Source organism: Eschrichtius robustus, chromosome 16, assembly GCF_028021215.1.
Source record: "Eschrichtius robustus isolate mEscRob2 chromosome 16, mEscRob2.pri, whole genome shotgun sequence".
NCBI classification, from domain to species: domain Eukaryota; kingdom Metazoa; phylum Chordata; class Mammalia; order Artiodactyla; family Eschrichtiidae; genus Eschrichtius; species Eschrichtius robustus.
The window spans coordinates 14636878-14706203 of NC_090839.1; the positions used below are offsets into that span (position 1 = coordinate 14636878).

Consider the following 69326-nt stretch of genomic DNA (forward strand, 5'->3'; position numbering starts at 1 on the left):
GATAACCAGCAAGGACCTACTGTATAGCACAGGGAACTCTGCTCAATATTATGTAAATAATATTATTCTTTTCCTAAATGGGAAAAGAATTTGAAAAAGAATAGACACATGCATATGTATAACTGAATCACTTTGCTGTACACCTGAAACTAACACAACATTGTTAATGAACTATACTCCAATGTAAAATAAAAAGTTTTTAAAAAGTGATAAAAATATAAAAGGTTGCTAGGTATAAGCCCTTGGGGGTTCAGGGAGGGAGATATGTTTATGGGCTGCAGTAAATGGGGAAGGCAGGAAGAAGTGGGAGAATGTTCCCGAAGAGGGGAACTACAGGAGTTACCCCTGGAGCCTGGGAAAGGTAAAATGAACTTGGCCTGTCATCTTGCAATGGGGCAGGAAAAAGATCTGCTAGACGAAGGTGGAACTCTCATGCCTTCTCACAACCCAGTTTTGTAGTCAGAAGATGAAATTGGGAATGAGGAAAGCTGGACCTGAGTTCTAGTTCCTGAGTTGACCTCAGGTATACTCCTTAACCTTGCCAAGCCTTTGATTTTTCTTTGTAAAATGATGAGGATGATAACATCATCAACAATAATAATTCGGGCTTCCCTGGTGGCGCAGTGGAGAATCCGCCTGCCAATGCAGGGGACACAGGTTCGAGCCCTGGTCCAGGAAGATCCCACATTCCGTGGAGCAGCTAAGCCTGTGCGCCACAACTACTGAAGCCCGTGCTCCGCAACAAGAGAAGCCACCACAATGAGAAGCCCGTGCACCACAACGAAGAGTAGCCCCTGCTCCCTGCAACTAGAGAAAGCCCGCGCGCAGCAACGAAGACCCATCGCAACCAATAAATAAATAAATAAATTTTATTTTTAAAAAACAATAATAATTCATTAATAATTAAAAAGAAGAGTATGAATAATAACAACGTTGCTGTGAGGATTCCACAAAGCAATGGTCTGTAAAAGGCTTTGGTAACCAAAGCACTGTAGACTGGGGGTGGGCAACTTACAGCCACAGGCCAACACCTATTTATTTTGTAAATAAAGCTGCACTGGAACACAGTCACCCTCATGGGTTTACATTGTCTGTGGCTGCTTTCACACTACAACAGCACAGCTGAATAGTTTGACAGAGACTGTATAGCGAAAAGCATTCACTATCTGGATATTTATGGAAAGTTTGCTGGTGACTTCTGCAAGGGCTGTAGTGATGTTAGCTATCACTAAGCCTCAACCTCTGTGAGCATCGTTGTATTCACGAGTAAAAGAGGACTAATAAATACCATCTTCAGTTCCAAGATGTTTTGAGGATCAAATGAAACAATATATGTAAAACTGCTTTTCAGATGCTTTGCAGACTGTGAAGTGCTATATAAATGGCAGTCGTTATTTAGTGTCTTTGCTGAGTATCAGTTTCATCATTTAGTCTCTCCCTTGAGCATCTATAAAACGGACAACAAAATACCCACCCCTCGGGGTGGTTGTAAGGATCTGTGAGACAAAATCGTTAGAGCATAGACTTTAGAATCAAACAAGCACGGGCTGGCCTCTTGCTCTGTCCATCACTAGTTGTACGATCAGGGGACCCACATAACACCTACATCAGAGTTGCTGTGAGTGTAAAGGGACGTGGCACGAGTGAGGCGCTGGCGCAGTGCCCGGCCTTGTTCCGATCTGCAGGTGCAGTGACGAATACCACCTCCCACGGGTCCCTATCAACAGTACAGCTGAGCTGTACCCCTCTGCCTCTGCTCCGCGCCCACGGTCAGCCCTGGGTGCCGGTATAATTAGCTCCGGCTCGGTGGTGAGCAGCCGCGGCTGCTCAAAGCCTCTGACACGACTGTCACCTCCCACTCAGTTCTCCAAACCACAGTTATCCCACTGTTGAGTGCGTTACATGCCTGCTGGGCACCGGGCTGAGTGCCACCAGAGGACATCTGAGCCTTCAAAACCTCTGATTTATCACAAGGAACACGGGCTGTGCCAAAAGAAAAGTTTCGGGGAGCGATGGGGGGATGGGGGAGAAGAAATGCTGCCTCTTGCGTTTGCTGAGAAATCCCATTCTTCCAAAACCCAGAGCCCGCGGCGGGGGAGACTGACTGTGTCTTTAAGAGGCCTCCTCTAGCAGGGCGGGGACCGGCGGCTCCTCGCTCCCAGCCCCGGCAGCTGGTCCCGCCCTCTTTTGAGTGACAGGCAACCAACCCAATTGGAGAAGGAGAGTTCAGCGTGACGGCGAAATGGAGCAATAGGAGCCCGGGTCGGCCTGCGTGGGGCGGGGCCCCGGGAATGCGGGGCGGGTGGAGGCTAGTGGAGCGGCGGCTGGGAGACCTGGGCGCGGGAGCTGGGCCTAGGTCGGCTCCCTGGTGAGTGTGGGACGCGCCGGGGGTCGGGGCGCGCCAGGCCGCGGGGAGGGCCCTGGCCCGAGGGACGCAGGGCGGAGAGGCCGGGCCGGGAAGTAGGCGGAGGGCTGCGGCCTGCTTCTGCCCAGGGGCCTGGGGGGCTGGAGAGGGCGGGCCTGGGATGCACCGCGCAGGTTCGACAAGCCCCTGAGGGGTCGCGGCCCAAGTGGGTCCGCCGGGCCCGAGGGTCACTGGGTCCCCGACCCAGAAGGGTCGACGACGGGTGGGGAAGAGGGCGGACGAGGCCTAGAGGAGCGGGGGCTGGGCCGGGTAGGGGTCGTGGGGTAGGGGAGGAGGAGGGTGGGAGGATGGAACCCGGGGGCGAGACGAGACGGTGCGGGGAGGGAGGGGACGGGAGAGGGACCAGATGGGAGAGGGCTCGATAGGAGCCCAAAGAGTGTTTGGGGCTGGTGGCACCCATCCGAAGCCTCGGAGTCTCCCTTGACATCGCCACCCCCTCCTACACACACAGACACTGCTTGCCACCCCGCCCCGTCGATCCGGCCGGCTCATTTACCCCCCAAACCGTCTACTTGCATCTCCGCCGCTTCCCCCTCAGTTCAGGCCTCTCTCGCCTCTTATCTGGATTGATGCAGTGTCCATAACCGATCTGCACACACGCATTTGCGCCGCTCCCCAGCGGGCCTTGCACAGTGGTCAGAGGGATCTTTTCAAAATACAGATCAGATCCGGACGCTCGGCTGCTTGTAACTGGCTGGCTTCCACCTCCTGCAGGGCTAGCCCCATCCTCACCCAAGCCCTGGAGATGGAATCCCACCGACCTCTCCTCCCTAGTCTCAGTCTACTAACCCCTCTTGCCCAATTCTCTTGTCACACTGGCCTTTTCGTGTTCCTTCTACATACCAAGCCCTGGCCCAACTCAGGGTCTTCACCCTTAGCCTTCCTGCTCCCTGGGCTTAACTTCCCCGCCTGGCTTATTCCAGTCAACTCCTCTTTATCTTTCAAATCTCCACTCAAGTATCACTTCCGCTGGAGGAGTCCCTGGTCCTCGATTCCCCCACCAAGTGAATTCCCCACTTTCATCACCCTTTGTACTTCTCCTTCACAACACTTGAAGAGCTGCAGTTTTACATTTATTTATGAAAATATTCATGTCTGTCTGTTCCCACCAGATAATAAGGTCCACAAGGAAAAAGATAGTGTCTGCTTTTGCTCCTTGTATCTCCAGCATCTTGCCCAGAGCCAGGCACTGTAAATATGTACTAAATGAATGGAGGACTTGGCTCTGGCAGGAGGAACAAGGTGTGAGTCGTGTCTGATGTCCTACACAAAAACTGTGCCAGGCTCTGTGCTAGAATAATGCTGTCCAATGGAAAGATAATGCAATATACGTAGTTACAAAATTTTTAGTAGCCACATTAAAAAAGCAAAAAGAAACAAGCGACATTACTTTTTGTAATATATTTTACTTAACCTAATAGATTCCAGAATGATATTATTTTGACATATACTCAACGTTAAGAACATTATTAATATTTCACATTTATGTGTGTGTACTAAGCCTTTGAAATCTGGCCTGTGTTTTACACTTAGAGCCCATCTCAGCTCATGGTAAACACATTACAAGTGCTCAGTAGCCACACGTAGGGGTGAGCAGTGCTAGGAGCTTTACATACCTGTGGCATTTAATTGCCTTTAACCTTTTGAGATAATTATTGTTGTCTGCATTTTACTAATAAACATAATGAAGCTCCTAGAAGTTATGTTGCCTGCCAGCAATCATCCTAAAGTTTGTGAGTGGAGGAGGCAAGATGAGGACCAGGACCTCCATCTGTTCCTCTGGAGTTTGGTCTTTCTGTACCCTATGCTGCCTCGAGGAAGTGCCAGGGGAGTTTGGGGGTGCAGGAAGTGGGGGCTAAACTTCTAGAAAACAATGGCACCTGTGGGTATATGCATATTCGGTTTCATCCATGCAGAGACAGTGTGTCTGGGTGCATCAGTACCACCTGCCTAGGTGGCTCAGGAAGAAATGGATTTGATGCAGTTGAAGAAAAACCCTGCAAGGCCAGTGCTTCTTGATCCAGTCACCGGAGCTCAGCACAGTCAGCACCAACTCAGCCTGGTCCCAGGACCTGGGTAGAAAAATGTACCCAGACCGCAGCATCTTGTACAGGGCCTGAGTTAACAGTCCGGCTGTTCAGTTCAACAGTTGCTCACTGAATTGAGGTCCCCACTACCGTGAGGCCAGCACTGTTCTAGGCCATTTAGGGTGACTGGGGAGTATAGATCACAGCCCTCATCTTCAGGATGCCTACTGGGTACTTGGAAAGACAAGACCGGACCACAAAATGATTAGATGAGGTGCAGGACGCCGGGCGGTGTAGTGAAGAACCAGAAACAGTGGTGTGCAGAGGCTGCAGTAGCTGTCTAGGCCACGCTGGGTAATGTGTTTCCAAGTGTGGATTTGGATTCCTCTGCAGGGGTAGGGGGGGTACTTCGTAGTTTGCTACAGTTCCCACATAGATGCTGCTTGGCATATTTACTTACCTGTCTGGCTGCTTAAGCAGCCAGAGTTTGTAAACCCATTAGACATACTGGTTTTAATTGAGTCACTAGAAGAGATTTGTTGACCACCTGTTATGTGCCAGGCATTGTGTAGGCCACTGCTCTGAAACTGACTATGAAGCTCTCCAAGGTTCTTCTGCTAGGAGAAAAATAATAATAATAATAAAAATAATAATTTTATATTGATTTTCCTCCCCGATTGCCTTCACATATGTTCTCTCATTCTGTCATCAGTATACTAAAGCCTGGCAGGTAGGGCTTTTTTATGCCAGGGAAACATGGTTACATTGCTTTTGCAGCTTCTTCAAGTTCACAGTGTTGGAATTCTGCTTACTCTGTGTCAGGTATTATGCTTAAATGATTTACGTATGTTATCCCACCCCATGTTCACAGCAACTTTATAGAGTAGGGTTGATTCGAATCCCCATTTAACAGATAAGGAAATTCTTAGAACTGGGATCCAAACCTAGGTCTGTTCCACTCCAAATACAAGCTCTTTACCTTGTTAAGTTACTCTGCCTCGCTAGAAGGTCAAGGTTGGACGAGACCTCACGAAGGTCCCGTCCGACCTCCTCATGCATATCAGGACCTGAGGTCCAAAGAGGCTTGTGCTCATGGCAGAGCTGGGCAGTCAGGTCTCCTGTGCTGCAGGGGCAGGACTAACCCAGAAGGGAGGGCCGAGGCCTTCTTTGGTTCCTGACTGCTGGTGTGGCCCTGCCGGCTTCTCTGGACCTCAGTTCCCTTATTTGTAAAATGAGAGGCTTGGCCTGATTTTGCAGTGAGAACAATGCTGTGTGGCTGGGGTCAGTACTGAAGGAGTCGGGCCCCCAGCCCGGGGTTTCAGTCATAACCCAGGGCTTCTCAGCCCCGCGCACCCCGTCCCCACACAGGCTCTGCCTTCCCGCGGCAGCCGCGGTCCCGTGAAGGCAGACAGTACTTCTGGTTCATCTGTGTTTTCCACTTCAGTTTCTGTTTCAGTTCCAGAAACTGAGGCAAGTGGGCTGGAAACACAGACCCCCTTCTACGTCCATCTCGATGACTGTAGGGATTTCTAGAGTTCTAGGCAATGGCTCGTCCTCTGTCATTAGAGTTTTCTCTTTTAGAGGCGGTCAGGTCTAGGGGCATCCTGGAGGGTATTTTTGGTGTGGAATTCTGTGGGCACAGCTGTGTGCCAGGCACAGTGGGCAGGGGAGTAGATGCGGACTAGATGAGTCCCTGCCCTCAGCTAGCAGCCCCTGAGCTGTGGCTCCCAGCCCTGGCTGCCCATTAGAATCACCTGGGGGTGGGGGGTAGGGGGGTGGTTTACAGTGACCTGGGGTGGGCACGGATGAGGCACAGCCAGAGCTGAGACCCACTGGTGTAGAGTCTGCACCTGGGGATCTTGTTTGAAGGCAGGTTCTGATTCAGGGGGTCTGGGCTGGAGTGGGTGATTCTGTGTTACAGGCTCCCAGGCAACATCGGTGGTGCTGGAGTGCAGATCACACTCTGAATAGCACGAGAAAAGGCTGCACATAGAGAGTTATGAATCAGTGGGATTGTGACAGTGTGTGTAAAAGACGGGAGGGCAGATGAGGGCGCAGTTCATTTTGTGTGAGGGGAGAGGACCAGGAAGGCCACACAGAAGAGTGACTGTCTGAGCTGGGCCTTGAAGCTTGAGTAGAAGTTTGGCAGCTGCACCAGGTGGAGGGACTAATGGCAGAGGCCCGAGTAAGACTTAGAAGAGCCTGGTGTTTGGGGGAACAGGGTGGTCTGCTGTGACATTCGGAGCGTCTACAAGGGCGATCTGACGGCCATGGTGCGACTGGAAGGAGCTGTGTGCTCTCCTGCGGAGTCTAAGCTCAGTTCTCTAAGGATAGGGACCTTGCAGAAGGTTTCTAAGCCGAAGAGGAGAGCTGCGTGCTTCTTAGGGTAGGTGTTACGTGAGAAGAAGCCCAAACAGTTACCCTGTTCCCACGCCCTTCCTCACTGCACTTGTGGCTCTTAAGTTCGTGGCTTTTAACTACGTGTTTGGGTGAGTCTTGTGTCCAACAAATTTCAACAGAAGGGAGAAATCTCAGCTGCCATTGGCATGATGGTCCTTCTCGGCGTTTCTAGCAGTAAATGTCAGGACCTGAATCTTCGAACCCAGTTTCCCTCCCTGTACCTCAGAGTCTCACCCGCATTCAGGGGTCCGAACTAAGGGAAGTTAAGTCACTTCTCACTGCACAAGATTTCAGAGGGAGAAGCCTCTGTTGAGATTGTGCTCTTGATTAGAAAGAGGGTGTGACCTCTGGTTGCCTTCCTGGAGCGGTGCTTTCTCTTGCAGGAAACATAAACCAAACTCACCCATGCCTCCCCCACCGAATCAAAAGCAAAAGAGCAGAACAAAAGCACCCGTCAATCCTTATCCTTAAAGGAATGAGGGGGGGAGAGTGCAGAGCTGGAACCTTCTGGCCTTCCTCCATCTGAATTCCTTACTAATGGGAAGGGATTGTCTTTCACTTCCTTTCTGCTGGGCTCTCAGAATCCAGCTCTCTGGAGCCGCCCCTGCAGGGGTGATTGATTGATGGAGCTTTGTGGGGCCTTTTGTAACTGTGCTGATTTTATAAGCACACCTTCCAGAAGCCACTTAAAGAACACTCACTGGAGACACGGAAGGTCCTGTTTTTCTCTTGTTTCCCCGACTTTGCCTTTGAAAACCTGGGCTTTCATTTTCCTGCCTTAGAGTAGAATTATCTTCCCCAAATCAGTGTGTGCCTCTCTCCTGTTTGGTGACATTTAGAGCTTTCCCAATCATCTTTATATCTGTAATACTTGAAAGGGGGTGGGAGGGTGGGATGGAGAGTCGTTTAATCAGAAGGGGTTGATTACTTCTTTGCCTTCTGGGCCTGGATGTGGAACTACTGCTCCCTCATCCTGGCTGTTTGCTCTTGAACTCTATAGTGATGCTGAACAGTAGAGCAAGAGGCTATTTATAACCCTGAGAATTTTGCAATGTTACTGAATTGCTTCGACCTAATTTCCACTTCCTTTCTAAAGTGAAAATGAAAAGAGTGAGCAAATGAGAGCTGAAAGGGCTCCCCACGAGGAGATCCTTTATCTGGGGACTGTTACCTGGAGAATATTATTCTTCTAGTCTCCTATCTCCTGACGTTTCCATAGGGAGAAAAGCGGAGGGATGTTTTCCCCCATCTTTTAACTAGAGTCAGGGTGCTAAATCTGATTTTCCAGTGAGACATGTCCTAATGTTAGATGTGAAAACAGGGAAAATGCTGTGGAGTTGGAAGGTGGTGGGTCGAGGAGGGAACACACAACCAGAGTGCTTCCTGCCCGTGCACTGCCGTGTGGAGCCGGCCCTGGTTTGTAGGAGTTGAGGAAGTCAGAGCTGTTGGATTTGAGCAGATGCTCATGGAACCGTAACTGTGTGCCAGGCGCTGTGCCAGCCAATGAAGCTGCAGGGTTGGCCTTGCCCCGGGGGAGAAGAGAGCTGTGGGAATATAAAACTATAATGAGGTGGGACAGGAGCCGTCACAGAGCTGTGGACAGAATGCCACGAGAACACGGGTCCGTCCTGTTTCACTTTGCTACAGAAGCGGGGGTGGGGTGGGGAACTAAGACCAGTACAGAGAGGAAGTGACATCTGAGCGGGGTTCTGAAGCTTGAATATGAGCTCTCCTGACAGTCGAAGGAAGGGAAAAAATGCAAAGATACAGAGGAGGAGGAGGAACATGGCCTGCCTCGTAGAAATAGCAAATAGTCCAGGAAGGTCTGGCTAGACTGTGAAGGGCTGAGCGCCACACAGGGGAGTAGGGGTCACCTCCTTTAGACAGTGGGCTCCGTTATCTGTCACAATGGTGAGCTCTTGTTGTTGGTCTCTGAGCCCCGGTGTGCTTCATCTTCAGGTCCAGCGAACCCAGATCCTCCGCTGAGCGCCTGCTGTGGGAACGGTGCCACCTGCTTCTACGTGGCTTTCAAACAGCCAGACTGGCTGGGGTCAGATTCCGGCCGTGCCGCTTCCTAGCTGTGTGACACTGAGCACAGTACTTAATTTTTCTGCGCCTCTATTTCTTTTTAAAATTTTATTTATTCACTTATTTATTTATTTATTTTTGGCTGCATTGGGTCTTCGTTGCTGCACGCGGGCTTTCTCTAGTTGCGGCGAGCGGGGGCTACTCTTTGTTGCGGTGCACGGGCTTCTCATTGCGGTGGCTTCACATTGCAGAGCACAGGCTCTAGGCACACGGGCTTCAGTAGTTGTGGCTCGCGGGCTTAGTAGTTGCGGCTCGTGGGCTTAGTAGTTGCGGCTCGCAGGCTCTAGGGCGCAGGCTCAGTAGTTGTGGTGCACGGACTTAGTTGCTCCGCGGCATGTGGGATCTTCCCGGACCAGGGCTCGAACCCGTGTCCCCTGCATTGGCAGGCGGATTCTTAACCACTGCGCCACCAGGGAAGTCCCTCTGTTTCTTGTCTATAAAACCGGGATGATACATCACACAGGGCTGCTGTGTGGATTAAATGAATTAATATGTGTAAAGCCCTTAGAACAGTGTCCTAGCACTGTGTAAATGTTAGCTAATGTCTTCATCCTCAGCAAAGGAAGTATTATGTAGAGGGAAGAGAGCCAACTCTGAAGTCCTAACACCCAGTCCTGAGACCCAGTTCTGATGTGATTTCTTTCTTTCTTTTTTTGTGGGGAAGAGGTGGGAAGGAGGCATGTGGAAGATACGTTTCTCATCCCATGTGAACTTCAGTTGCCTCATCTACAATGGGATGACTTCCAGGGTTCGGGTGAGCGTCAGCGGTAATAATGCTACAGACGTGTGATCAAATGTAAAGAGGCTGTCTGCACATTACTGTTACATACAGGATGACTTGCCGTAAAGTCACCACAAAACTGAACTGTTTTAAACAAACCAGACTTACCTAAGTGGGTTTTGCTCTTCATTATTTCAGCCAGTGTTAATCAAGGGCCTGCTCAGTGCCATCATCTTGTGCCTGTTAGGCTGCTGTCTCTTCACCCCTCCGTTTAGAGCTCCTTCAAAGCTGGGTGGTCACCCTTCGGCTTAGGCTTTTTAGTTGCAATGAGTAGAAACGCAAGCTAGTTTAATTGAAAGGAGTTTTACTGGCAGGAAACAGGGGAGCTTCAGGTACCCCAGTTGTAGGAGGTGTAGCCATGGAGTCTGGAAAGTCTTCAGACACAGGCTTTTTTCGTCTCTTTCTGGGACTTTGTGGTTTCTGGTTTCTGGCCTCCACTCATCCACACATTTCTGGATTCTTCTTGCTGAATAGCTTCCTCTGCAAGGCTCTTGGTTTTTGCTTCTTGGTATCTTTGGCCTGCCGCGGTACCTCCTCTGAGGCTGACTGTGACCTTTCTGCTCCAAGGCCCATTGGCATCCATCTCCTTTAGTCTGTGTCTTTAAGCCCAAGAGAGAGAATTGGATTAGTCCAGCTAAGGTTGAGTGTTCACCTCAGTCTTGTTGGCTGTGGCATGGTTGGGGAGAGTGCCAGGACACATGGGCTGCCTGGGCATATTGGGAAAGGGCAAAGTCGCTGAGAATGGGGGCTTATGGTATCTCTGGAATAGTCCTGGTGGTTGCAAATCCCCGTGCTTTAAAATGGATATGAATTTTTGGAACATACAAGAATCACTCAGGGCTGGCTTTAATAAAGAAAGAGATAGGGACTTCCCTGGTCATCCAGTGGTAAAGAATCTGCCTTCCAATGCAGGGGACGTGGGTTCGATCCCTGGTTGGGGAACTAAGATCCCACATGCTGTGGGGCAACTAAGCCTGTGCGCCACAACTACTGAGCTCATGTGCCTCAACGAGAGAGCCCGCATGCCGCAAACTGCAGAGCCCACACGCCCTGGAGCCCGTGCACCACAACTGGAGAGAAACCCGAGCAGACTGTGCACCCTAACGAAAAGATCCTGTGTGCTGCAACTAAGACCTGATACAGCCAAAAAAAATAAGGAAAATAAATAAATATTTTAAAAAAGAGAGATAATCAACCTAGGAAATGCCATGTGGTGTCACAGTAAAGTGGAACTGTAAAATAATGAACTTTAGCTTTGTTTATCTCCGAAGACAGTATCCAGAAAGGAGTTCCAGGGACTTCCCTGGCAGTCCTGTGGTTAAGACTCTGCTCTTCCAATGCAGGGGGCGCGGGTTCAATCCCTGGTCAGGGAACTAAGATGCCACATGCCACGCACAGAAGAAAACAGAAACAAACAAACAAACAAAAACAAACAGAAAGGAGTTCCAAAAAATATGATTTGTTTCTTAGCAGCACCATTGAAATAAGGGTGTAACTTCTTTTGGAGAGGGACGTGTGTACATCACCCAGACACTCAGTGATGGAGCTGTGACTAGGTCCTGAGTCCTCTGGCTCTGAATCCAGATGCTTCAGCAGGGAAAATCATCCCAGCCCAGTGCTCTTCCTCTTGCACCTACGCTGCTTACTTATTTTAAAAAGAAGAAGAAACTAAACTAAATAACAAATGGTCTTACAGGCCATATTGTGCATTTCCACATATATGAAGTACAAAAGCAGGCAGAACAAATCCATGGTGTTGGAAATCAGAAACAAGTTGCCTCTTGGAGGGCTGGCAGGTGGGGGCTTGACTGGAAGGAGGTAGGAGGGAATTCTGGGGGTTGTGAAAATGTTCAGTATCTTGTTTTGGGTGGTGGTTACAGGATGGTATGTGTATTTCTATTTTGTATATATATTTATATATATATACACACACACATATATACACATAAGCTCTGCATTTTATTATTTGTAGATTGTATCTCAGTCAAAAAAAATGATCTCACAACTGTACAGTCATACCTCCTAATTATGGCAGATTTAGATAAGGATAAGGACTCCTGCCCTAGGCATCCGAGATTCATGGTACCACCCCTGCTTTGCTGTGTCACTGGAGCAGAGCATCTCAACCAGGACTTCTTCTGACGGGCCCATTTCTTTTCAGAGGTTTGTTGTGTGTCTAGGCACATAAAAATTACATGTGAGAAATTCTACCTGGAGCTGCAGAAGTTGTGGAAGCTCTCAGGGCCGTGAGACCGGCCCACTTCACCTTTAGGCTTGATTTAGTTGCAGTGAGCAGAAATTCAGGCTAGCTCAGCCGGGGGTGGGGGTGGGTTGGGGGTGGGTAGCACTGGCCAAAGTCAACTCCATGTTCTGTCACCTTCACTGCTTATAAGCTGGGTGAATTGGGCACCTTAACCACATTGAGTTTCAGTTTTGTTGTCTTCAAATGGAGGTTATCCTGTTCTGCCTACTTCATAAGGCTGCTGGGAGGACTCAACAGAATAAGTGATGGCACGTTGAAAACCATCTCTTCTGTGCTGCCATGTTCTGGAAGTGCTGGTATTTTTGACAGTTGACTTCTGAAGCACCCCATCCTGATCAGGAAATGGCCAGGAAAGCTTCCCTCTTTCTGAGACCTGTGGGTTTGTAGGGGAAGGGACTTGTACCCCTGTCACCAAAGAGGTTAGTACTTACAAGGCTGTGAGAAATAACAGCTGTGTTTGGGCTGAAAAATTGATGGCCTCCACGAATACCAGCTCAGCACAGCTATGCCGCATGTTCCAGGAGAGGCGGGCGGTCTCCATTAGCGAGGCGTGGATTGTGGGCAAGTGGCTAAACCTGGGGGTGCAGGAGAAAGGCCTCTTTCGTGAAGAGAGAGGCCTCTCCTGAAGCTGCAGGCATGGAGTGTAAACACACATTGAAATAATCCATCAGCGGGGTGACTTCCCCTCATCAGACCTTGGAGAGAGAATGCTTTAGCTACTGCCTGGAACACCACTAAGCTCGCAGAGTTGCCTAGGATACCAGTCACGTGGGCCCATCTTCCAGACTTGTTCAAAATGATTTATTTTCCTTTATTTTGGAGAGCAGTGGGTCAGAAGTACTTCTGAAGCTTGTCCTCCGATAGTTGGGCCTTTGTGTGAGGGTGTCCTCACCTCCCTTTACTTGTGCTCTCAGCAGCCCTTGCCTTTGGCAATTGGGACTAAAATAGCATTTCCTGTCCCGCTTCTCTCCTCCATTTTCTGAAGTCTGTGTCATCCCACACGGTGGAGGCTCTGCGTTGTGTCCCGTTGAGGGGGGAGGAGTGGCAGCAATAAGTAGGGAGGAAGCAACAGAGCATGTGGCCAGGCCCTGCTGACTCCCGAATCTTCCTGGGATGACTGCAGAGCAGAGCAGGCTGGCTCCTTCAGCTAACTGCTCAGCCAAGAAAAGGCTGTGTCTGTTCTTATCAGTCTCAGGGCATAAGCTTCTCCCTCTCAAGGTCCCAGGACAGGACTTTGCAGTAAATATTCTCCTCTGCTCCGGGGTCCTCCTGGCCCTTCACCTGAAGTGTCACATTGGCAGATCTTGCGGCTGGCTTATCTGCAGTTGATAGATAGGTTTGTCCCTTTTCTACTTGCTGATTTAATCTAAAGAGCCAAAATGTCCAAGGAAAGGTTGTGGCATGATCTAGAAGAATTCAAACCAAGGAGTTCTGTATGTTTCTTTGGACACTCTCTGTCTTCTGATTTTCCAAAATATATAACAAGAGTGAAAAATGAAGGCAAACTCTGACTTTTTCCTTTTTTCTGATTCTTTTCCCCAGGCAGCTGTGTCTGTGTGTCTTGGAGAAGCAGGGCCCATTGGGAACGATGCCACCACCATCAGACATCGTCAAAGTGGCCATCGAGTGGCCAGGTGCTAATGCTCAGCTCCTCGAAATCGACCAGGTAAGCTGGAAGTGAGCAGCAGCGATGCAAGGAGACGGGTCCAGGGGGTGCGTGGCGGGGATGTCTTCAGGGGCGGGGACCGCTGGCATCAGGAGTAAGAACCAGCAACAGGAAAGCCAGGCCCTGTCCCACCCTACGGAAGGCTGGTCACCATGGCCTGGGAGAGGCCTCCTCTTCAAGAAAAGCTCTCAGAGAAGAAGTCCGTGCTCAGGCCCCAGGATGACCCTGCCTGGCAGACCCTCTCATCAGGACCTTGGCACTAGCAGGATGTGGCTCCTGGTGAAGGATCTCTCTGTCTCTCTCTCTTTCTCTCTCTCTCTCTTTCTCTCTCTCTCTCTCTCTCTCTCAGAAACGGCCCCTGGCGTCCATCATCAAGGAAGTTTGTGATGGGTAAGTTGAAACTGCCCCTGTTTTGGACGGTGCAGGCTAAAAACAGAGGAGCGTTGCCAGACCTTGAAAGGAATTCTGCCCGAGGATCTGCAGTTAGTCGGGTCCCCAGTCCGGGGCTTTTGTGGATCGTTGTCTTACAAAGAAAGTATAGCTGGTGGGGATGTCCCTAAGACCTGTCAATCTTTAGTTTTTCCTTTAAGCCCAGGAATGCCCCACCTGAGGTCCTGGTGGGATCTGAGACCTGCGCTGCATTACATGTGCCACCTTTTGTGGTACCAGCCTTTACAGAGGCTTAGGAGGTTACTGTTCAGCATCTCAGCCCAAAGCTTTGGTTTTTTTCTCCCCTGCACATCAAACAGACCGCCCAATCCCTCAATCAACTCTGTTGAAAATGATTTATTTGCAGCTTCTAGACAGGCCCCCAGGCATGGCCACACAGGCTGTACTGTTTTTCTCTTACATAGGTGGTCACTGCCAAACCCGGAGTATTACACCCTCCGTTATGCAGACGGTCCCCAGCTCTACATCACCGAACAGGTTAGTACAGGGAGAAGCCAAACCAACACAGGCCTTGCTCTGGAGTGAACCACCCCAGGGGCCGGCGCTGTTTGCCCTCATTACATCCAGGAGCTTCCACTTCCTGGGTCAAGAGCTGCTTCCTGGGCAGATCAGGGAGCATCAGCCCTTGTCCTCCTCTGGTGGCTGGAAAAATGTGGCTTCTGCTTCCTGAGAGGCGCTTGAAAAGGATCTTAGAAATTCTTTGCCAAGAAACAAGCAGGAGAAGAGGCCCTGACTGAAGAGTCTCAGTTACAACTACTCTAAAAATGACAGAAAGTTCTTGTTGATTCAACTTGCTTGCACAATTTTAATATTTTATCTTAGCTACTCTTTTTTTCTCTTTGCTACCCAGACTCGCAGTGACATTAAGAATGGGACAATCTTACAGCTGGCTATCTCCCCGGTAGGTATTCGGCTTTCCTTAGGAATTCCTTTATTTGACAAGCGTCTGTGAGCACTTACCATGGACCAGACTCTGTTCTAGAAACTAAGACTTGGAGGTTAAAAAGTCAATCTTTGCTCTCACAGCCTGGTTGGGAATAAACAAACAAATATAAGGCCTCTCTCAAGGGTCCTGAAAGAAGGTTGCTTAGGGAACTCAGAAAAGGGTCCACCTAACTCAGACTGAGGATTCCCAGAAAGCCCTTCCAGAGAAGGGGGACACTTGGCTCAGATGCTGAAGGATAAGCAAGAAGCAGCTGAAGAAAGAAGAAAAGGAAACGTATTCCAAGCAGAGAGATGTGCTTTGTTTAGGGAAGGCGGGAGTCATGGGTGGCCGAGGGCCTGTAGCCATCAGCCAGAAGCCAGTGGAAGGTTCTTGGGCGGCCTGCTTATGGGTCGGACTTTATCCAGAAGGGAAAGATCATTATTGTGGGGACGTTGAAAGATTTTAAGCAGGAAGCTATATTATGCTTAGGTTTATATTTTATGAAGATCACTTTAGTGACAGTGTGGAAGACGGGCTTGAAAAAGGAAGGTTGATGGTAGGAGGAATCTTCAAGAAGCTGATGAGCAGTGTCAACAGCCCGTGAAGGCAGTGGCCGTGGAGATGAAACGATGGGCAGGAAAAGTATTTGCAGGTGAACTTGGCGAAGAAGGCAATACACTGGCTGTGGAAGCAGTGAGAGAATGCAAGCTGGCCCCCTGATTCCTGCAAGAGCAGCCCTTCTGGGTGACTAAGGAGGCACCCACAAAGGTAGAAAGAAAACAGGCGCTAGAAATGGCTTAGGAGCTGAGGGCAGGGGGAGTGTCCGGATGGAGGACGGGTTGGTCTGCAGTGAGCAGAGAGAAGGTAAACTGAGAACAGAAGAGCGGTCCGTTGATCTGGGAGGTCAGCCGGTGGCTGGGGCAGCTGGGTGGCAGCCAGATCGCAGTGGGTTGAGTTTAAGAGGTGACAAAGTGAGGACCTTGTGTTCGCCACGTTATCGGGAAGCTTGGTTTAAAAGGAAGTAGATAGAGAAGGTACTAGCTCGGGGATACGGAGTTGAAAAGATACACCTTTTAAAAAGAGGTGGAACATTCACGTGTGTTAAAATCACAAGAGTTTGGCGAAGATACAGTGAAAGGTCTTCCTCCCACTCCTGTCCCTCACCTACCCAGCTGTCCACCTTCTCTGACCCTTCACGGTTGTTAACTTCTGTTGCAGTTTTTTGTGTCCTTGAAAATACATTAAGATGGAAGAGAGGAAGGTTGCCAGTGCAGGAAAGAGGGGGTGAGTGACGGGGGCAGGACCTTGCTGCCCACAGGACAGGGGGTGCCCACAGCCCAGGGGAGGGATTTGCCCTGACTGCTTGGCCTGGAGCAGGACCAGTGATACGGGGGTAGCGTAGGTAGGTTTGTAGAAGGGCTGCCGGAAAACGGAGGGCGTGCTGGCCCCTGTTCTCTTGGTGAGGTGAGAGGCTGGTCCATCTGAAAGGAAGGGAGGTGTGGAGTAATAGCAGCTACATTGGCTGAACGCCTGGATTTTGCAGAATACTTTACATATATGGTATCACTTAATCTCAACAAACCCCATGAGATGAGTACTCTTGATAGCCCCATTTTTCATACCAGGAAACTGAGACTCAGAGAGACTAAATAACCTGCCAGTTGTCGACAGCTCAAAACGCGGCGCAGCTGCCTCTCAAGCCCAGGTCTGGGCGACCTCAGGCCAGTGTTCTTGGCACTGCCTGCCCCTGCTCTCCTCCTCAACTCTTCTCGTCCTAAGGACTTCATTTCTCCTCCCCAAGCTCGGCTAATTTAACGTGACGGCCTGGGAGCTGCGCGCTTTTACAGAAGTACTGAAGCATTTTACAGGCCTCTCGCGCAGCGTAGCTGACTTTCCCAGAAGCAGGAGGCGCAGGAGGTGGCCCGGAAATGCTGTCTCGGGAGGAGAAGTGACATTTGGAGTTGGAAGGCTCTCAGTGTGATGCAGACCAGCGCTCTTCAAATCGTTCCATCCTGTGACCTTTTCTCGCGGTGCACACGTCCCTCACCGTGGAGGTGAGGGAGGGTTTCTGTGTCCTCGCGAGCAGCGTGCCGTTAAAGGGGAGAGACGTGGGTAGGCCCGACTCCTCTGCAGCAGCAGTACCTGGGCTCCATCGCTTGCTTAGCACTGGAAGAAAAACGAAGACCCCCGGGGCGCTTGTGCTCTCCAGATTCTTCCATTCCAACTGAGAATATTAAAGTAACACACAAGAGATAGAGAATGATGGAACAGTAAGCTGTGAGGCACGGACTATAGAGTGAGTAAGTTCAGCAACAGGAAAGACCAGTGAACATGAGAGGAGGGGCGGCAGCCGCAGTCGCAGGAAGGATGCAGGTGCTCCCATGGGAAAGGTTCACGTGCTCGGGGGAGGCTCTGTCACCAGCCGTCATTTTCAAAAAGCCGTTTTGAAATTAGCTGCTTCCAGCCCCTTGGTATTCTTAGTTTCCCCAGGGCTAGCACTTTGAGGAACAATGATACGGACTCTGAGGGAAAGTGAAAAAAACGTGTCAGGCTTATCACAGTTGCAGATTGAAAGGGTCCTTAGAGGTCATCAGATTTCATTCTCCACCCACTGTAGGAACCCCTTCCATAGCACTTTGGACAGGTGCCTGTCCTGTTTTCCTTGATCGCTTCCAGTGACCAAGAGCCCAGTATTCAAGAGACAACCTCTTCCACTGTCTGACGGCTTTAGTTAATATCAACAGAAAACTCACGGTTACCAAAGGGAAAAGGGGGTGGGGGAGGGATAAATTAGAGGAGTGTGGGATTAGCAGATACACACTACCATATATAAAATAGGCAAACAACAAGGTCCTACTGTATAGCGCAGGGAACTATATTCAATAATCCTGTAATAAACCGTGATGGAAAAGAATATGAAAAAGAAAATATACATACACACACACACACACACACACACACACGCATATATGTGTATAACACTGCTGTACACCAGAAACTAACAAAACATTGTAAATCAACTGTACTTCAATTAAAAAAAGAAAGAAAAACTCTCTGATATTGAACCAATATCTGTTTCTTTGTGACTTGACATAGTTAGCGGATTGTCATCTCCCAGATCTCTCTTGTATTCCCTTGGTGGGAATTTTTTTATTCCATAGACCAGAGTGGTACAGAAAGGATACACATAACTGCAGACCGGTCTTGTCATACCGGTGATTCCCTGATTGATCCAATAAACATTTATTTAGCAAATCTGAAGCAGTGTGAAAAGCTACTTCTGTCTCGGGCTTGGGAGTCCACAGAAGGGCCCCTGTGAGCTATTCACAGAGCAGTAACCTGCCACAGGGAGCAGATGGCATGTGTCTCGTCCCTGGTCCCACAGTCCCGGGCTGCACGCCAGCTGATGGAGAGGACCCAGTCATCCAACATGGAGACCCGGCTGGACGCCATGAAGGAGCTGGCCAAGCTCTCTGCGGATGTGACCTTCGCCACCGAGTTCATCAACATGGATGGCATTGTTGTGCTGACGCGGCTTGTGGAAAGCGGAACCAAGCTCTTATCCCAGTGAGTGTTGCTGAGGTCTCGTTTGGGAGCTCTCAGAGATTTACGGCACTCCGCAGGGCATCCTGTGCTCATTTCCGTTGAGTCAAATGAGCTTATTGAGCTCCTTCTGCATACAGAGCGGTGTGCCCAGCACCAGGGTCCACACAGAGGGGTGTAATTCACTATTGTGGTCCTGAATCTTGTAGTCTAGTGGGGCTCTCACAAATTCAGTGACGGTACAGAACAGTGCTATGCTGAGTGACGTGAACGTCGGGGCTCTAGAAGTCAAGAAGAGAGAGGTCAGCTCACGGCTGAAATCATTTCCGGACGATGACTGGCCTGATGGAAGTTAGTGAGCAGACTGTCCGTTAGCAAGTAGAACGGGTGTCTGTGTGTCTGTTCTTAACCACACCCCTGCGTCCCTCCCTCTCCAGTCACCTCCCCACTCCACACACAGGCTCCTTATGCAGAGACACGCACAGGCCCTCCTCTGTGTTTACCAGAGCGTCTCCCCACCCATCCACTGTCTCCCTGTCACCCATTTTCACGGGGGCAGGGGGGCGTCCAGAACTTTGCGATGCACTGCAAGTGGCTTTGTGGTAGTCCAGTGTCAAGGTGAACGTGGCGGGAAACTGCCATGCCATTATCAGCAGCGAGTAAACAGGTGTTTAGTTTGTCTTCTAAGCCCACAGAACCTAAGCTGGCAGAGAGGGAGTCAGAAACCTTTGAGTTGATGGATCAGCTACTGAAATTTTTAGCCAAACCGAGCAGCTAGTCTTGGGTATTTGTTTTAAGTCTTGGATTCTCCGGCTGCACGGAAATCTCGAAGCCTTTGGCTGCCATCAGCACTGACCCGGACGTTCCGTGGTCTCCCGAGAGTGCAGGGTTGGGCTGGCCTTCATCTCCTCCTCTTTAAAATGGAGGGGATACCTCCCTTGCCATATCGTCATGAGCAGTACTGTGGATGAGAATGGGTCAGAACACGCTTTGCAAATGGAAATATAGTTTGTGAATCATAGAGCCCTGTACAGATGTATAAAGGTTGACGTGTATACAGAGCAGAGACGGAGGGGAGAAAACATTTCAGTCCTCATTCTGTGTCAGCTCTGTGGTAGGGTTTCGCATGCGCTGTCACCCTGCCCTCACCGCAACGCTGTGAGGTTAACGCTGTGAGAGGAACTCCGTTTCACAGAGAAAGAAATAGAAGTTTGAACAGGTAAAATTTGCACAGTTAGTAAGTAGTTGAACCAGAGTTGAACCCATGGCCAGAGTTCATCCTCCTGCTCCTGTGCTCTGCCACCTCCCCCGCCTAAAAGTGAACCTGGGACGTAAGCTCCCTCGGGCACCCCACCAAGTGCTGGGGTTTGACAAGGCCAAACCCAGAAGCCTTTTTCCTTCGGTGACTGCAGGGAAGAATCTGTTCCATACCTAGCTTCGGTGTGTGTCAGGCGCTGGCTCACAGTGGCGTTCGCTGATTTCTCAGGCGGTGCTTACGTTGAAATCTGTCCCTATTGTGGCTGTCTTCACACCTGTGTTCCCCAGTTCTGAATCTTTGTACTGTTTTGTGCGTGTTTTGCACATGTCGCAGCTACAGTGAGATGCTGGCATTCACCCTGACTGCCTTCTTAGAGCTCATGGACCATGGCGTTGTCTCCTGGGACATGGTTTCAATCACCTTCATTAAGCAGGTGAGGCCTCCAGCATTCCCTCTTTCCTCCCTCCGTCGCCAGTTCTCTAGGCTTGAGGGGAGGCGCGGGCAACACAGCTGCTCCGGCGAGGGTCGGGTTCTATCCCCGAGGCCAGGTTTTTCATCCTCAGGCTCCGGCCTTCCTGTGGCTCCTGGAAGATGTACTTTGTTACACTCGCAGGGCCTGCACTGAGAAGATGGAACTGGGCTCCCGGAACCGATTACGGCCAAAGTGGAATTGGATTGTCAGTGAGACTCGGGATAGCATGCAACCAGCCAGCCAGCCAGCCAGCCAGTACCATCCCTAAGTCTTCTGACCTGCTTCCTGAGCCCTGCCTCCTCTTTGGATAAAAAAAAAAAAAAAAAAAAAAAAAAATTCATTTCATTTGCCTTCTGTTTATTAATCTGCCTTCTGTTTACAAATCTGCAAGGTAGCCTGTTTGATTGTCAGATGAACTCAGTGGGGGGCAGAAGATGCTTCTAGTTTTATCCTCCTTTCTTCTAGAAGAAGGGGCAGTGTCACCTCAGAAAACTGAACTAAAACCAATGAATGCTATATCTGCTGACCTAGAATTACACCTGTCATTGGCTTGGGACATGGAGAACTTCCCAATGCTGGAGATACTTAGGCACAAGTGAAATGACCATGTGTCAAAGATGTTATAATGGGGATTGAGAAAAGGGATTAGATTATAAGACTTTGAGGTCCTGTGTCCCCGAGTCTGCTGTTCTGCGTGTGTATAGGGACAAAATGTATGTCCGGAGTATAGTACATGGAGAGCAAATGAGATCCCAGCATCAGTAAAACCCTCTGCTTTTTACACTCAGCCTTTTCATGCCTGAACCCTTATTTTGAAAACAAAAGATTAAGCCCTTAGGTTTAAGGAAACATAGTTGAGTGGATGCTGTAATTTGAAATTGAGTTATCCATGCCTAGGGACTCCCTGGCACATTGGCCAACATAGCAGATACCATCGTCCACCTGGGGACAACTGTCCAAATGTGGGCAGCACACCTAAGAGGAGAGTCTCGGGGCGGCGGGCATCTGAAACCTAAGCCTTCAGCTCTCTCGGGCCCTGAGCTTCCTAACTGACTTGCCCTCTCTGGCTTTAGATCGCAGGGTACGTGAGCCAGCCCATGGTGGACGTGTCAATCCTGCAGAGGTCCCTGGCCATCCTGGAGAGCATGGTCTTGAACAGCCAGAGTCTGTACCAGAAGATCGCAGAGGAAATCACTGTGGGCCAGCTCATCTCTCACCTCCAGGTGTAAGTAGAGACCCTGCCCCAGCCTCCCTTCCCTGCCTGTTCTCTTCTCCCCTCTTACTCTGTTTAAGTCTTCCAGTCCTACTTCTGCTTTGCTTGTATTCTGAGATGCTGGTCTGCTTGTTCATTCACTCATCACCTCTTCCACACTACTGCCAGAATTCCTCCCGTAATTCAGACCTGGTCATGTCATGCTCCCGCTTGAAATCCTCTGTAACTCTCCTTGCCTCTCAGGATAATGTGAAGTTTTTCCCAATCTTCCTGTACCACCATGGTACCAGGCAGAATTAGATGCTTTCTCCTCTGTGGGCCAGATAGTTTCTGTTTGTACCTATGATAATCATATTTATATAAAATACTGTATTTTTATTATCTGTCTCCCATTTTAAACTTTGAGCTCTCTGGGAACAGGGGCCAATCATTTTTGTATCCCTTGTTTTGATTTAAGTAGAAGCTCAATTAGCATTTGTTGAATGAACTCTTGCCAAACTAACAGTATGCTGTTGGGGGTAACAAGAAGTATTGTATAGGATGTGAGTTCCAATCCAGGATCTACTGCAAACTAGGTCTCTGCCCTCAGCAAGTTACCTAATCGCTTCTGGCCTAAGTTTCCTCACCTCTAGACTGAGGTTAATCATCCCCACCTCTACAGACTTGTGAGGATCAAAGAAGATAAAAGGTCCAGCATAGGGGCCAGCACAGGATAGGTATTCAATAAATTGAGGAGGTTTTTTGTTTTTTGTTTTCTGTTTTTTTTTTTGCTTTTGTTTGTTTTTTAAGAAGCTAAAACATTTAACATCCTAAAACATTTAACAGATAGTAAACAAAAGCCAAAGACAGATTAAAGCCTTTGGAGCACTGTTCGTCTCCTCCCCATTCTTTATACTTCCCTTTCAACCATTCCGCACAATTTAAGGGGACTGGGCTTCCCAAAACAAGGATGGGGACACTGCTGATTCCTTCCTAACCCTTGCTCCCTTCCAGCATACGGGACATTGACAGAACGCCCTGCCAGTTCCAGGGGAAGCCAGAGCTCCCAGACTTGGTTGATTATAGCAGCCTTGTCTTCACTCAGCTATGCTCTCAGCCTGTACCTTCCCACTAGTCCAAGTAAAAAGGAAGCACAGGGAGGTTTACAGCTCTGATTTCTCCTTGTCACTTCTCTGAGGAATTCTTAAGCCTCTGTTCTCATGCCCAAAAGCCAAAAAGGTTGATTGAAGTCAGGGGGACATTGTAAACTCCAGATGGAGAGATCTGATTTTCCTGACCTCAGAGTTACCTCTGTTTCTTTGTTTCTGCATTGGGAATGACCCAGTTACCTCCTTAGAGATGATAGAGGAGTGTGGCATTTCTTAGGGGTCAGTCAATGAACACGTTCAGCCCATTGCTGTCCCCAGAAGTCATGTCCTCTGCTGCTGGGCTGAGGGACAATTAGTGGCCTCCACTAGACCTCCAAGATGCCCCCGGCCAACCAGGACGCCCAGCAGCCCCTCTGGAAAGAGCCACAGAATGCACTCACAACGTGGCAGGTGGAGAGCTCTTGTCAAGTGCCAGGATTACAGGATTCCAGAGAAGTGTTGCAGTTATTTTATTTGTTTAAAATAAGTTCATAGTTAAAGACTTTGAAAATACAGAAAAGCACAAAAAGCAAATCATTTGCCCATTATCCCCCCTCCAGACATAACCACTGTTAACAGTAAATTGACTGTGCCGCTGGGTTTTTTTCTATGCATATTTTTAAGAAAGTTGGAATCTTACTGTACATGCTATGTGTGCCTTGACTTTTTTTATGGACTAATAGATATTGAACATTTCCCATGTCAAAGAACCTTCTGAAAGGGTAGTTCTAAATCTTTTTGTGCAGGAATTCTGTGCTGGTCTAGTGGTTAGGACTCCATGCTTCCACTGCCGAGGGTGCGGGTTTGATCCCTGGTCGGGGAATTGAGATCCCGCAAGCAGTGAGGCCTGGCCAAACATTAAAAAATATATATATATATATATATATATATATATATATATATATATATATATTTTTTTTTTTTTTTGCACCCCATATGCCTTTGAAAATCCAGTAACAGTTATGGACTCTCACCTCCCTGGAAAAATATATCACATAGTCAACCAGCTACAAGGAATAATGGCTGCACCATTTCTAGGGTTCCCAGACACTCTAAGCCCATCCCTAACCCCAGGCGAAGAACCTTTATGCTAAAACAGCATTTTTAACGACTGCTTAGGATTTGAATATATATGAACAGAGTCGCTACTGTGGACATTTGCATTATTTACTGTTGTCTCTTTTTTTAATAGTACTTGGATGAAACACCTTGCCAGTAACTCACGCACAGCTCTCTGATGACTATCTTTGGATAAATTCCTGTTAGTGGAATTGCTGGGTCAGGGAGTCTGCCCACTTTTAAGCTTTTGAGACTAAGCCTCTGATTATTGTTTGATTACAGTCTGCGAGTGATTGTTTTAAACCATCTCTAAGGATCGTCTTGCTGGTCAGTCTTCTAACCTCTCTCTGCCTTCTTTCTCCGTTGACACAGCTCCAACCAGGAGATTCAGACCTACGCCATTGCACTGATTAACGCACTTTTTCTGAAGGCTCCTGAGGACAAGCGACAGGTCTGTGCTGGCCTTTTCAAGCTTTGCATCTGGGCTCTCCCAAGAGAAGACTTATCCTCCCAGTCATTTTCCCAAGAGTCCTTCCTCCTGTCCCTCTGCGGCCAGAGCCCATCAGAGCGGCTTTGCTAAGGAAGACCCAGGGAAGAGCTAGGAGGGAAACCAGCTGGGTCCTAGGTCAGGGCAGGGGCCTGCAAACTTTTTCCCCTCAAGGGTGAGTAAATATTTTTTGCCTGGTGGCCCTTGTGGTCTACGTGGCAACTATTCAACCTTGCCGCTGTAGCCAAAGCAGCCTCAAACAGTAGGCAGACAGGTGGGTGTGGCTGTCTTTCCATAAGACCTTCTAGACACAAACAGGCAACAGGCCTCATTTGGCCTTACTGCGACTACCCGTGGGTTAGAGGATCAAGGGGCAGGGAGAGGAGACCCTCTGGGCCTCCCTGCCGGGTCCCAGGAGACAGAAACAAATGCAATCCTTGCTTAAGGAAGCAAGAGTGGAGGGACTTAGCTTGAAGTTTCATGTATAAAGATCCTCTGATCCAGCTTCTAAACTTTTTTCTTCCCTATCAATTAGCTGTGTGACATGATGCAAATCGCTCTGCTTCTCTAAACCCCAGTTTCCTCACCTATAACGTGGGAGCAACATCTGCCCCATTCACTTCATAAGGATGTCATGAGAAAAAGCCAGACCCCTATTTTGCAAGTGAGGAAACCAGGTATCAGCTGGGCAGTGGAGCAAGGGCTGACCTAAGAGACCAGGGCCCCAAGGCTGTGTACTTTTCCTGCCACTGCTGGGCAAGTGCTCTAACCCCTCTGGGTCTCCGTTTACCTTTCTGTAAAATGCAAGGGCCAGATTAAAGATCGCTATGAGCCCTTCCAACACGACTGTTCTAGATTTCTCTGGTCAAAGCCCAAGTGATGTACAAAAGAAAGACTTTGTAATTCTCTGTCAATACCATGGGCTCAGTAAGTTGTAATTCCTGTGGGATTATGTACCAAGTTCTTGGAAGGTTCTGGTGGGAGGACCAGGAGCATCTGTGGTTCTGTCTGTCCTTGTCCTTCTTGGATGGCTCGCTCTGTTCATCTCTTCCTCCCTAGTCCTGCTTTGAATGTAAGCTGAAAGCTCATTCTTCCATCTGCTTCTCTCTGTGCTTTTTGCTTTCTGCCGGCAGGACAAGCATCTTAATCCTCTAGACCTGCCTGTCACTGTAAGTAGCACTGCCATATGGAAAGGGCCCCGCTCTTTTCCAGGTGGGGAGGTTGAAGCTGGGTGAGACTCTCATGATCTGATCTAGTTGTTCAGGGAGCTGCAAGACACAGGAAAAGGTTGTGTGCTGTAAATCTCATTTGTCAGGACACTTAGGGAAGTACCGCAGATCAGAGTCACATAAAGGATTAAGGGGATGCCTGCCCTGGGGAATGTGGCCCAGTCTCTCCTTTGTAACCTGCCTTCACATGGGTCTGTGGTTCAGCCAGGAAGATCAGATTCAGAAACAGCCTGTGACTTTCACCTAGATGATGCCAGATGCATCACATTCCAGCTTGCTGTAGCCAGGAGTAAAGGTAAATCCATGCCCTTTTGGACGCTTACTGGATCCTAGGAATTGGAAAAGCTTTAGACAGTTGACAGAAGGGAATTTGGATACTCGTTTCTTGGTTAGAGGGAGCTGAAAGAGGTCAGCTCTGTGAGGATATGAAAAAGGATGAGTGCTTCCCCCGGCACCGCAGAGAAGCCTTTGGTTGAAGGCCTTTATATTCCAGCAGCAGACCACTGTCAATCACCCACTTTGTGAGTCATCGACAGCAAGATTTAATCGTGAGTCGGCCTCCCGTAGCCACCGGAGAAGTTTCTAGTCCGCCTTCCTCCTCTGCCAGTCAGTGTGTGCTCAGGGGACGCAAAGTAAAACTTAATGTGCCTGGCAGCGTCAGCCGTTTGGGATATGGCTAGAAATCTAGAAGCGAGAGGGAAAGGCCTTCCAGCTCTGAGAAAAATGACAACACTCACAGATATTGCCCCATAGGAGAGGTGTGACAGCTCCCTCAGGCCCATTGATTTAGAATTATCTGTGAAATTAAATTAAGGCAGCAGTTTAGAAAGTGAAGTCATACTGATTAACATTATAAGAAGTGGTGGCTGACATTGGAAGGAAGAGACAGAAGAATTATGAAAAGCTGTCAGAAAAAGTAAAAGCATAGTAATCTGGGACCATTTTGTTTAGGGGAGAATAGCTCCACATTTCAGACGCCCCATAGGGTATTACAGTGTCACAACACAGAATAATAACTGATGTGGTTTTTGTTTTTGTTTTTTCCCTGATGAAGCCAAGTCCTTGGCAGTGATTAAATTATTATAATCATTGTAGTCTCTTCAGAAATACAGAAGTGTATATATTCTTAGAAGATTAGCGTAAGAATGGTCAAAATAACAGTTCTGAGAGGACCCTTAAAGCTTCATTCCCTGGAAGATTCACTTAACGTAGGATACTGTATTTCCTGAGTGAGCTAAATAAATAAAGTGTTACTGTCAAAATCTGAACCAAATAAATAAAAAAAGGTGACCCTGTTGTGAAAAATCACTTCAAAGCACCCAACACATTGTCCTCTAAACTGATCAGAAGTGAATCATAGACCAGCTACTGTTTCACAGCATCCCACCCCAGCTCCGTCTGCTGGCGTGGTGCTGGGGGTGGGGGGGCGGTGGAGGAGGATGCTGGGGCCCAAGCCCTCTTGCTCGGTTTGGAGTCAGTGTCTCATTAGAGTCCCTTCCAGCCTTGGCAGTGGTTCGGGCCTGGGATGGTGCATGTGGCTTGGGAACCATCATGCTGCTCTGTGCCCTGTGCTCGTCCATCTCCTGGCATCCTTGTAACACAAGTGTCTCGTCCTGAAGCAGTCTTTGTCCCTCTTTGAAGATGACACGGTTGATTGTACCACTGGGAAAGGAAACCCTGTTTGCATTAATGTGTACTCACGAAAGAAAACGTGCGGGAATTTTTCAGAGTGTTAAAATAACGTATTTGAAGGTCTGTGAATTTTTTTTCATTTGCCCACTTTTCATTTGAAAGGAAAAAAATTACGGGAAAAAGCCCCAGAGCTGTGACATCACCTTCCTCTTGATAGTTGTCACAGCTGCATGCCTGCCACCTTGCCTTATGTTCGCTTCTTCTTCTCAATAGGATATGGCCAACGCATTCGCACAGAAGCACCTTCGGTCCATAATCCTCAATGTAAGTTCCCAGACAAGCTATGTTTTGTTACTGTTATTGCTTTGTTACTATTAACTGCAACTACCACTATTATTATAGTTGTATTATTATTATTGAAATCACTATGGAGTGGGATGGGCACGCAGAGGGACCTGACTGATAGGTACTAAACGCTTCCTAAGCTGGAAAGCTTATGGTTTCCGATCCACTGTAAGCAGGGCTGTCTCTAGGAGGCTGTCCCACCAGGAATTGCAGGGCCTCTAAGGAGGTACTTAGCCAGCTCTACTGTTTGTTGCCTCACAGCTCCACAAACTTTTATCCAGAGGGACTGTGTTAAAATAGGCACAGAAGAGGAATTCACTCCACTAACACCAGTCATAACCCTGAGTTGTGCGGGGCACTGGGAGGGGTGCGGGGCACTGGGAGGGCTGCCCGGCCTGGGAGATTGCAGAGGAGGAGCTGGCAGTCCTGCCTCGAGGAGAGGTGTCAGGAGGCCTTAGAGGCGGGTCTTCAGGGAAGGCTGAGGATAAGCCAGCTGACCCGTCAGAAAGGAGTTCCTGCATGGGGAAGGGGGGCACCTAGGAGGAGTGCGTGGGCCGGTAGAGCGTGGGGTGAGAATTTGTGACAGGCTGGAGAGGCGGCCAAGACCAGATCAAGTAGGGCCTTGGTCTTTTTCCCAAAAGCAATTGAGAGGCTTTAGTCAGGATTGTGAAATAACCAGGCTGGCGTTTTAGAAAGATCACACTCCAAGATCCGTGTTTCCTGAGGGGTATGTGAGGGAGGAGAGTAGAGCGGGAGTTGGGGGGAGGGAGGCATCTGGAGGGAGGTCTCAGTCCCTGTTCTGCAGTGGGGATGTGGGTGGGGAGAGAGCTGAGGTGGGAGGTGAGGGCCGGGAAGGAGAGTCAAGGCGCTGGGTTAAAAGGAGGCCATTTTATCAGTTGTCCAAAACCAGGTGCAACTGGGAGACCGCGGTGTAGGGAACAAAATGAGAAATCGGGAGTCGAGTGTGAAAGGCTTCATAATTCTGAACGTGAACTTTGGAGTCGGCAGCCCCCGCTCTGCCTTTAACCAATCTTTGATCTTGAGCAGTTCACTTAACTCCTGTGGGCTTCAGTTTGCCCATCTGGGTGTGAGGACCAAATGAGCTGATACATATACGCAGGGCTTAGGGGGCCCGGCACTTGGTGAGCGCTCTGCTCACATGGGCAGTTCCTTCACCGTAAACAAGATGCAGAGGTGATAGAATTCAAGAAGTAACCGTGGGCACCTGTGAGGTGGCGCGATCAGCTGCTCTAAACAGGCAGAGCCCACCGGACTTCTCGCAGAACGAGCTCCTGCCTGCGGGCCATCTCCCTGGTCACACAGCCCCGCTGCCAGCCCGGCAGGAAGGACCTGGCCAGACGCTTCCGCCCTCTGCCTGCCACACAGGTTCCCTCATTCTTGTCTCCGTGTCCGAGCGGTTGTGTGGGGCGCCGTCCTCTGCATGTGTGGGAGTGGGTGCCCTTCTCAGAGAACTTTAATGCATTTCGAGGCTTATTATTTACCTGAATGGGATTAGAAGTTCAGCTCATTTCTGGACAAACCTGGTGAACAAGCGAAGATTCCATCCACTATAGAAGACAGTTTGGTGTCAGCACTCAGGCTGAACCGGTCTGCTAGGAGAAGGTTAACGTATGCTCACTTAAGTCCCGGGATTGAACAGAGTTGAGCCAGGGAGCCGAGGCCTCGAGGTACTTGACAGTCAAATAAGACTTCATCAGACTGGCGCTGTTCTTCTTTAAGCCATTGATGACTCGAGGAAGTACCCTCCCGCTCTGACGTCTCTGAGATTGAGAAACGGGGATTAAAGTGAATGAAAACCAGTATCACATTAACTTTAACCTCTCTTCAGAGTGGTTTTATGAATTATGGAGAGAGGTGAGGAGAGAGGAATAGGGATAGACGGGTAGGGAGAGATCAGAGTGGCGGAGGGAGGGACGCAGAGAAAGGAAGAGGCTCAGAGTGAGGTGCAGGGGCAGAAGCGGCCGAAGCGGAGAAAAGACCCTGGGCTGCAAGAGGCTGGGTGGAGGCGGAGGGGGAGCAGAGCAGACCATGAGAAGGAAGCTGGGGAGGCGGAGAGGAGGCCGATGAGAGAGATCGCGCCCGAGGAGAGGGAGCTGGAGAGGGCGCGGGGAGGAGGTGAGGGCGGGGCACACACGACAGGGGGCGAGCAGGAGCAGCCCTGTCCGCTGTCCTGTAGAACTTGCTGTAGTTGTGGAGGTGTGTGCAGAAAGGGCGGCCCAAGCCACGTATGGCTGTTGAACGCTTGAAATGTGTCTGGTGTGGCTGGGGAACTGAATTTGTAGTTCTTTAAAGTTTCAGTTTAAATTTAAATGCCCACGTGTGGCTTGTGGCTACTGTATTGGGCCTTGCAGATCTAGGGAAAGAGACAGAGAAAGGAAGAGCTCTCTGGAGTTGCACCGGTGGGGAGAGGAAGTCTAGAGCAGCGCCGTCCAGTGGAAATATGATGCGAGCCACTTGTTTCATTTAAGTGTTCTAGTAGCAGCATTAACTAAAAAAGGAATAAGGGAAGTGAATTTCAGTAATATAATTCATTTAACCCGGTATATCTAAAATACTATGATATCAACATGTAATCAATAGGAAAATTGTTAATGAGATATTTTACATTTTCTGTTTTCATACTAAGGCTCTGATATCCAGTGTGCATTTTACATTTACAGCACATCTCAATTTGGACTGGCCACATTTCAAGTGTTCACCAGCCACAGGTGGCTAGTGGCTACCAGACTGGACTGCACAGATCTAAAGAGATTGATTGATCCCGAACCAGAGCAAGCTCTAGAGAGAGCTGATCTAGAGTTAGAAAGCTAAGTATTTTAGAGTACAGCAGAACTTTCTGACATGTTCCACTTCTACTCTATCATTGGATGTAGCCACTAGCCACTTGTGCCTCCTGAGCTTAAAATGTGACTAGTGCGACTGAGGACCTGAACTTTTAACTTGAATCAATTTTAACTGACTTAGATGCACGTGGCCACGTATGGCTAGTGGCTGCCATACTGGACAACACAGCTCTAGAGACGAGCTAGGCCGAGTAAGAGAACACGAAGGGCACAGAGGGCGGTACGTGTGGGGAAACTGGGCAAGAGTCTCATTTGGGCGAGAAAAGACCAAGAACGACAGGATTCTAGATGGTGAGTGAGACAGAGGGAGCGAGGAATGCAAGAGAACAGGCAGGAAAGAGCAGGAGGCTCCTGCGGGCGAGGGAACAGGACACCGAGAGACAGGACGGGAACCAGCGTTGGTCAGCCCGGAGGACAGAGGGGGGATGTGGCGTGTAGAACAAGACAAAGATGGAGCATGAGAGGTGGAGAAGGACCTCAGGTGGGTGGGCGTCAGGGAGGAGGTGGTGAGCTGAGGGGGTGGGGAGGGTAGAGTTAGAGGAGGGGACATGGGGACATGGGGAGGGGGACATACCCAGAATGAGCAGAGGGAAGGGGAGGGACACCAGTAGGAGAGAAGGGGGCCAGACAAGGAGCATTAGATGCCCCTCTTTGTGTAGGTGTCTCGAGATGATTGAAAGAAAATGATCTTTTCAGAACCCCTCTACCTGGTGAGGCCATCCAAAACATTTTATTTTTCTAAGGGAAGACAAAAGAATGGTACTGTCCAGTTCTACAAGCGACTCTTCACACACACTCTGTTGTCTGGATCGATTGGAATGAGGTCCAGCCGCTGATCTCCCGCATCGTAATGTTACTTCCCCGGCCAGGGGCGTGCACAGAAAAAGATGGTGCCCTTGTGGCCTGCAGTGAATCATCTCTGCCTGAATCAGGCCCATTCATGTTGCATCCCCTTCTGGAACTTGAAGTCCCTGTGTGGGGGAGGAAACCCTATCCCCTGCCCAGCATACTGTCTTTTCACCGGCATGGATGTGGCTCTTCAGTAAAAATCAGTTCACCCCTCTGCTCCCTGCCTTTGCTCTTTCCAGCATGTGATCCGAGGGAACCGCCCAATCAAAACCGAGATGGCCCATCAGCTGTATGTCCTGCAAGTCCTGACCTTTAACCTTCTGGAAGAAAGGATGATGACCAAGATGGACCCCAATGACCAGGTAGGTTCTAAGTGGGACGGAGCTTTCCTGGCTGGCATCGTGTGCTGTTTGATGTGGTGCATTCCACCCTGTGTATTGAGCACCTGCTGTGTGCCAGGAATTGTGCTTAGTTGTGTCAGCTTTGGGCCTCACCATGATCCCTTTCTGCTGGGTGACTGGGCCAAGCCCATCTCTGTCCTGCAATGCTAGAGGTGATGCCTCCTCAAAAGATCGATCGGGGCCAGAGTTCTGCCCGGAAAAGCTCTACCCACTCTTTCTTTTCCTTGTTTCCCTTGGTTAGCTGATTCACCTGCTGACTGTCTATTTCACCTCCCAGGCTCAAAGAGACATTATATTTGAACTGAGGAGGATTGCATTTGATGCAGAGTCTGACCCTAGCAACGTCCCCGGGAGTGGGACTGAAAAACGCAAAGCCATGTATACCAAGGACTACAAGATGCTGGGATTTACTGTGAGTTTCCCAGAGCATGGACACTGGTAGACCTTCTCCCCTGACAGGGAGTCAGAGGGCCACCCAGACAGAACCCTGACAACCCTCTCTCATAACATGATGGTGGCCCTGGAACAGAAGACACTAAGAAGCTGGAGGGGCCTTGACACTTGGTTTGCTTTGGCCGTGGCAGGTTCACAAGTTTATGGCAACATTTGGCCCCTTGAAACAAACCCATCTGTAGGAGGGCCCAGGAGGTCGGCCAAATGAGTGGAGAGGGGATCTCTCATGAAAGCAGCTAGATTCTTTGAAAATCTGGAGTGGATATTTTGTGATAAGCTACAGCTTGAGAATGGAGCTAATTCAGTTAAATACTTATTGGGTATCTACTCAGCACCCAGCAGTATTTAGGCACGGGAGATGTAAGATGAGTCAGCCACAGTCCAGTGGCCGTGAGCTCACAGCCTCGTAGTAGAGATGGGCACGTGACAAGAGCTACAACAGAGGCAGGTGTGACGTGTGGGAGGCATACGGTGGAGGGGTGATTGGGGTCCCCCTCAGGTGAGCTCGCACGTAGGGCCTACCGAGTCTCAAATCAGGTGTGTTTATTTCTACAGAACCATATCAACCCAGCAATGGACTTTACCCAGACTCCTCCTGGAATGCTGGCCTTGGACAACATGCTGTACTTGGCGAAAGTCCATCAGGACACCTACATCCGGGTAAAGGCTGGGGACCAGCTTTCTCTGTGTTGATGCCACATCGCTTGCCTCCCTCCCTCCCTCCCTCACCCTCCCTTTCCTCTTCCCCCCACAGATCGTCTTGGAGAACAGCAGCCGAGAAGACAAACATGAGTGCCCCTTTGGCCGCAGTGCCATTGAGCTCACCAAAATGCTCTGTGAGATCCTACAGGTTGGGGAACTGCGTAAGTCTGTGTGGCTCCCCCCTTCCTTCAGCCATTCCTTGTACTCAGGAGCCTGGTGAGACTCGAGGGTATAGAGTTAGGTGTCCATGGGACTGGACAGCCTTACTGTACTTTTTAAAAAATTACCAAGAGAGCTGTAATCCGTCTCCAGTTGTTTATGGGAGTCGTGGCTGTGGCTTGTTTGAGCTGGTGATTTAGCATGTTCAGTAGCTACGCCCCCATCCACCACCCCTCTTGGTCGTCAGTCTGGTTTTGTTCCTCCGGGCTTTGGTGTGGAGGACCCCAGGTTTCTGGACATGAGCTCCCAGCTTCATCCTTTCCCCGTTTCTCTTCTTCCACAGCAAATGAAGGGCGCAACGACTACCACCCGATGTTCTTCACCCATGACCGAGCGTTTGAAGAGCTCTTTGGAATCTGCATCCAGCTGTTGAACAAGACCTGGAAGGAGATGAGGGCAACAGCCGAGGACTTCAACAAGGTCGGTGTCACAGAGCTCTGAGGCCTGTGGGCTGAGACCATCCCAGGACAGTCTGTGACAGCTGGCCAGAGCCTGGGGAATACTTGAGCTGGAGGACAGTGTGGTCTGCAGCGCTGAGTCATAAGACGGAGGCATTGAGAGCATCAGTCCCCTCTGTAACCCTGAGCAGGTGTCTCCCTGCTGGGCCCCTCATTTGCCCAGTGGACCAGTACCGGCCCCTCCCGCCTTCCTTCGGGGGCAGGAGGATAAACATAACAGTGATAGCTGTGGGTTACTGAGCACTTACCTGTGAGGCACTGTGGCAGTTTCGTGAACTGCAGATGTTGTGGAGACATCGGGGTGGATCCGCAGTGAAGTGCGTGTCAGGGGTACTTACCAGTAGCCATTTCTGGATGCTTTCTGAGTCCACTCTCTGACAGCACTGCTAGGCCCTCAAAAGCTGATTATCTAGGAGTTGGCTCTTTTGAAGCTGCTCATCTCATTGTAAAAAATTTGTGAAATAGAAAGAAGAAAAAGTTATCTATAATTCCCCTATCCAGCGACAATGACCATTTTTATCTTTCCCTCTAGTCTTCTTTTTTTTTTCTATTTGGTTGTGCCGGGTCTTAGTTGCAGCAGGAGGGCTCCTTAGTTGCGGCAGGCAGTCTCCTTAGTTGTGACATGCGAACTCTTGGTTGCAGCATGCATGTGGGATCTAGCTCCCTGACCAGGGATCGAACCTGGGCCCCCTGCATTGGGAGCACGGAGTCTTATCCACTGCGCCACCAGAGAAGCCCCTCTGGTCTTTTTTTTTGCTATAGATTTTTCCTTCATTGGTGGGGAGCTGACTGGATGTGCAGATGGTGTCCTGCTTTTTACTTAGCTGTTGTTTTAAGGGAACTAACACAGGTTTTGAACACACTACAGTGTGCCAGGCACTGTGCATCCAGATAGCGTCCCATATGCTTGTGGCAACCTCTATCGAAGATGTGTCTTCCTTTCTCTAGCTTTAAGGATGAGTAGGTGGGGCCCTGAGCATGTTGAGTGACTTGCTCAAGGAAAAGATTAAGGCACAGAGTTGAGATCTGAACCTGCTTCTCTCTGACTCCAGAATGTACGAGAAATAAAGCACTTGTCTGGACGTCCCTGGCAGTCCAGTGGTTAAGACTCTACGCTTCCACTGTAGGGGACATGGGTTCGATCCCTGGTCAGGGAACTAAGATCCTGTATGCCCCATGGTGCAGCCAAAAAAAAAAAAATCCATTTGTCACCATCCATCATTTGTCCTACGTAACTAAGAAGAGATAGTAGTAGAGAATCAGTGTTCTTACTCGCCCAGCAGATGCCTGTGGTACCCACCGTGCTCAGGACCGTGGAGGGCAGAGCCTGGCATCCGTTTATCAGACCAGGGCTGAGGCGGCCGCCTTCTTCTCTCTCAGGTTATGCAGGTAGTCCGGGAGCAGATCACTCGGGCTTTGCCCTCCAAACCCAACTCTTTGGATCAGTTCAAGAGCAAACTGCGGAGCCTGAGCTACTCGGAGATTCTGCGACTGCGCCAGTCCGAGAGGATGAGTCAGGATGACTTCCAGTCCCCGCCGATTGTGTAAGTGCCGTGATGGGGGAGGGCGGAGGGTGGGGCGTGCCAGCTCTGCCTCCCTTCAGGAGGCCTGCTGTCCCCGTGACCTTCTCCTGACTCCGGTGCACGTCCACTGCAGGGAGCTGAGGGAGAAGATCCAGCCTGAGATCCTTGAGCTGATCAAGCAGCAACGCCTGAACCGGCTCTGTGAGGGGAGCAGCTTCCGAAAGATTGGGAATCGCCGGAGGCAAGGTGAGTTGAGGGCCTGCGCGCTGCGCCGTCTGTCCCTACTGCCCGGAGCCGCCGTACTGGGCGGGGGGCACCTGCCCGGGCAGTCCCTGCAGGGAGCAGGCAGGGAACGAGTCGTCTTTTTGCCCCTCGTGTGCCCAGGCCTCTCCTGGAAGTGTCCTTGCTCACCTGCCTGGCTTCCCTTGTGTTCCAGAGCGTTTCTGGTACTGCCGCTTGGCCCTGAACCACAAGGTCCTGCACTACGGTGACTTGGACGACAACCCTCAAGGGGAGGTGACATTCGAATCCCTGCAGGAGAAAAGTAAGTTCATTTCTCTGTTGGGGTGTCATGGTAGCTGGACTTGCTGTCAGGAGACCTGACTTCTGGTCCTGGCTGCTTCAAACTGGTAATCTGGCCTTGGGCCAGTTATTTCTCTGAACCCATTTCCCCATTGGTCAGAGGTCATCTCCACCTGGCCTACCTCAAGGGGCTGTTTGGAGAATTCAGTGAGATCACAGATACGGGTTTTGCAGATTGTAAAGGGTGATACAAGACTAAATTGAAAGGCGGTGGTTAAGAGCAGAACCTCTGAAGCCTGACTGCCTGGATTCACATCCTGGCTTTGCTGTTAATTCTAATTAATTACAAGTTAATTCTCCCCTCTGCCTTGGATTCTTCTGTAAAATGGGAATAATAGCCACATTTCCCTCATCAGAGGATTGAATGAGTCCTATATGTAAAGCACTTAGAACAATGGCTGGCAGGGGGTAAGAGTAATTATTAGCTGCCTTTGCTCTGGTGGCCGTTGTCATCTTTATCGCCACGAAGTGGAAGTGAGGTGAGTGTCTGAGGCCCCCTTCCTTAGGCAGACAGTGCAAAAGCCCTGAACCCACCCCCAGTTAGACTTGACACAGCGCAGCAGGCCAGAGTCCAGGCAAAGCGACCACGGAGCAGGGAACCCTCCCTGAGCTCATACAGCCCTGTGGGTCTGGGGGCCGGGCCGTCCCTTCCAGCACTGATGCAAGGACCAACTTGCAGCATAAAGCTTCCAGAAACTAATTCCCCTCATTTATCAGTTCCTGTTGCAGACATTAAGGCCATTGTCACTGGGAAAGATTGTCCCCACATGAAAGAGAAAAGTGCTCTGAAACAGAACAAGGTGAGTGGAGAGGCAGCCCCGAGTCTGAGGTGCTGTCACGGTGATACGTGGAGCGTAGTCGGTGGTGGTTGCTTTCTAGGTGCGTGACCTCTCGCCCCCATGCTGTCTCACTTTAAGTTCATCCTGAATGTTTTGTTAAGAACGATTTGAACAGACACCAAGATAGACAGAACCCCCATAGACGCCTCACCCAGCTTCATCAACCAGGGCAAAGTCTACCCATCCACTTGTCCCTCTTCCCTCATTACTTTGAAGAAAATCTCAAGTATTACATCGTTTCTTCTGTAAGTATTTAGAGTGAATCTCTAAATTATAAGGACTCTCTTAACATAATCACAGTACTATTTGCACACCTAAAAGGAAATAAAAAGTTGTTATTTAGTATCAGGTATTCCATTGATGTTTGATTTTCTACTAATTGTCTTAAAAATGTCATCGTTTCTCTGTGTAAAAATATATGTGCTTATGTGTATTCACATGCACACATACACACATGCACACACTCATACCCACTTTGTTTGCTAAATCAGAATCCAAATAGGGTCTCTGCAGTGTGATTAGTCTTTTAAGTTTCTTAATTCATAAGTTCCCCCTCCATCTTTTGCAGCTCTTTTTTTTCCCCCTCTCTTTGCAGTTTATTAGTTGAAGAAACCAGGTTGCTTGTTTGGTAGTTTCCCAGAGTCTGAAATCTGCTGATTGTCTCCCTGTGGTGTAGTTGAGCCCATTCCTCTGTCCCAGATCTGTAAATTGGTAGAGAGATCTAGAGGCTTGATCCAGTTCAGGCTTGACCTTTTTATTTTGGCCAGACTCCCTCCTAGATGGTATTCTGTTCTATCAAGAGGCACATAATGTCTGGTTGTCTGTCTTTTTTGTGAGGTTAGCAGACTCTGGAGGCTCAGTGCCTCGTTTCATTAGTAAATTAAGGTTTGCAAACTAGTGATATTCTAGGGCTCTCATCCCTTTTATTAGTCGAACTACTTCTCTAAAGAGAAACTTGCCATCATCTACAGTGGTTTCCCGGTGGTACAGTTTATAAGAAGGGAGGATAAACGCTTGATTCTTTTCTTTTATGTACCTACTTTTAAAACAAGGACTTAGTCCCCTGGTATCATCCAACAGTGACCTATTTTGTGCATGTGTTTTGCTTTGTCTTTTAGTGGTATTGTGAACTCATGGATTTAAGCCTATTATATTTGTTTCAGTCATTACAGTTATGTTGTTGATGCTCAAGTCGTGCCATTTTTGGCCACGATTTGTTTTTGTTTTGGTGGTTTTTTAAACTGTTAAGACTTTCAGCTTAATTACCCAGATATATATATATAAGGTAATATACAGTCGTGGACTCTGACGTTCAAAGGTTCCGAGTGTTGAGAAATGATTTTTCTCCAATCTTAAAAAGTATCACCACATCCTAGGCATGACTTAGGTGGGTTAGTGAGGGTTGATTACCGGTGACCTCATCTCCAGCCACATTTGTGCATGAGCCCTGGGACCTTGATGACATCACATCTGAATCAGCATATTTGGCGATGGTTCCAAGTCACTAGGACTTTGACCAAGCTCTTGGTATGTAGGGCTTAGGCCATTCCCTTGCTCCAAATAACTGAAACCCTTTCTCCTTTAGGAGGTGCTGGAATTGGCTTTCTCCATCCTGTATGACCCCGACGAAACCTTAAACTTCATTGCACCTAATAAGTATGAGGTGAGCAGCGTGACGCTGCCTTGGACAGCCAAGCCTTCTCTGTGCCTGCAGCTGGAGGGGAGGAGTGGGCAGAACAGAAACATCCCCCTAAAGGCAGGGGCCCCAGAGGGTGATGAAGGCTGCTGGCACCAAGGATCTGCCATGCCGGGGGTCCTTCCCCCTGAGCTGGGCTCTCCAGGTCACTCTTAGCAGCAGTGGTAGGTTGTCGTTAGAAAGACAGGATCAACTAGGGACAACTTATTTGCCTGGAACTAGGAAAATGCTCCTCTTTTCAGTTTCTGCATGGCCACCCACCCAAGTGAGCCTGACAGATCCTCCCTCTCCAGGGCTCTGGGGCACATGTTGTAGTGGATCTGACCTGGGCTTTGAAGCCAGGTGGATCTGGTCCTCTTTACACGGGGACTACAGTTTCAGCCGTAGCACTAGAAGATGCTAGATATTGAAAAGCAGCTGTGGTTGAGAGCATACATGTCTGGTGAGCTCTGAGAGCCAGTGGAGGGAACTGGAGGTGGGGCTTCTGGAAGAGGAGACCCTTAGGCAGGGCCTGAGCTGCCAGTGGAGTTTGATTGGGAAGAAATGAAGAACTAGCAGGTGGGAGACAGGTGAGCAAAGGCAGGAAAAAGATGGAACAGGAGGAGTTAGGGAGGGATGGGTTGAGAATTCTCTGTTATTCCCTCTTTTCATGAGACCCTCAAGTTCAGTTTTTCTAGTACTTATTTTTAACATTTATTGACATGGTTTTTTTTTTTTTTTTTAACTTTTTTTGAAACAAAATTGAGATTCTACAGAGATTCCTTTTGTTTCCTGCCTTTTTACCTAATATGTGTTCCCCCTGACCATTACAAATTTCGGGGGCAATTTCAGGTTTCTCTAAAGAGAAACTAGTTGATGTCCCTGTTCTTAGTTCTTGTTTTGCTGTATTTATTAATTGCATTTTTAAAAATCACACTTCATATTATCTTAGGGAGTTTAAATGTAAATCCCTTACAAAAATCCAAAGGTCTTTTGAGAAAGTGAACGATCACCTCCCAGTTTACCTTTGCTCTTATCCCAGATAAGTCCTGCCTGTACTGAATAGGGCCCAAAGAGGCTGTGTGAGCCCTGTCAGCAAAGCGACTTTGGCAGGACCTCCCGCTGACCAGGGGCCGCCAGTGACATTTTGCAACTTGCTACCCACAGTACTGCATCTGGATCGACGGCCTCAGTGCCCTTCTGGGGAAGGACATGTCCAGCGAGCTGACCAAGAGTGACCTGGACACCCTGTTGAGCATGGAGATGAAGCTGCGGCTGCTGGACCTGGAGAACATCCAGATCCCCGAGGCCCCGCCGCCAGTGCCCAAGGAGCCCAGCAGCTACGACTTTGTCTATCACTACGGCTGAGCCCAGAGCCGGAGCTGACGGTACCCAGCAAGGGACTTGCGGCCCAGGAGGAACACTCACAGTCTGGTGCCTTGTCTTTCGCTTGTACAGAACCTATAGTGACCGTGGTGGCCAGTCAATGCCAGTCACTCCTCAGACCCACCTCGGGCCACCCGGAGCTTCCTCTTGGTCCCTGCCCACTCTGAGTCTTGAAGGCGGGGTGCTCTGCCCTCCCCATCACCGGGGAGCCTGGGGTCGGGCCGTGAGGAATAAACAGCAGACGCCCTTGCCTTCCAGGCCAAGAAACTGCTTCTTGAACCGGAGTTAACAACGGCCACTCACCTTTTCTTCCTGAGCCTGCTCGCCAGTTGCCTGGATCCCCAAGTGGGCGAGAGCTGGCCCAGGAAAGGCTGCCCCAGAGGACAGACGTGCTGGGCATGTTGAGAGCCTTAGAGAGGCTGCCTTCGGGTGACCCGGGCCTGTGTCTCAGATCTAAGTGGAAGCCCTGGCCTTTGCTCAGTAGATGCCTTGCCCTTGCTTTTGCCGTCTTCGTGAGGGCTCACCTGGCTTCGTCCAGGGCCAACGTGCTGCTGAGGTTCATCTCTGACATCTCTGGTCTCCGGAGCCACCGGATCCTCTTGCCCACGCAGTTGTCTGGGCAGATGGACGTGTCTCCCTACAAGCTCTGTCTCTCATCCTGGCAAGTCAGAGACATGCAGGCCAAGTCCCACCCTCTTAGTCTCAAGGAAGAGCCCAGATGAAGCCTGGGTCTAGACTGTGGTGAGGTCACTAGATTCCACTCCCCTCCCGCCCCATTTATATCTTTTCCTTCCGCAGGGAGAAACCTCCCACCTCACCTGAATTGCGGCCCCTCTGGTTGCTTTCCTTTGGCCTTCCAGACATCGGGAGGTTAGCCTCCCTTGCTCCCTCCCCCAGCGCTGTGGTTTCTGTCATTGGCCATGATTTCAGGGAGCCAGCTGGGGCCAGCGGAGGCCACAGCTGTGCCAGTGAGGCTTCCCTGGTGCTGTAGCACTTGTAAACCACACGCACAGCCCGTCTCCTTGGACACGCGTGGACACAGTGGCGTGCAGTATTGGTAGCCTAGCGTGGTGGGTACTGCCCAATGAAGAGTGTACTATATATTTTCTTTACTATAGGCCATACTTATACAGACATGTATATATATTTATATAAGATCTACCTATCCTAGGATGGAACGTTTGAGGGAAAATAAAATGGGAGGCCAAAAAAAAAAGAAAAAGGTGACACTTCCAGTTGTGAGCCAAGATTGTAACCTGAGAGCGGCCAGGAGCTTCCTGTCAGTAACCATGTTTTCAATAAATACTCTTTCATGTACAAACTGGTTCCCATTAACAGCTGTTTCTCTGTACTTGCTCCCTGCCCAAGGGAGCTTTCACCTTGACAAGCGTTCATTTCACTGTGTCTGGGAGACGTTGGAGAGCTCCAGCTAGAGCCCTCAGCCGCCTTCCCAGAGCCCCTTCCTCCTCCTCAGCGACTCTGCCCCACCACGCACATGCCTGCACACACATGTACGCACACACACCTGCCTGCTGGTTAAGGATGCTCACAGACTGTCACACCAGGACAAAGTGCTTTCCACTCAGGCCCGCCCGGTATAGCAGGGAAAGGCATACTGTACACCCCCCGAGGACATGGCCTCCCTCTCCTCCGCGCCAAGGACACAGCCAGGGAACAGCTCGAGTACTTGTGCCTGACAAAGAAGACATGTTCTTCACCCTGTGTGTTGCCGGTGCTTAGTGCCCAGCCTGCCAGCTGGTGTTCTACACTGTCTCTGTCGCTCAAACCTCAGCCTTGGTAGCCGGGAGGCTTGAATGAGGGCGGTGATGAAGTAGATACTTTATCTTGCCTCTGAAGGAGAAGGGGGTGAGGACAAGCGCTTTCAAAAGGCACGGAAAGTACACGCAGCCTTGAGGACTCAATAAAGCCAAGAGCTTGGGTGCGATTGTAGGTGTTGGTAAGTGCCGAATGAACGAATGCCTGGTGATGCCAGCTGGCGGGGGCGGGGCAGCAGCGGTCTGCATAAAGAACTGCTTACACTCTGGCCTTGAGCCTTCTGTTCAGAGAGGGCAAGGGAGCCCAGCTGAGTCACTTGCAAGGACTCCTGTTTGCAGCCAGCCTTAGAGCCACAGATCCAGGAGGGGCAAAAAGTCCCAAACTGGGCTTCACTCTGCAACCCTAGCCTGCCCTGGCCTAAATGGTTCTCTCTCTCGACCTGCTCTGCCCCTTTTAATCCATCCTGAAAGATGAGTAAGACCTCAACTCCCTAGCTGGCACTCTGGGGACTACTGCATCTTGCCCCTTGGCTACTTTTCCAACCATGGTTTTTGTTAACTCTCCTTATAAACAAGTGGACTCCAAGCCAGGCTCCAGCCTTCTCCTCGCCTCCTCATTTCCTCTTGTCTGGGATGCTCTCCCCTTACTCAACTTAATGAAATTAAGATCATTCTTATAAAGTTTTCAGGCACACGGAAGATGTTTCACAAATGTTTATTATTTATTCCCTCCCATGGATCTTGTAAGTCCTAAAATTTAATGCCTCTGACATCAGTCGCCAGCTGGCTTGAGCTCCCAGAAGAAAAAGCCCAGGAGAGATCCAGCTCGGTGTTTCCATGGTTGCCCAGCACTGGGTTGGAATACGGTAAATATTTAATTTGTAAGTAGGTGATTGTTTTCTGGCTGCCCGCGATGCGCAGGGCTCTGCAGCAGGCACCGAGGCTCCAGACCGAGACCCTGGTTGAGCGCAGGAGACACTAACAACCACCGAACGAGGGGGAGCTCGGCGTCGGGCCTCAGGGAGCTCCCGAGCAGCGGAAGCGCACAGCCCTGGGCTCCGCAGACGGCACAGGAGGACCGGCCCCCGAGCGCCGCGCCCGCCCCCGACACCGCCCCCGCTCGGCCCCCGGCACCGCCCCCGCTCGGCCCTCAGCGGCTTCCGGCAGGACTGCCCCCACGTGGCGGCGCTCGGCCTCGCACTTCCGGCAGGAGGATCCGGGTCTGGAGCGGCCGCGGCCGAGGTGAGTGGGCGCGCGGCGGCCCTTCTGCGCGCTCACGGGGTCGGGGGGTGGACCCGGGCTGGGCTGGGAGCGGGGTCCCGGCTTGGCGACGCGCGCCGCGGCTCGGGGCCCCCCGGGGAGCTCCTCATCCCGGGCCTCAGTGTCCCGGTCGTAGAGGGGCCCGGGCCTCCGCTCGTGTGCGCTCGCCCCGGCGTTTCCCGAGCACCCGCGACGTTATCCAGGCGGGCATCACGCGGACCCGGCCCTGCCCTTGGAGAGGCCGCATCCCGCGGTGGGGTGGGAGTCGGGGATGGGCAGTGAACACGTGGACAAACAAGGAGACGTCAGGTAGTGGGAGGTGCCACGAGGATTAGGAGGGCTCGCCCTCGCCCAGGATGTTCAGCCAAGCACAGGTCTGTGGAAGACTGTACTGGGCAGAAGGAACAGCAGATGCAGAGAAGGACACAGGCTTGATGTGTTGGACAAACGAGGGGCCAGCGTGGCGGGTGGGCGGGGGCGAAGATGAGGTTGCAGATATGGGCAGAGGCCAGAGGGTGGAAGGCCTTCCTCTTGGGCCTGCTGAACGGTGGAGGGAGGGCATGGCAGTGTTGGAGCAGGAACCACACCGGAAGCCACATGGTGCAAGAAGTCGATTCACAGGAGAGTGCAGACTGCCCTGGCATGGGAGCCCTGGGGGAACCACAGGGAGGGAGTGCCAGGAGAAAGCTCCCTTAGTGCCAACACGCCCCGTGGTTGCCTGTGGGACATCAGCAGTCGATCTCACCAGGGAGCCGTTTTGCCCCCAGGTAACAGTTGGCGACACCTGGAGACATTTTTGGTTGTCACAGCTTGGGATGAAGGGGAAGAGATGCTACAGGCACCTAGTGCGCAGAGACCAGGGATCCAATGCACAGGACAGGCCTTCTCCCAACAAAGAATTATCTGGCCCCAAATATCAATAGTGCCGAAGTTGGGAAACATTGGTATAGAGGAAAGAGCGTGGGCCTGAAGTTCTGTTGGATGTAGGTTTGGTGCCCCCGTGCTCCACTCTCTGGCTGGAGGAGAGGAGTCAGACTGTGAGGGGTGCAGGCAGAAGCAGAGAGGACCATATAGGAGACCAGTGCATTGTGTAGGGCAGGGAGCATGGTGACTCGGACGGTAGTGGTGGAGGTCAGGAGATGGGACCTTATTTGGGATATTTTTTCAAGATAGAGGTGACAGTATTTGCTGATTGAATGTGGACCGAGGGAAAGAGAGGAGTCAAGGGTGAGAACAAGATTTCTGGCCTGAGTTAACCAGGTGATGGTGCCCCTGGCTGAGGTGGGAAGAGGAGGTTTGGATGGAGAGTGGATGAAAAACAGGAGTCAGCCCTGGACAGGCTATGTGTGAGACACCTGACGTTAGACATTCAACCGAAAAGGACAAGGAAGCAGTTGGATATTCTTGTGGAGTTGAGGAGGTCGGAGAGAGGGATCCACATTGGGGAGATGTAAGCTCACATTTCAGGGAATGGGACCACATGAGATCACCTAGCACAGCGGTTCTCAACCCACTGGATACAACACCTTCTTTTGAACGACAGATATTTCAGTAACAACCCCCCTTATTATTCACAAAGGAAATTTATGGTTAATGAAAATGGCCTACACATAATTTTTTTTTAATTGACAATGCCCTAACCATAATATAAAAGAGAAATAAAAGGAAGGTAATTGATAATAAAATGTTTCAATATGTGAGTTCCTGGGCCCTGCGATACTAGAAGCTACAAAGAAGCAGTGGGCGCTTTCACCTCTGGTAGAACCTCTGGGAGTGTGAAAGCCACAGCACAGGTGGCTGCAGCCATGTCGCGTTGGCAGCTCGAAAACCACGCCTGCTGTGTCGGTAGATGAGGTTGTTTTTCCAGACTGGGAACTCGTGGTACCGTTTTATCAAAAACTGTTCAGTCTCCCCTCCGTGTACGTGGTATAGGTATTATTGGACATTTTAGTGCCTAGGAGACCCATGGAAAATTTGCTCTGTGTTACATGTGAAACAAAGCTGGGTTGTAAGTTCAGGGAATTATAAATAGATCTTTCACCTCTGTGAATGTTGAAGTTATGCAGGGTGCCGAACAGTTCTTAGTTATGTGGACTGTTTCCCATATTCCCGACTCACTAAAAGCTAGGAGAGTCTCCCCAAAACAGCACAGGTTTCCAGAGTTTCCTGAAGAGAGCCACAGCCTAAGGTGTCCTCTGGGCAAAGCCTTGTGCCAGCTCCCAGTTTGCCTTGGGGAAGGAGACACGGTAAGCCAGGTTCCAGAGTACAGAACTGAATGTGATTTCTCCTTTTAGAAAGGACCAGGGGTGGGGGAGGTAAGGTATGTCTGATCGGATGGTTCTAGGAAGGCTTCCAGAAGGAGGTGGCATTTCTGCAAGGGGGGAATGTCTCAGAGGAGGAGATGAGGCAGCAGGTGGGTCACACTGGTCCCGAGTCTGCCTGGTCTCCCCGAGCCTGCGTGCTCTGGACACTCATTAGGCTTGGCTGGATTGATAGGGAGGCAGGGAGTGGTTCCCTCTGGCAAGACCCTCAGGCAGGCACTGCCTCCATGGGAGTGGTTGTTAGAGGCTAGGGCATGGGAGGTGTGGCTTTTCCAGTTCGGTTTTTGTTTTGTTTTGTTTTGTTTTTTTGGTCATGAATTTATTTTTCTGGTAAAGGATGTAAACTATGGCATATAGACTTAGCTCAAATTCTGACTGACTGGTAGTTGACACCCTAGTTCTGACCAGTTCGTTTTCAACGCCTTAAAGCCCAGATCCATCTTCTGAAAATCACGTGCCCTTTCTTGCATGGAGCCATCAAGCCATACAGGGAACGCACAGTGTGCCAGGTGGGTGTAAGCTGACATGGACACTGGCTCCGGTGTGCTCGGAGCGCACAGCCCCTTGGGGGACACAGCCTCACACAAGCACGATGAAGGAAAAGTAGGGGAGCCGTGGCAGCAGCCTGTATCTCAGGGGGGCCCATGGGGAGGGCGGGGCGGTGCTCCCTGAGGAAATGCCATTTGAGCTGAAGATAAGTAGGATCTGCTGAGGAAGGAATGAAGGGTGGGCAGAGCGTTCAGCTCCCTGGGGCAGCAGGAAAGAGCCCGATGTGTTTGGGAAAAGGAAAGCCCTGTGGCAGGACGAGGACACCAAGAGTCCGACAGGGTGGAGCAGGCCTTCTGAGCCAGGGAAGGGTTTTGGTCTTTGTCGTAAGAGCCTGGGAGCTACTGAAGGGCTGCAGTCTTCTCTGACATGATCAGATTTACATTTTTAAAAGGTCACTCTGGTGGAAATTCATGGAGAACAGCTTGAGGTGACAGGAGAGTGGACGTGACAGGGAGCTGTGAGCCCTGCAGTCCTGTCCGCTCCGCTGCACTCCCCGCGGGCCAAGGCTGGGGTGGACACGTGGGGTAGCCCTCCCCCTGCCAGAGCCACCGGAACGGCCTTTTCCCCCTTCTAGCCTCAGCCCTGGGATCCGGCGAGTCATGTACACAGTTGATCATGGAGAGGGTCGGCTCGGGCCACCAGCCCCTTAGGTGAGGACAGAGTCTGGGTCTCAGGGGACGCTTCCCGATCATGGAGGCAGCGAGAGCGCCAGCCAGGAGACGCGCTTGTTGAAAGTCACGGGTCCAGCTCGACTGGCCCTTCCTGCAGGCCCTGCGGGCATCTTCAGGAGAGGTCCGCCCCCACTGACCAGAGCCGGGGAGCTGCAGCTTCCACGGATGGGGAGGTGGGCCCTCGACGTGGCCTTCGTGTGGAGGGCGGTGTTGACTCTGGGGCTGGTCCTTCTCTACTACTGCTTCTCCATCGGCATCACCTTCTACAACAAGTGGCTGACCAAGGTAACGCGGGGGCCCCGCCAGCCCGGCCGGGTGGGAGATGGCTACGGCCAGGACTACAGCGCCCCCCAGTATTTAACAGCGGGTGGCATGGGCTTCAACTAGTCACACTGGAAGCCACTCACACCAGCGACGCGACAGGGCCATGCCAGGGATTCCCCTTAAATATTGGGATGGAGGGGAAATCAGGAGAGGGGGAGACACTGAGGATGAGCTGGGGAGACGTGGGGTTCCTAAGGCCCCTCGTACACTGCAGTGCCCTCGTGAGCTGCTGAAGCAGCGCCCCTCCACCAGGTAGAGGCGAGGAGGGAGGCTGGAGGCAGGAGCCAGGGGGCCGGCAGCAGGCAGTAACAGCGCCGCCGTCTGTGCTCTGTGCTTGGGCTCCGTGCAGAGCTTCCACTTCCCCCTCTTCATGACCATGCTGCACCTGGCCGTGATCTTCCTGTTCTCTGCCCTGTCCAGGGCCCTGGTTCAGTGCTCCAGCCACAGGGCCCGCGTGGTGCTGAGCTGGACCGACTACCTCAGAAGAGTGGCTCCCACAGGTACGTGCCCACGGGGTGGTCTGGGAGGGCCCTGGAGGCAGGAGGAGGGAGCTCGGGAAGCCAGAGGCCCAGACCAGAAGGAAGGAAGCCTCTGTGGCTTGAAGCTTAGGCCCTCCCCTCTTCGCTCCTCTCGGCCGCCTCCCGCGCCCGCCCCGGCTGCTGCCTCCTGCTGCCTCTTACTCCGGCCGCGCCGCAGGGCGGGGATGGGGGGCCGGGGCGGGGATGGGGGGCCGTGCAGCAGTGGCCGGTTGTTCCTGCAACCTTGAACACACACACCGAGCAGGTACCAAGGCCTGGAGATAGTAGTGAGCAGGGCACAGGCGCCTGCCCTCGGGCGGCAGAGGGGGTGCCTGGGGGCCACGGGGCACAGGGGAGGGAACCGGCTGGCGGCCGGGCGAGAGGGTTTCGGGAGCAGGGGCTGAGCGGGCTGAGACCTGGGGCGGGAGTTGAGGGGAGGCACTCGTGTGCCTGGGTCAGGTTGCTGCGTGGGTCCGAGAGGGAACTGAAAGTGTCTCGAGAGGCTGAGTGCTCAGCGTTGGTAAGAGGAAGGGGGAGAAAGGCGGCCCGAGAAGGTGGCGGTGCCAGATCCTGGAGGGCCAGGTCCTCCGGAGCGTGTGTTTCACCCTGAGGGAGGCGGGAGCCACTGCAGGGCTTCCAGTCGGGGAGCCTCAGGGTCCGATTGATACCGCTCCCTCCTCAGGGGGATGTGCCAAGTATTCAGCAAGTGGGGGCCGCAGCCCGCAACCAGCAGGTGGAGGATTGCCGCCCCCTCCCCTTCTGGCGGGGCCAGGAGTTAACCCTTCAGTTGCTGGGTAGAAAGGGAGGCGGGGAGGACCCCAGAGAAGGGCAGGCCTACAGGCCAAGGCAGGGGGCACTCAGGCGCCTCACGGAGAGGTGTGCTCACCGCTGGCGCACCCGTACCGGCCTGCCCTGGCTGCGTGTCCGGTGGGGCCCGTGTCTCTGCAGCACTGGCAACGGCGCTTGACGTGGGCTTGTCCAACTGGAGCTTCCTCTACATCACCGTCTCACTGTGAGTACCGGCCACGCCCGCCACCTCCCTGGGGGCTCATTCCAGCAGCGTGTCTGTGTGCCCCGCCGACGGGCCAGCCGTCACACTGCCCTCTGGGACCCAACCCCCTCGCTCTCTCCGCGCCTCCCTGGCACCCAGCAGCTCGCCTGGAAGTCGCCAGCCTCTGCAGTAAGCCAGGCACGGAGGGGGTGTTGTGCCTCCCTGCCAGGCGGCCTGGGGAAGCCGGGGGCTCAGACGGAATGGTGACAGGGCAGCGGAGAAAGGGGCACAGAGGGGCAGGCGGAACAGTTATTTCTTGTCTCAGATTTTGCACTTCAGCGAGCACAGTCTCTGCTTTCTCTCTTTCTCCCCTTCTCTCATTCTTCCCGCCTTATCCTGGTCTGCACTGAGGAGTCGGTAAATAACAGGACTCAGAAAGCTCAGTTTCTCCCTGGTGATAATCAGAGGCCTCTTAGGCATAGATTTCTTCTGATTAAAGGTCAGGTATCAGCCCAGATGACTCAGGCCGCCTTCCTTTGGTCTTTGTATCCAGATTGCCCTGCTGCCCTCAGGGAAGTCCGGGGTCTCCCCCTGACCCTCTCCAGCCCACTGATTGCGCTGTGGGTCCGCGCCCCCAGCTGCAGCGGTATGTCATGGGTAATCTTCCCTCGCAGGTACACGATGACCAAATCCTCGGCTGTCCTCTTCATCCTGATCTTCTCTCTGATCTTCAAGCTGGAGGAGCTGGTGAGGCCCCAGCTTTTCTTGTGTTCCTCCTGCCCCCACAGATGCTAAGAATAGCAAGGGGAACCTGAGCAGTGGCTTGTCACTGCGTGTGGCCGAGGAGATGAGCCCAGCCCAGGTGGCGGTAACTCGCTGAGGAAAGACCTAGACACAGGGCACTACTGAGAGTATTTAGAAACTGGTATGGCAGGAGCAGTGACCAAAGGAGACAGGGTTCAAGGGGCAGCGGGTCCTGCAGGCTCCCCGCTGTACAGCAAGAACCCTTTGCTTCCTGGGTCCCGGGGGGCCATTGGGGCCACATGGGGACCTAGGACAGCTGTAGGGACGCACTGCCGTATTTCAGGATCTCGGTACATGCTAGCTGGATGTCAGCCCTGATACATCGACGGGCAGGGGCTGGCCAGGACCCCAGGGTAGGGCAGGTGGAAGGGTGTCTTGCCCCAGGGGCAGCCAAGGTGGCTGCTGGCCCCCAAACTCCGGGTGTGATGAACTTGAGACCCCCAAGGTGGTTGCAACTGCTCCCCATCCTTTCAGCGTGCGGCGCTGGTCTTGGTGGTTCTTCTCATCGCCGGGGGCCTCTTCATGTTCACCTACAAGTCCACACAGTTTAACGCTGAGGGCTTTGCCTTGGTGCTGGGTGCCTCGTTCATCGGGGGTATTCGCTGGACCCTCACCCAGATGCTCCTGCAAAAGGCGGAACTTGGTGAGTGAGGGGCCCAGGCACCAGGCGGGGTGGAGGCGGGCCGGGCCTGGTGGCTCACCCGTGTCCCTTTCTGCAGGGCTCCAGAACCCCATCGACACCATGTTCCACCTGCAGCCACTCATGTTTCTGGGGCTCTTCCCTCTCTTTGCCGTATTTGAAGGTACGTGGGGTCGTCCACCTCGGGGGCACCTCAGTGCAGCAAAGCTCCCATCCCCGCTCCAAGCCTATCACTGTGGTAGCTGCAGAGGTTACGGAGATCAGAGATGGTGGTCTCTTCCCTGGCAGTGCCTGGTTTGGGGGCTGGACAGACACTTAAACCAAATGGCTGGAATCCAGCACAATAAATGCTACGTAGAAAGCGCGTGTAAAATACACCAGGCGGTAATGACGGTGAATGCAGACAGCCCTGAAGGTATGCCAGGGCTGTTCTGATCGATTTAAACATATTAACTCCTTTAATACTCCCCCAAAGCCTGTGTGCCAGTGCTGTTACTGCCCCATCGTGCAGATGAAAGAAACTGAGGCAGAGAGAAGTAGAGATAGCCTTGCCCAAGGTCCCATGGCTCATAAACACACCTGAATTTGGATCCAGCAGCTGGCTCCGGCGTCCTTCCTCCTAACCATGATGGGTTCTTTCTTTTAGAAGGAGCACAGGGTCATGAATTGCTCCAGGATGGCGGGGTGGAAAGGCAGGTCAAGGCTTCCCAGACAGTGTGTCTTGGAGAATGAACGGGATTTTGACAGCCTGCTGGGGGCGGGCGTCCCAGGAAGGGGGAACAGTAGGCTCAGACGTGGGGAGACGTGTGGGGGATTGGCCTCGGCCGAGGGCACATTTCTGGGGCAAGGGAGAGGGGGAGGGGAGAGGGCGGCACACAGGAGCCCAGGCAGGTGAGCAGTCCCCTTCGGGGCTGTCGTCTCCCAGAGCAGAGGCAGGATGATGTGTCTAGGCTGGGGGACTGGGGGAAGGGGAGGCAGGTGGTGCCACCGCCTTCCTTTCCCCCGTGTTTTGGAATTAGTCTTCATCCCCTACCTGTTTATCCTTCCTCTCAGAGTCCCTTCTGTCCTCGGGGTCATTACAGAGAATTCCGTCCCACATCCATTTAAGTTCCAAGCAGTGAAGTGTCTCAGACCTCTCGGAGAAAATTATTCTGCAGCTCCGTTGTCCAGGAAACTTCTTTTCTGCAGCCTCATTTTTTCTTCCCTTTTAAAATCTCTCTCCATTCCTTCCTTATGCCCCCTGCACCAAACGCTGCACTCTCCCTCCCTTCCTGGGTGTTTACACCATTCCCCACCATTCTCTGCAAACCCTCATCCCAGAGCCCCTGGTGGTCATCACTTAGCAGAGCTGCATGGATTTAGCTCCTTTAATCTTTTCTGGTAAATTAATCCCCCAAGCGCCTTCATTACTCATGTTGCTCTTCCCCGAATTGCCTTCAGTTTGCCAACGCCTTCGCAGTACTGCTGAGCCCAGCACCAGACAAGATGTCCTACCTCGGAAGGCTGTTTGCCCGGGGGGACTGCCCCTCTGCATTTCTTTGGCGCTTTCCTCCAAAAATCTCACAGTACTCGGCCAGTCTCCTGCTCCCACAGGTGTCCATTTGCCGAGTCTGGGGTTCAGCTTCACGCCTGCTTCTATACCAGGGGCCCTTCCTGCAGGGAAAGGAACCATTCTCTCAGATGACCAGTGTTGGAGGGCCAAGGGTCCTCTGAAAGTCTAAGCGCAACTTGGTGCGTGGAGGCCTGTGTGGGTGTCTCTGGAACAAGGGACCGCGGTTTTGTCATGTCTTTGTACGCGTGTGTGTTTACTTTTTGAGAACTGTTCATCAGATTATATTGTCCGGTCTAGTCCCAACCCTTTCATTTAATCAGTGGGGAAACTGTGGTCCAGAAAGGGGGCATGTCTCGGCTAAACCCCACAGCTATGTAACTAAATGGAGAAGGTTTGTACAGATAGAGTTTCATCCCTGTTTAGAGGTGACCCACCTGAAATTAAGGTACTCCTCCAGTGGCCCAGGACATTGACAGTCCTCATGTGATGGGCTGTCCCGTCTCTCTTTGGCCCACTGGGTATCACAGCTGCCAAGGCCACATGAAGTCACCCTCCCCCACCCCTGCTCCCCCAAAGACGGGTAGGTACACACGACGTATGAAGGAGCAAGGCACTTCTGCCCGATTTCCTCTGCAGTGCCAGCCCGCTCTACTCTAGCCCAGAGGTTCAGAAGCCTCCCCATCGCTCCCTATAAGGATCTCTGGCTTGTATTGCCCCGGGGCTTCCCTGGTTTCCCCAAGTCTCAGGCCACCTCCGTGGGATTCTCTGACACCTTCCGTCCTCGTGCTCAGGGCCTCAGACAGGCAGCAGGTGTAGTGAGTGTGCAGTGCAGCAGTGGCAAAGCTCACCCGGCCACTGGGGAGGGTGAGGCCGCCCAGGCAGGCACACCCAGGACGTGGCCTCCCACTCTCTCCCCCCATTGCTCCCAGGTCTCCATTTGTCCACATCTGAGAAGATCTTCCGTTTCCAGGACACGGGGCTGCTCCTGCGCGTGCTTGGCAGCCTCTTCCTTGGCGGGATTCTCGCCTTTGGTTTGGGCTTCTCTGAGTTCCTCCTGGTCTCCAGAACCTCCAGCCTCACTCTCTCCATTGCTGGCATTTTTAAGGTACAGTCTCGGAGGTGACTCCAGCCCTGTCTTAGAGGGGAGACCCCTGAGGGTGTCCCAGCTCCTACATCCCAGAGCCCTGCAGAGAAGAGACGGAAGTGCCTAGTTAGGGTGCTGCGCACTCTGCTGTCACCCGCACTCCTTCCGTCACCGTGGCCCTCCGAGGCGGGGGTGCACGTCCCTGCTTCACAGATGGGGCAACAGACGTGAAGAGGTGCTCGTACCCAAGGATATGCGGCTAGGAGGTAGCCGAGCTGGGATTCGAAGCCAGGTCTGACTCCACTAGGCCTGGGATGCCTTTACGTTTTACCAAGAATGCCAACTCTGGCCTGGAGCCAGGATTGAGAAGCCCCCAGTCAGACTCATTAGTGTAGAGGTCTGTGATTGATTGGCAATGTCTGCCATGGGCGCAGTAAGGGATGGTTTTATCACGCGTGCCTTGCGTTCGCCAATCCTGCCTTTACTGCTGTCCAGCAGCAGCCTTACCCTCTCCTCTCATCGCGTCTCCCCTTCCTTCCCCCACCCTCTCTCACTCTTTCCTGCTCAGGGCCATGGGCCAGGCAGACACCTAAAACCAGAAGAGTATAGGGTTCCCCGAGGGTCTTGCCAAGCAAATGATGAGGCAGAAGCTGTGCTTCTCAGAATGAATCATCTGACGGGTCCCGTTTGCGGTCAGTGTGTATGAAAAACCCCGTGACCAATGTGTGTCCTGTAGAGCCCAGTGTGACTTCACTCCCCTGTGGCAGCAGAGGCTCTCCATCCGCAGGTGCCTTCTGGAAGGGCAGCTTCCTTCATTCCTGTGGGCATGGCTGTGGGCTTGATAGCCTGTGCTCCCAGCCTGGATTTCTTTGCTAATCCCGACCACCCTGTGAAAAGCACCTCCTCCTGCATCTCAGTAACACAGAGGGGGAAAAAGCGTCACAGGCTGGTTCGCTGAGCTTGGGGAGGCTTCCGCCTTTGCCTTGCAGGCCAGCCTGCCCAGGCCCCGGGAGTTTTGGCAGGTCTGGGTCTACCCTGTGGGTGTGCCCGGTGCCCCTGCCCTCCACCTCCTCCTCCTGAGCACGTCCCCTTCCTGCTTCTCCGCCCCCAGGAAGTCTGCACTTTGCTCTTGGCAGCTCATCTGCTGGGCGATCAGATCAGTCTCTTGAACTGGCTGGGCTTCGCCCTCTGCCTCTCGGGAATATCCCTGCACATCGCCCTCAAAGCCCTGCATTCCAGAGGTAACCAGAGCCCGTCTCCTGATGACATTTTCCCCGTGACTCTTAGCCCCGCAGGTTCCCCTCCGCCAGCCCTGCCAGGAAGAGGCAGGTGGCTCTTGACTCGCCAAAGCAGTTGCGGTCTGGTCTGCACAGTTCAGCTGCCTCTGCACCGGCTGTCCCTCTCACTGAGGAAGTTTGCCTGGTGATTCGCCACCGCCACTCCTCCGAGAAGTCACAGGGACCATCTCCAGGGGGCGGGTGGGGGCCTGGGGGCCTGAGCACATGCTCACATCAGGCCACACCAAGAAAGCCGGTCCTGGGTCTGTAACTGGGCTGCCTCTGCCCGCAGGTGACAGCGGCCCTAAGCCCCTGAAGGGGCTGGGCTCCAACCCCGACCTGGAGCTACTGCTCCGGACCAGCCAGCCGGAGGAAAAGGACAACGAGGAGGACGAGGGGTACTTTGTGGCCCAGGGGCAGCAGTGACCAGCCAGGGCACCAGCTTGGAAGCAGGCTGCTCCCCAACCTTCACACCTGTCGGCAGCTTGGGGACCCGGGTGGCTCCTCCCAGCCGCTGGGGAGCGGCAGGCCGGGGTCTCCCAGGCTGGGCCTCGAGAGCATGTGACCACGTGGTGGGCCAGGGCAGGGAGCTGGTCAAACAGGGGTGAGCGCCAGGCCAGCCTCAGGCCTGGCCGGAGCGAGGCCCAAGCCGTGCTGGCGTCGCAGCCACTTGCCAGGCTCTGAGAGCCAAGGTGGTGATTTCAGAGGTATAACCGGGTTTGGACTGCGGGGCAGCTAGGAATGGGAGATGGAGAAGATGGGGCCTCTTCGCCTGGAGAGCGTATTTTCTCAGAGAGCAGATCTATTTATAGTTTGGAAATAAAGGGTTTACGGTCTGCTGGCCACCTTGTGTTGCCTGGAGGTATGGGGGCAGGCAGGGCGGTGTGGGCCTGGCCTCTCCCCTCCTTTCCCTGCCTGGGGCCTTCCTGGGGGGACTGGTCATACTCCAGGCCTCCCACGTCTCTCGTGCTCCTGTTTGAGCCCCAGTGCCCTCTCTTAGGGCCCCACCACACCTGCAGGCAGGAAAAAATAGGTACTGAGTTTCATATTCTGGGGACTTTAACGCTTTCACAGCCTGATTTGAATATTGACTCTGTCACTTAACTAGCTGTGCGACCTTAAGCAAATTACCTAACCTGTCTGTACCATGGTTTTTTCATCTGTGAAATGGGGATAATTATCTCAGAGTTGTTCTGAGGATCAAGTCAATATTGGTAACAGATTAAATGTCATTTAAGTATGTATTTTGAAAATTCTTTAACAGCCACAGGACCGAGACCCTTAATGAGCGGCCATGCTAGGATTCCCGGCCAGGACTGTATGCCTGCGTGCTTGTCCATGGACCATACACAGAAGGATTATGGGCCTCTGGGACCTGGGCCTTCTCACCTACCTTGGGAAAGCCGCACCACCCCTCTAGACTGCAGTCCTTTTATAAAATGGAGAGGGAGGAGGTGAGATCCCAGCTCTGATGTGCGATGGTTCTGAGGCCTGGTCTGCTCCTGTGAGCTGTTGCCCTGCCTTGTGAGAGCTGCTGGCCAGTGGTCCTTCCGGGCACAGGTGCTTTTAGGCGCTCACAGCAGGTGGCGCCATTGCACCATGCTTCGGCTCCTGGAACTGCCCGACCTGCCACCACTGTCCAAACTCGGGCAGGGCTCATGGGAGGAGGACCCACCCTGGTGTCTTTGGGTAGAGAGACTAGGATGGGGCTTGTTGTCAATTGTTCTAATCAGATCTGAGCCACACCAGCCCAGTCCATCAAGCCTAGGAGAGCGTTAATACTTTAGAAATGGGTCAGCAAACTTTCTCTGTAAAGGGCCAGATAGTAAATATTTTCCATCTGGGGGCCATATGGTCCCTGTTGCAGCTACTCAGGTCTGCTGTTGTAGCAGGAAAGCAGCCACAGACAGAGATACAGAAGCAAAAGGGCACGGATGGCTGCGTTCCAGTGGAAGCTTGCTTATAAAACCAGGGTTCAGCTTGTCGGCTGGAGTTTGCCAACCCCTGCTGTGGAGGAGTCCTTAAGAATGACTGAGTCCCACTCTCAGTCTTACGGCTAGGGAAACTGAGGCCCAGGAGGGCGCAGTGACTAGCCTGAGGTCTCCAGAGCCTCTGGCTCAGGAGGAGTTAGAACCAAGGTCTCTTGCTACCAGTTCAGCTTCACAATGCAGACTTCTCCTGCAAATGGAGGTGTGACACCCAGGACTCCTCTGAGTGGTGTCTTAGACGGTTCCCGCACCTCTGCCCCCCTCGGATTCTGCCAGCTCAGAGGCTAGCATTAAAGGAAGCTTGTGTTCTACACCGGATGACATGGGGAGAGCCAGCAGACGGAAAGAACCGGGGTCCCCCCTGCCCCTGCCCGAGAGGCTGCTTGGGATGCAGGATGCTCCGGCGGTGGGGAGAGGCTGCCAGAGCCCCGCTGGCTCAGGTGGATGAGAGCTTCCTGTCTGCTCCTCCCTCCATCTCCCTCTCCTCGCACAGGGAGCAAGGTGCTGTCTGGTGCAGTGATTATAGGGTGCAGAGCGGGGGGCCCCCACTACCTGCATGTTGGGTTCAATGACAGCCCCTCACTTAGCAGCAATTGCCAGCCAAGCCTGGAGGAGGGCTCCCTCTCCTCCTCCCCCACCCAGCCCGCCCAATCGCCTGGCCTCCAGGGCCAGCCAGCGTCACCCTCAGCTTTGAGCCCTGGAAGCACCCATGCTGTCTGCAGCCATTGCATCCCAGGGCTGCAGTGTCACCATGGCAACTTGGTGCTTGCACAGGTTGAAGGAAGCTGAGGATGTGACTTGTCTCTCCAAGGCTGTGGCATCTGTCCCCACGAAGCCTCCAGCTCCAGGGAGGAGGTGCTGACCTACAGGTTTGAGTTTTAAGTGCTTACATGGCCGCCGCCTCTCCCAGGGGCCTCCAGTGGAAGGAAGGTTAATGCCCCCAGTACATGAGGATGTCTGCAGTTGGGGGGCGTGGTGGGGGTGAGAACGAGCTGGGGTTTGCCTGTGGGAGAAAGTTGAGACATCAGGCTGGACCTGGAATACCTTCATGTTAATTCTGGTACCTCCTCTGTCAGGAGGGCTCAGGGGATCACCTCCATCTGTTCCTGCTCCGTTCTGCTGAGAAAAAACTAAAAATTCCAGTGGCTTGAGAGCAGTTACGTGGCACCAAGAGAATTGTCTTCGTGGTACTTGCCACAGCCTGCTGCATCGGGGACTAGTGACGGACCGAGTGGGATCCCCACTTTGCAGTCCAGAGAGCTGAGGGTGGGGACTCCCAGATCATCCATTTGGGTCGACAGCATTCAGTGAGCGCTGGCTGCGTGCCAGACACCGCCGGACCTGGGATAGAGACGTTTGTCCTTGGAGAGACGGCAAATGGGGCCATCATTCCAGCCCAGGGAAGTGTTGAGGCGCAGGGGACGAAGGAAATGGGGAGGAGAACTGAGTGGACATGCACCGGGCACCTCCTAGGCCTCTCACGTCGGTTATGTAATCGCTAACAACCCAGTGCAGTAGGAATTGATTGTACCTATTTCACAGCTGTGGAAACGAAGCTCGTAGACGTTAAGCACAATAGTGCCTAAGAACACAGCCTCAGCACTCCACTAGACCTGGGTTCACATCTCCCCTTGGCCCTGAGGTGAGCTTTGCGTCTTGGGCATGTTGCTGATCCCCCTGAACCTGTGTCCTTTTTTATAAAGATGGAATGACTATATATATATATATATATATATATATATATATATATATATATATATATATATATATATATATATATATATATATATCTCCTAACGAAGCTATTGTGAAGATGAAATGAAATCATGTATATAAAGCAGTTAGCACATACTGGGCACGTAGTAATAACCATTCAGCAAATGTCAGCAATGGGGAGGTGACATAACTTGTCTGGGAGACAAAGCAAGTGAGAGGAGGAGCAAGCATTGGAGTCTTGGCCTTTTGAGGTCACCGTCCCTGCTGCAATGCCTGGGACAGTGGACACTTAATAGATATTTGTTTCACGAAGGAGTTTCCAATAGTGGAAGCTAAAGTGAGGGTTTTTCTGGGTTCCGGGGACCAGTCTAACTTCTAAATGATTTGCTCTACAAGAAAAGGCTGTCCCTCACCACCACCCATCCCTGCCAGCCTCCGGCCTCCCAGCCATCCCCTTGAGCCTCCACCCTAACCACACAGCACTGACATCAGCCGGGCCCCTTTGACCTTGCTTTGTAGTAACCAATTAGCTTGACTTCTGTTCCCATGGTTATGTACACTTCCGTTGGCAACTAGTTCATTTCCCCAGAAACGGGCCCACAGCCCTGGTCCTGCTGGCATCCTGCCAGTGGGTTCATCTTTTTCTCCTGGATGTCTGATGAGAACTGTCCTGCTGGGACAACAGAGGGACAGAACAGAGAAGCAGGAGAAAATGCATTCAATAAACGTTTCTGGAGCATCTACAACACGCCCTGCCCAGTGAGCGCCGCTGGAGATACAGGAGGCATTAAGGTGCTGTTGCTGTCCCCCAGGAGCTTTTGCAGGGCTTTTAAAAAAAAAAAAAAAATCTCATGGGTCCCCTGGGAAATACACTCAGAGGTAAAGATTAAAGTGTAAGATGTTGTTTAGAAAGTGGTCTTGGGAAAAACACCTGTGGAAGGGAGGCAAAGGAGGCAGGTCTCGGCAGAGGGAGAAGTCGAGCTTCGAGGCAGTTCCGACAAAGGCCTCAGTCAACCCCGTGGGGAACTTTGGAGCTGGGATGACCCTTCAGAGTTGTCCCAAGTTGGGGTGAGAGGTTCAGGCCTTTGCACTTCCACATTGATCTGTCTTGGAATTGGGCCTACCCTGGAAGGAGGCACGACCTCGGCAGTTTTCTTCCAATCAAGACAATCTCCAAAGAGGGCTGACAGCTGAGGGCTGCCTTCCAGCCACGCTGGGGTAGCAAGTCTCTCATTCCCAATGGGGGGATCTGAACATCGCATCACAGCATCCACCACACGTAGGGTCCACAGTCTGGCTTCAGGGACGACCAGGGATCCCTGAAGAGGGAAGCAGCATCTGGCACATATATCACTTTTCCGGGGGAGGGTTCCTTGACCCCCAAAAGATTAAGAACCACTAGTCTAGGGAAAGCCAGACTTGTCCAAAACTTCAAAACATGATCAGAGATGCACACTAGTGGTGCTCGATGAGTATGAATGGATGGATGGATGGGTGGGTGGATGGATGCCACATAGAAGAATGTATGGGAGGCAGAGAGAAGGGAGCAACCAGTTCTGCCTGGGGCAGGAGGAGAGCAAAGATTCCCAGGGGCAGCTGACCCTTTTGAAGTGAGACTTGAAGGCTGAGTAGAACTTGCCAAGCAGACAAAAGGAGATAGGCATACCAGACAGGGGCAAGAGCAGATGCAAAGACCCAGGTATGAGCGAACATGGGGATGGTGTGTTTCAGCACCGTAGGGGTTAGTTCACCATGGCTGGCCACAGGTGCACATGGGTAAGAGGAGGGGGAGGGACGTGTTCTCCTTTAAAAAGCCCACAGGTTCCAAGGAGGTATCCTGATGGGAACCACTTCTTGAACAAGCAGGTATCTCCCCTCCCCCCACTAACACTTAACAATTGCCCCAGTCTCCAGGTGGGGGGAGGGGGAGGTCCTAAAGATAATCCCACGCAAGTGTAGAGCATCTGGTCTCTTACCACCTCCTTTCCCGTCCTCCTTTGCTCCTGCAGTCCATTCCTGAGAGGTCAGTGTTACCAGCCAGCCGCCCCACTTTCCAGAGGAGAAGTGGGCTCCAGAGGCCAGGTGACTTGCCCAAGGTCAGTCACCTCCCTGGCTCCCAAGCGCAGCCAGGAGCCCTCTCTGCAGACTCACACCTCCCAGTGCCCTGTTTTCCACTTCTCTGCTCTGCAGCCCTCCAGTTGGAATGCGTGCAGTCTCACCTGCCTCCTGGGATTCAGCCCCTCTGGTTAGGGGGGGGCAGGGGACCAAGGGTCTGGCGGGGGGGGATGCAGCATCCCCCTGGCCATGTTTTGCTCTGGGAGGAATCCCCACTGAGCCAGAGCCTCCGTCCCGTTCTAGGGCTACCCCATGAATCAAACATGCCCCCGTGGTTAACTCAGTAATGCTTTTATTAATAGTTAATTATTCAATGCGCACTGGGGAAATGAGCCTCACTCAGGCCTTGTAAGTTAAGGCAGTGATCTCGTGAAAGAAGCCAGTGGGAGTTCATTACCCCCTCCCGTCGCTGCACCTCCTGGCTCTCCATTTAACGATACTAAATAATGGGGGGCTGGGGGGGCGATCAGGGGACAGGGATCTTCTCCAGTGGAGGTGAGAAGGGGCAGATGAACATCCTCTGGTTTCCTCCGAGAGAAAGGGCCCAAGGAGGGTGTGGCGAACGATCAGCTGGGAGGTGTGATCCCGCACCGTGGCAGTTGTCATCGGCCTGTGTTCCTTGTCACTGCTGGGGACTCAGCGCGGCCCCCAAGGACTCGCGTCCAGGGCAGGGCCACCTGTCCCAGGTGTGGGACTCCCAGGCGGAGAGGAGCCCGTCTCAGAAGCTCCCGTCTCTGAGCCGCAGGCCTCCCTCCCCCACGCGGCCTTTCTCATTTCACCAGTGTCAGACTTCCTGGGCGAGGTTTTTGTTGTGGCTGAAGCCAATTTCCCGTTCTGAATTTGCAGCTGAGCTGCATAAGGGGCTTGTTCTAACCTGGTTTGGCTTTTCTAAATTTAACTATCTCCCATGTTTTGTTTCCCTGGAGACAGAAACCCCTCTTTATCTTCCTGGGAAATGAAAGCCAGCACCTGCTTTGAACCTACTATGTGCGAGGGCCTGTCCCCCTGGTTTATGTCGACTCATTCTAATGTTCAGTCTGTCTTTGGGACAGTGACCCCGCCTCCCTGGGTCTCCATTTCTTCATGTGAAAATGGAGATATAATACTCTCTGGGTCTGGAGTAATTGTGATGATTAAATGAAGTAATAGATGTAAAGTACTTAGAACCCTGCTGAACACATAGTAAGTTCTCTCTGAGGGGTAGCTGCTGTTACTATCTTCTTCACAACTGCGCTGCCCTTTTACAGACGGGCAAAGTGAGGTTTTACATGCGTGCTTTGGCTTTTGTTCAAGGACGCTCGACCCAGGAGTTCATGCTGCCAAAGCTCATCACTTTCCTTCCATGGAGGCAAGATGGGGAGCCAATCTCTTCTCCAGAAAAGCGCATTGGCCAAGTCCCAGGAGCCAGGAAAGATCTGCCCTTCTGTCCCTGCGTGCAATACAGAGCCTCACCAAGGCAGTCTGGGCTGAGACACTGGAGCACTGGGTCCAAACCCTGCCATACCTGCTAGCTGTCACATCGGCCCCTGCAGCCTCAGTTTCCACTTCGGGCAAAATGGGCTCCCGGTAGCACCTACCTCCTTGCATGGTCGTAAGGATTTCTGTTTGAAAGTGCCTGACACCTCGTAGCCTTCTTTGAGAACTCTCTGCACCTGGGATAACAAAAAAACCTCCCCGCCCCGGGTTGTTGGAGGCCCCCTGGAGATGATGGGCGTCCATCCGCCATCAAGCAGGAAAATATGAAACAGGTGAGTTCCTGGTGGCCTCCGCCAAGGCCACTCAAAGATAGGGATTTTCAGAGAGCCTCTGGGGGTTAAACACTGCCCCCGTGGTTGTGATGGTCCCTGGCCTGATGAGGGTTTTCCTGGGACAGGTGATGCAGAGGGTTGGGGACAGATGGCCTCCCAAAACCCATGCCAGCTGTGAACTGCCTTGCAGGTGAAGGTCGGCTTCTCTGCTGTGACCTTCCCCTCCCCCAGACTGCCAGAGCCACACATGGGCAAAGAGTCTGGGGTGGGGATTGAGGAGTACGGCTCCAGGTTCGTCTGTAATATGTAGCTGTCAGATTTAAATGTCACTGCTGCAGGCGGCTGACCCGGGTTCCCACACAATGGACCGCGAGGGGCGCCTTAGCCGCCTCTTCATCTTCCTGGCGGTAGCTGACCAAAGGGAGGGAGATTTGGTTTCTTAAAAGACTAAACACTTGTTGAGCACTCTGGCGTTGCCTGGGCAACAGCCGAGGGGGGAGAGAGAAGCATCTTATTGTTTAAAGTTATTCTTGCTCTGTCAAAGGGTGCTCTGAAAAGACCCGAATTCTCCAAGCAGCCAGGCTGGTCCTCCCTCTCAATCTGTCCCCTGGCCCGGCCGGCTGTGCAGTCCCAGCTCCTGTCCTCCCTCAGCCCCCAGCCCCACTTCCAGGTCCGGGGCTGTGGGAGGGGTCCTGGCCATGCTGGACATCAGGATCCTGGAGGCAAGTTTCCTCCATACTCTGTGCGTTCACCCCCAGGCCCAGGGGGCTCGTGGAATAAACGCACAAGCAACAGGCCGGCAAGGAGAATCCCTGCTGCCCCACCATGGGCTGCGTTTCCAGCACCCGACCTGGGATATGGACACAAGTGTGGCTCCGTGACTTAGGGGTCAGCTCACAGAAGTGCCTAAACTTGATTGGGGTGGGGGTGGGAGGAGTCCTGGCCATATAATCCAGAGGTGGGCATCTTGGTCCTCAAGCCCAACCAGGGGCGAGACAAAGGTGACCTTGTGCCAGGTCATTGCTCGGGGGCCATGGCTGAGTGCAGCCGCCAGGATCCTTGGAGACGGTGTAAGTGGCACCCCGTGCCCCTCTACCCCTCTCGCGACACTGTTTCAGAATTGTTTACTTGTCTGTCTTCCCCACGAGACTGTCAGCTCCCTGACAGCAGAGCCGCATCTATTCACCTCTGTGTATTCTTGTAAGCTGCCGCAAATCCTTTCAGGAGCAAGGCAAATTCTGAAAATCCAGATGAGATGTACATATATTTTTAATTAAAACATGTTTACATAGGGAATACATACACATGATGCAAAATTCAAAGTTCAAAAGGAATGAATACCCATATCTCCTGCTGCCCAGTCTCCCTTTATGGAGACAGCCGTGGTTTCCAGCTTCCGATGTATCCTTCCAGAGATATTCCCCTCATGTAGAAGCAAATGGGCATCAGATAAAATATATTAGTCACATCCCTAGCTCCTGTGTCTAGCACAGGGCCCAGTATATGGTAGATGCTTGATAAAAGTTTGTCTGATAGTTGGACACACAAACAGGTGATGGATGGATGGATGGATGGATAGATGGATGGTTGGGTGGATGGATGGATGGATGGATGGATGGATGGATGGATGGATGGATGGATGGGTGGATGGATGGGTGCCGCTCTTGTACTGTTAGTTCCCTTTTCACGCAGATGTCTGGGTTCCCCAACAGGGAGTTCCTTGAGAGGAAGATGGAGGCCCAGCATCAGACACGTTCGGTCTGAGGGGTCCGTGTTCTTCAGATGGAGACATTTAATAGGCAGTGGGATTGTGCTTGTATCAGGTAGGAGTCTTATTCGACTGCTAATAACAGAGATCTAACTACAATGGCTTGAGTCCATAAAGGTTTTCTTTTTCTCGTGATGAGAAGTTTATAGGGGTTCAGCCCTCAAGGATGCCAGAGTTGAGGTCACTGTGATGTCCTTGACCTTTCTCTCATGGTCTCAAAAAAGCTGTTGGGGGAGGGGGCTCCAACCATCATGTCCAAGTTACAGGGAGGAAGAAGAGGGGCAAAAGGATGCTTCCACCTCCTATAAGAAGCCTGTTCCTGGAGGCCCCACCAAATGACTTCTAATCATATCTCCACGGCAACCCCTAGCAGCAAAGGAGGCTGGGATGTATGGCTTTTAAGATGGGCATGTTACTCCCCCAGATAATATTGGGGATCTATTAGCAAGGAAGAAGAGGGAGCTGGATAGAGTAGGCGACTCACAGCCCCTGCCACCCCTGCCCAGGGTGGAGACTCTGGGCCCCGGGAATGGACACAGCAGGAAGGCGCATCCCAGAAAAGAGCATACACTAAAGCACAGAGGCATGAAAGCTCATGGCACATTCGACCTACATCCTGTGGACTCTCACCTCAAATATCTCCGAATAGTACCACTTCTCCTGCCCCTGGTCCTGGCCACCGTCATCACCTGGGTGACTGCAGCAGCCTGGCGCCTGGTCTCCCCACTCCCTCTCTGACCCCATGCTCAGCGCTCCGTTGCCTGCCCAGCATCCACAGTGACCCCCACATCCATAAATCAGAATGCATGACTCCCTGCTTAACTCCCAGCAGCAGCTTGACTCGGAATGAAACCCCAGGTCCTCACCCAGGCCTTCACGGCCTTCCTTGACATGGCCCCTGCCCTCCGCATCCTCTCCCACCATCAGTCACTTTGCTCCATCCGTGCCCCCTCCCACTGCGGAGCCCTCCTCTTGCCCCCGGGGCCTGGAGTGAATTTCACTCTGAACCTTCCCGTGGCAGCTTCTCTGCCTCCTTCAGGTTGCCACTCAAATATCACTTCCCCAGAGACTCCCCCAGCCCCACCCCTCTTCTACCTACCCCCCTCTCCTCGCCATCACTCTCTACTCCAGGACTTAACCCATTTGGGGCCACGGACCCCTGGGCCTCTGGAGAAGCCTATGGACCCCTTCCCAGAATAATGTTTTTAAATACATAGAAGATATGTAGAATTACAAAGGAAGCCGATTATATTGAAATGCTGTTTTCAAAATATTTACAAAACAAATGTGATACAGCACTATAGGTGCGTCTCTATTAACGCATTAGATAACAAGATCTAGCAGCACCTCTATTAACTCCCACGAATTTGAAGCAGTGATGAGTGTCAATGATATTTTGAAACGTCTGCGACCACTGTAATGTAATAGGAAAGATCTGATTTCTGCTGGTGACAAAGTCACAGGCATTGCCAATACTACACAGTGTGTTGCCAACACTTTCAATTGAGGAGAAATGCTATATTTCAGTGAAGTTAGTGAAATAAAAATGTAAATTTTCCCCCTTTGATTTCACTGACCCCCTGTATTCTGTCTGTAGCTCCCTCGGAGGAGTCTGGTTGGTTTTGGTTTTGGTTTTCTTGAAAGCCCCTTTCTCTGCCTGACATTACACATTTATCTGTTAACTTGCTTACTGTCAGTTCCACCCAGGAGGGCAGGGATTTTATCTCTTCTGTTCTCTGCTGTATCTTCAGTACCTAGAACACTGCCAGGCACATAAGTAATCAATAAGTATATATTTTTAAATAAATGAACAAGCAAGGGATGAGGCTGGAGAGGCTGGAGAGACAGGGAGGCTGGAGGCAGATCTGGGGGGCCTTGAATGCCACACTCAGCAGCATGGCTGTGACCGGCAGTGATGGACTCACCCTGGGAGGGAGGATGGGCCTGGGAGAGAACACTGTCCCCACGGCAGCCAGGCTGACAGTTGGGATGACTGGGGAGGTGAGAGATGGCCGAGGCTGCCTTCCAGAGGCAGCTTTCTGAGGGAGGCTTGGGCGTCAACCACTTAGCATCATTCGAGAATGTCAGCAGCCGCTTCACTCCCTGCCTTCCTGCCTCCTCCTTCCGTTCCCCACCCCCACCCCGGATGTTAAACAGGAACCCTGGAGAAGCCATGGTTTCTCAGTGTTTCCCGGGCAATAAAGATGTGCCAGACAACGGGACAGGGCCCACGGGGCTGAGGAGGCAGGCACGGGGGTGGGCGGGTGAGAAGAGGTTCCCAAGGCAGCTACTGCGGAGCGGGGGTCCTGGTGTGTCAGACCCTGGGGTCAAGTTGTTGAAGGGTCACCCCTCCCAGACTGTGGCTGGCTATTCAGAACCAGGGATTTTACAGCAACCTGAAAATCCAGGGAAAGACCAAACTTCTGGAATCAGCCGGCCTTCGGCCACTTGTCCCTTAATTGCACACAGTTGAACAGGTCACATAAATGCTCCACACCTCCCTCTCCACATCTCAAAATGGGGTGGGGTGAGAGGATTCAATAGGGAAAGTGATGGATCTAAAGCAGCCAGCTCAATGCCAGGTGCGCAACAGATAACAAACGGTTGCCTTTGTCACTGTTAACGCGTAGTAAGTGACGGGGAGGATGGGATCCGAGTCTCTCTACTGCTAGTATTCCTTAACAATCCACCTTATCACCCTGCCCATAAAGGGAGGGGGAGGATGGGGGAAGGTTACCAGAGGAAACAAGTCGGTAGTGGAGAGAAAAAGCAAGTTCTGGAGTCAAACAGATCTGGGTTCAAATCCAGCTGTGTGACTTTGGGTAAGGCGCATCACCTCTCTGAACCTCAGTTTTCTCATTCAGAAAACAAGGATGGTACCTTCCTCTCATAGTGCGGTGAGGATTACTGGGCACGGATGATGTGTGGAGGTAAGCGCTCAATCAGCAGAGCCGCTGAATACGTGATCACAGCCCCAGCCCTGTGCGGGGTGAGGAGGAGGAGACAGACAATGGTAATAATCCCCCCGCTCTTGTCAAGAGGTCTACACTTTCGAAAGCACTCTTTCCCATCCATCGTTTCATTGGAGCCTCACTTCAGCACCTCAGGATGAACAGGACTGAGAGTTTGATCCACATTTGACAAATGGGGACACAAGAGCTCAAGCGGTGATGGACTCAGGGAAGCAATCTGCTCAAATGTCACACAGCCGGTGAGATTTCGGGATGGACACGAAGCCAGGTATCTCAACTCCCGTCTCTTTTCAGATCAGCCGCTTAGGTATTCATCCACTCAACAGACGGTCCCTGAGCTAAGCTCCAGCGATAAGGCAGTAAATGGGCAGACTCGACTTCCGCCCTCGAGGAACTTGGAGCCTCGTGGCTCAGGACACAGAGACCTTTTCCGAGGCTGCACCAATTGCAAGGAAGACCCAGTTCTGCTCAGAGACACAGATCAGGAAGCACCCTGAGTTCAGAGTCATGGCTTTGTGTGCCCACCTTGGGCAGTGAGCAGGCCAGGAATAGAAGACTTCTCTGCCCTTAGGGATGAAATCCACTTGTTAATAAGCCCAGATACTGGGAATTCCGTGGTGGTCCTGCTTCCAATGCAGGTTCGATCCTTGGTCGGGGAACAAAGATCCTGCAAGCTGCACAGCGTGACCAAAAATAAATAAATAAATAAAAGCCCAGAGATTTGCACCAGGATCCCAGCATGAACAAGAGCCCTAAAATAAAGGTTTCCATAGCCAGATGCGTTCAGGAAAAGCTACACATCTCCCACCCTCTCTGAGAGTCACACTGCTTTGGCACATACTACATGCTCCCTGGAAAGTCCTGCAGAAAAGAACCCTGTTTAACACGATGCTTCCCAGACGCCCTTAACCACGTGAACAGTTTTTTTTTCAAGCCACACCTACTAACTTGGGAATTAGGAACAGGGCAGCGGAAAGAGCACAGTGTCTAGAGCCAGTAACTTGGGTTTGAAGCCCAGCCTTAGATGCGATTAGCACTTGGTAAACTGTGGAATCATTATAACCCAGGAGAGGGGACGTGACTTGCCCAAGGTCACTCAGCATCAGACCCACGATCCAGGTCTCCACGCATATGAGAGGCGTCCTTAGGGCATGTGCCACTTTGCTTCCCCTCTGACAGGGGCGGCCCTGACAACCTGCTGGGTGGGTGTTATTTGTGTCTACTTGTCCATGCAGCGCCTTTGTACAGATTACAGGAAGGTGCCTCTTTCTCCTGGATCCACAAAATTCCACGTGAGGGCCCATGGATGGATAAAGCATTGCAGGGCCTGAATTTTAGCCCCTACTTGCTTCCTTGGCCAGCTATCCTTGTGCAGGTTACAACCTGTGCAACTGTATATGGCAACGCTTATTAGCCTCTTTCTCCTCATTCCTCCTCACTCCTTCCACCCTGGTCCCCTTCATGGGAACTGCACCCTCCCCTTAGGGTGCTGGGTTGAGGCTGGGTGGGAAAGACCAGTTGTTGGGCTGCACTGCCCAAGCTCCAAAGTAGCATCGGCCAAAGATGCTGACTCAGCAAACTTTAATTTATCACACAGGCCAGGGGTGCACGTGAAGCAATTAGCGAAATAATGGTTACGTCGCACTAAAAATTATTTATAGAGTCACTGTGCACACAGCTGTGATTAAATTAGACAACCAAGGGAACTTTTAACTGCCAACGGAGCCGGCATCCAATGCCCCAGGCTCCAGCTGGCTGGGGATGGGGTGGGGTCACTTCTGTCCAGTCACCCCCTGCCGGGCAGGTGAGCCAACCCTGACCCAGGCAGGGATGAGGAGGGTCTTCATGGGCAGGGGTGTGGAGAGGTATCTCCGTCCCGGATGTCCTGAGCTGCCAGGACCTTTGAACATAAACAAGTCAGGGGCTTTCACATATCTGAGACTTAGCAGTCCCTGAAACTCTTTCAAAGAGAGTCTGCTGTGGACCCCCAGTGACTGAAAGGAAGGTGGTCTGGGTGAATTAGAAAAGATGGGCCTGGAGACCTATGGGCTTGACATTGACCCCAACTGTGGGCCCTGAGAGCGCAGAGCCAAGCTGGAAACCAGAGATCAATCCAGCCCTCTCTTTTTACAGGTGGCAAATGTGAGGGCCAGAGATTTCATCTCTCGTGTTCTCCCCACAGGTGTCAGAGACCTTTGTTCCAGCCCTGGGTCCTGGGTAAGCCTTTACCCCAATCCATGTACCCCGTGAGAGTTAGTGTTGGACACAGGGCTTCTACAGGAGGGAACAGATATTTTGAGCACCTATGGCATACCAGACACTGTCTATATTTATATTTATTGCTGATTCATGTTTATCTTTATATTCTTATTTAGCTCCTTGCAACATTCCTGTAAAGTAAGCAATCTTGTCCCTCTTTACAGACGCAGAATCTGAGGTTCAGAGAGGTAAAGATATTTGCCCACAGCCACACAGCAAGGGAAGGGCAGAGCCATTTTCTTAAGGTTCATCAAACTCCAATGATGGAGCATTGTGGTGCTTTGAGTATTTTGGGGGGTGCCTCCTGGGTGCGGGGTGTGATGCTGAAAAGTCATAACAGGGTTTCCTTTACACTGGACACAAGAGATGCATAATCTCGTTTCATCAGCAGCCCCTTGGGTGCACATGGGGAAACTGAGTCACAGAGCACTCCATAAAGGGACCCCAAACGCCAAGACTGTGAGCATTGGGGTTTGTGTTCATCAACAGCCCTCCACCTCTTGCCGAGATGCAGTCGGTACACCATGTAGGAGCCACAGATCTTTACCCAAAGGCTGGAGCTACCTGTGCAATTCCAGGATTCTCTCAGGGGGCTGAGCGTGCTGATAGCCTAAGGGGGTGGCAGCCAGGGCCAGGAGTGTGGGTTGCAGTCAGGAGACCCTGAATCCCAGCCTGGCACCAACCCAAGCCCCACGTCCCTGCAGCTTCTGTCCCTCCCCATCTGAGCTAAAGATGGACACAGAGCATTTCACAAGAGCTCTGGCCACAGTCATCTTTTAGCAGCCCGTGTCCTTTCTGAAACTCACTGGTCCTCCCTCCAAATAAGCCACTGGATGTGCAGATCAGTCGGGTGACGGAGCAGGGCCCTGAGGCTCAAGTCTCCCTCCTCTTCCTCCTCCCTTCCAGTGCTTCCTCAGCCCCTCCCCACTCCTCTCTCCCTCATGCCTGCAGGTCCCTCCCTCCAATCACAATTCCCTGGCAAGCAGGACCAGCTCGCTCTCCAGATGTCTCCTGCCCAGGGGCACGCGCTCACGGATCCGCAGGAACCCCACGCCTGGGACCCCAAAGGAGGAGGGCTATGTGGAGGAAGGACAGAGAATTGAGAGAGGAGCTGGATGACATTGGTGCCCCCAAGCTTCGGGCAGGTCCCCCCGCAGGGAGGAACCTCTGACAGCACAGGACACATTGTCCTCGTCACTGCCCCTCTACCACTGCCCAGCGTGGCTCCTCGTCCAAGTCAGGGCTGGCTTCTGGATTCGCCTGGGTGCGCACAGTGTCCGGTCCCCTCTCTCGGGCCTGTCCTGAGTCCCGAGGCTGCTGTCTCCTCCGGCCACTTAGCATGCAGGCCCGGTTGTGCAGGCTGCAGCAACCAAATGAGATCAGCTTGCCGGCTAAAGCAAGTCCCCACTCGCGCCACCCACGGCCCTGCGCGGCCCCCAGCTGTTCTGGTGAGCCTCCCACAGCCTGGTGGGCCCAGCCTGGCCTCTGCCACCTCGTCCCACACCCCATGCCCCATGGAATTCAGGCCAGCCAGTGGCAGGTCAAAGAGGATGAAGGATCCTGCCCAACTTTACAGCCCTGCTTCCTCTCTCTTAATAGCCCTTCTGGAGTCAGCTGGGGGAGGGGGGCAGGCAGAGGGAGACAAACAGGATT

The 69326-nt window shown here is 52.0% G+C and overlaps 2 protein-coding genes across 9 annotated transcripts; both read left to right on the plus strand.

Moving 5' to 3' along the window:
- Positions 1–2289: 2289 nt before the first annotated feature.
- Positions 2290–40662, plus strand: ELMO2 (engulfment and cell motility 2). The gene is made up of 21 exons (XM_068565246.1): positions 2290–2368; positions 13527–13650; positions 14000–14040; positions 14505–14577; positions 14951–15001; positions 18411–18592; positions 20160–20259; positions 21372–21523; positions 24070–24148; positions 27319–27369; positions 31343–31465; positions 31782–31916; positions 32513–32617; positions 32712–32820; positions 33162–33298; positions 34717–34880; positions 34993–35105; positions 35296–35403; positions 36159–36241; positions 37866–37943; positions 39123–40662. Exons 1-21 carry the CDS (start codon positions 2292–2294, stop codon positions 39321–39323), a joined length of 2286 nt encoding a protein of 761 aa, XP_068421347.1. The 5' UTR covers positions 2290–2291; the 3' UTR covers positions 39324–40662.
- A 1628-nt stretch (positions 40663–42290) lies between these two features.
- Positions 42291–54347, plus strand: SLC35C2 (solute carrier family 35 member C2). 8 transcript variants are annotated; one of them, XM_068565726.1, is made up of 12 exons: positions 42340–42358; positions 45127–45206; positions 45821–46202; positions 46591–46741; positions 47708–47771; positions 48425–48497; positions 49029–49197; positions 49274–49357; positions 51676–51851; positions 52399–52522; positions 52942–53071; positions 53400–54347. In XM_068565726.1, exons 3-12 carry the CDS (start codon positions 46083–46085, stop codon positions 53401–53403), a joined length of 1095 nt encoding a protein of 364 aa, XP_068421827.1. In that variant the 5' UTR covers positions 42340–42358; positions 45127–45206; positions 45821–46082; the 3' UTR covers positions 53404–54347. The 8 variants fall into 8 exon arrangements, with proteins under 8 accessions (XP_068421830.1, XP_068421823.1, XP_068421827.1 ...); XM_068565729.1 differs by lacking the exon at positions 52399–52522 and having other exon boundaries at positions 42291–42358; positions 46015–46202; XM_068565727.1 differs by lacking the exons at positions 52399–52522; positions 52942–53071 and adding an exon at positions 53118–53252.
- Positions 54348–69326: the final 14979 nt, after the last annotated feature.

Bases quoted from the DNA above. Each gene is read 5' to 3' on its own strand.
- SLC35C2 (XM_068565729.1), top strand. From the start codon at position 46,083: ATGGGGAGGTGGGCCCTCGACGTGGCCTTCGTGTGGAGGGCGGTGTTG. The intron at 46,203-46,590 runs GTAACGCGGGGG...GGCTCCGTGCAG, and splicing joins ACAACAAGTGGCTGACCAAG to AGCTTCCACTTCCCCCTCTT. The intron at 51,852-52,941 runs GTACAGTCTCGG...CTCCGCCCCCAG, and splicing joins CCATTGCTGGCATTTTTAAG to GAAGTCTGCACTTTGCTCTT.
- ELMO2 (XM_068565246.1), top strand. From the start codon at position 2,292: ATGCGGGGCGGGTGGAGGCTAGTGGAGCGGCGGCTGGGAGACCTGGGC. The intron at 20,260-21,371 runs GTGAGGCCTCCA...CTCTGGCTTTAG, and splicing joins CAATCACCTTCATTAAGCAG to ATCGCAGGGTACGTGAGCCA. The intron at 37,944-39,122 runs GTGAGCAGCGTG...TGCTACCCACAG, and splicing joins TTGCACCTAATAAGTATGAG to TACTGCATCTGGATCGACGG.